At 27.8% G+C, this 62,345-nt stretch overlaps 1 protein-coding gene across 1 annotated transcript; it reads right to left on the reverse strand.

The window, feature by feature from the left end:
• Positions 1-3,651: 3,651 nt before the first annotated feature.
• On the reverse strand, positions 3,652-44,183 carry LOC119680457. The gene is made up of 8 exons (XM_038093275.1): positions 43,977-44,183; positions 41,419-41,648; positions 41,065-41,210; positions 40,672-40,865; positions 7,200-7,371; positions 6,842-7,059; positions 6,407-6,757; positions 3,652-6,004 (listed from the first exon to the last, which is right to left on the reverse strand). The coding sequence occupies exons 1-8, from the start codon at positions 44,014-44,016 to the stop codon at positions 3,684-3,686; spliced, it is 3,672 nt and encodes a 1,223-aa protein (XP_037949203.1). The 5' UTR covers positions 44,017-44,183; the 3' UTR covers positions 3,652-3,683.
• Positions 44,184-62,345: the final 18,162 nt, after the last annotated feature.

A 62,345-nucleotide genomic window follows, 5' to 3' on the forward strand; every position in this document is an offset into this window, starting at 1 on the left:
ATATTTATCGGCGCTTATACATGCGAGAAATGTCTATGTGGGTTATATTTGCTTCTGATTTTCTTTTTCAACTTTCATTTATTGTGTGCGATATTTAAATACATAAAGGAAATTCTTTAAAGACAAATACAAGTAATAAAACGCAAGGAATGCAAATGTGTACATATTTAAAACAAATGAAAATATTTTGCAAATGATAGCAAATAATAGAAGTTTTTGTTGTTGTGATTTTAAGCTGTTACTGGTATATTACTTTTAAAATTTATTTCACTTTATTAATAATTAAAGTTATTTAATCTGTTATAATACCCAGTTAGTAATAGTAACATGTATAAAATATTTATATATAATACATATAATACACATGTATATAAAATTTTATATATTTTATAATTAAGTTCTACTTATTTTTTTTTTTGTCGTACAAACTTTATATTTAATTTAAGTATTTTAAATTTTATAATTTAATACATTGAATATTATCTTTGTTATTTATTTATCATTATATTTTACTATTTAATTTTACTATCTAAATAGTGTAGGTTAGTTATGTTTATTTGTACTACTAATAAGAAAGTGGAAAACGAAGTCAGTGGAAGGAAACATATGCGCAACTAATTTATATAGTACCTTTATTATCAATTATCTCAATAAATTTAATCTATTTAACAATGTTTACCAAATCCTATACAATATTTAGTTTATATATCGATTCTGTCTTTATATCTACTTCACTTTACGCAAATTAATGTTCATTAGCTGCCTAACCTTCTAAAGTTGTAACTGTTGTATATGTGTTTGTTGTGTTGGCTGTGTAGGGTCTACCAACACAAAACGATTTGACTTTAATTCTTAATAGACTATTCTATATATATTTTATAAATAATACAATAATAAGTTGCAGTTGACCTTATAAAATGTATTTTTAATACAATTAACAATTTCCACAATGAGGAATTTATTACTTATTGATTGATATTCAGATGTCTGAGTTGGTGAATCAGCACCTTTACTCTATTTTATCTGTGGACAGTTTTAAGTCACACTAAATACGGGGCTTTACGGGGCTTTATAATATGATGGATCTGATGTCTTTGTATCTGCCTGTGTTTATCAAATTTCGCTGTAATTTTAGGATACTGAGAGTTGGATTATTGTGACTGGCAATTGTATTGAACAGTTTCAGAGCACGATCTTTAATGTATTTTTCAACTGAATCCACTCTCAGATCTCTGTGGATTGATCTAAAATTTATATAAATTCAGAAAATCAGGTTCAATTGATCAATTCGAAAAACTGAATCGATAAAGTCAGGTTTGATTGTATATTAATAAATTGATATATATAAATGTAGCTGTTATATAAACACATTGTTATTTACATGCTTATATAAAATTAGATTCGTTTGTTGATATTTAAGTATACTTTTCACATAATTATATTAAGCTAATATATTAATTTTTTTGCGGTCCCACAATATACGTTCCAACATCAAGGTAAATATTTTTTAAGCATGCGTCAAATCGGTATGCCTATATGGGTCGGAAACCTGGCTGGCTAACTCCGAAATTGAAAGAAGATTACAATCATTTATCAATCGATACCTGCGCAACATACTAGGCATATGGTGGCCTAGAACGATTTCGAATGAAGACAGCGACAGCGAGAAAATAAGAAAGAAGTATGGTTGGATTGAACACACACTGCGTAAGCCCTATGAAGATATCGCGCATGCTGCACTTATTTAGAACCCCCCGGAAACTAGGCACAGAGGCAGACCAGCAATGGCCTGGAGAAGAACAGTTCAGCAGTAGACGGGCAAATCGTTTAAAGAGTTGAAAGTAATAGTATAAAATAAAAACCAGTGGAAAACTTTTGTAGACTCTTTAAGCTCCTAATAAAGTATGGAAATAATAATAATATATTAATTTATATTAAAAGTTTTCTAAAATATACCATAATTAATATTGTTTACATTATATTACTTTAATATCGATCAATCAAATTAAATATAGTTACCATAAAAATATATTGTTGAAAAAACAAGACTTCTTTTATAAAAATATTCTGATAAAAAATTTTTAAGGTTTGTATTTTTAACTAGAGATACCTATCTGTTAGGGGCTCCGTAAGCGCTATCAAATCAACCTTTTATATAGACGTCTACAGGACGGTGTTAGTAATATAGTTTTCTAAAAAAATGAGATACATACCAATATTATTGACCACAATATGTTTACAGTGCGTTTCATGCGGTGGTTGTTTGCAGTTCAATAAGCTATACTTGTAACTTGCCTTGAAATGGGTAATATATTAAATGGCTACATATTTATTCTATCAGATAAGTAAGCTGCTTTAGAGTTTCGGAGTTTAGTCTAATTTATATCCACTACTTTGTTTTGAGTTGTAAAGTATCTCGCTAATGATTAAGAAGACTATTAGAAAATTGCAAGACTGATGTGTTAGATGGAGAGGATGCCATAAAAATATTTTCTGAAACATCTGAGTAATCTGGACATACTTCTAGTATCATATATGAATGAACAATTGTAATCGGCGAGCACATAATAGTTAAGAAACAGATGGATGAAATCAACGATATGTAAATTATTATCATATATTATATATCATTATCAAATTCCCTTAAATTAGAAAAGGTCAGCGATTTCATATCATTTCATGGTGAGCTTTACATCCGGTTAGGAAACCACAAGGAAATTGAATATTTATGGTTTAAAGAATAGTCGGATTAATGTATCGGAGCCACTCGTCGAATTTAACTCCCAAATACCATTGGTTACAACCAAAACGGACTATAAAAGTAGATTCCAGCGAATTAAAACAGCAACAACAACAACAATTACATTCAATATTTGCTTTAATGACTCTTTAACTTATACTTAATAAAAACAATATATATGGAGTTTAATATTTTTATTAATACTATTTATTATAAACCAATATAAGTAAAATAAAACTTAAGACTCTTTATAAATATATTTTTATATATTATTATTAATTTGCATACATTATATTTTTGTTATTGTAAGTCATATAAACTTCATTGTTAAAAAATAATATTTATTAAAAAATTATTTTCGTTGGTTTGTTCGTTTCAGATTTGATATATTTAAAACAAATAATTTTAAAACATTTCAATATTATTTTAAAAAATTTTGAAAAATGAAATAAATTTTCCTTTATTAAATGCAATAACAAGTATTTTGATTTATATAAAAATTATAATATATGATATGTTTTTAATATTTTTGGTTACATGAATTACTTATTAATATTTGACTTTAGTAATTATTTATGTTCTAAACAAATTTAATATTATAAAAAGTTACAACATTAAAAACACCAATTTTTTTTTATTTTTATATATAATAAATTTACAGTCTTAAATAAACGATTAAATATAAAACTCAATAACAATTACAAAACCATTTAAAAATAAGTTTTAACTAAAATATGTAATTTATATATAAAAACTAGTTGATACTCATTACACAAAAGTATTAAAATACAAATTTACAATATTTGACACACAAATAATTATTTTCATTAGTAAATAAATTAAATACAACTGCATGCATTACATACAAGCAAATATAAAAAAATTTTTTTTTCATTAAAATTTTTAATTTTTTTAAAAATATATTATTTTTAATTAATATGGTTTAACAATTCATATAGTTGTGTTCATCGTCCTGAATTTCATTATCGTTATCTATTTCCTTCTCCGTTTTATTGTTCTGCTTAAGAGCATCAGTCTCCACATTATCTCCAACATTTTGATAAACCTCTGCCTGCACTTCCAGTTGTGCTACTTGTGGGGTTGCCTGTTGCTTGGGCTTGAAAGAGCTGCAAGTTGGTGAAGCCTTCGTTAGCTTACCATATATAATATTGGAACGTTCATTGACTTTGATGGGCTGTAAGGTCACACCATTTTGATACTGATGATCTTGTTCTCTAGCTTCCATGATTGTATTTAAGTAACTGCTACTCTGTGATGTGGAGAGATTTTGACTTGTGTATACTGGTATATTTGATGGAAAAATTTGGTAGTGTTCAGAACCAGTTGGACTAGTTGGGGTATTTAAACGTTGGCAGGATGACATTGGAGAAGGAAATACAATTTGATGTTTTTCATCTCCAGGTGTGGAGTTTGGTGTAAATACTGGTCGTGGTGGTGGTGGTATAAGATAATTATCCATAAGTGAACCAGGTGAACCAATACGACAACCAAATCGACGCAGTTCTTCATGGTCGGAATGTGTGCCGGAATCACCTAATGATGTACCACTGCAATTGCTGCCTGTACTTAATCTACCAGAAGAGGAAGATGATGAAACACTTTGTAAGCTTAGAGAGCTTATGGGACGCTGAGAAGACTTGAAACTTGAGCTAGTGGTTATGGAAGATTTGGTTTCATCCAGTACACTATCGGCACAAGAGTTTTTATCTGCTAAATGCGGCGTTGATTTATGACGTGAAAACAGTTTTTTGAGTTTCTCGAAAGGAGTTTCACGTTTCATTTGAGACTTTACTTGGTCCTGTATGCGTTCGTATTCTTTACGTAATTGTTCGATTTGTTCTTGTTTTTCACGGAAACTTTGTTGCACATCGTTACGATGTTTCCATTTTTCAACCAGTAGTTCTACATCGCGTATGGATAGAACATTATTCTTAAAATCGTGCATTATCTCAGCAAGTTCATCGTCTGCATTTGAACGAGTCGAGCTGGAGGCATCAGAGGCAGAGCGTTTTAATGTACCATAAGTTGGATTATTTGCTAAACGATGTGTTGAGCCGTTTACGCGATTAAGGCTGTTACGGGTTTGTGGCAAAAGTTCTTCCTCCACTGGACGATTCGAAGGTTGAAATAGGTAGTTACCATCATCCATTATTGCACCAGCATTCGTGGCGGTTTTGTTAATTACTGGTATATTGGAAGGTTGTAACACATAATCATTGCCATTAGCGATATTGCTACAGTTTTCTAATAATTGTGAGCACTCCTGACTGAATTTGTCAGTTTGGTAGGGTGAATCAATAACATCAATGGATTTATTTTGTTCTTTCGATTCAAAGTATGGTGGCTCATTAATACAGAGTTCATTTGTAGTTTCTTCTGGGCCTGTTACAACTTTATTGGTATCAAAGTTTTTATACACATCTGCTGAAGAACCCTGCAAATTTTCATCTTCAGTTTCGACGCTGATATAATTTAAATTTGAAATAGCCAAAGTTTCTATTTTTGGTTTCGTGTCTGGAGTATTTTCCCGTTCAGATCCACTTGACATTTCCATATACTCAGCTGTTGGGCCAGGAGCGACATCATGACCTCTTTGAGGTTTATTTGGCACTATTTTCGGAGATGAGGGTGTAGTAGATTTAACAGCCTCAATAATAACTTTATTGGCATTTGTTTTACCATTAATAGTTGGACCGCCTGGGGTATTAGTATTGCCAATGCCTTTAAAGTAATGATACATTGTCGTTAGTTCATGAAATTCAGAGAAGCTCACAATATTTTGTGCCAATTTATGATGACCTTCTTGATCGGATAGCTCAGCAGGAGTTTTGCCAGCACAGTTACGTATGCCACAGGCGGTATCACCACCAGGGCATTCCATCAATTGTATGCACAAGCGATTTAAGCCCCAACGTGCTGCAAAATGTAACAAAGTGGGATATTCTTCTGGGCTGGATTCGCGTATTGTGAGGAAATTTTGTTTTTCATATGGACCATTCAGTAAATGAAAATTGGGTGGCATATTTTTTTGAAAGCACTGCAATAAATGCAAATCTAATGCATCGCGTTCTGTTGCGCCAATTCCCAATGAATGACACATAAACTCAATGGGCGAATCTTCAGTGCGTAATAGCTGTTCTAGTTCACGTAAGCGACTTTCACATTTAATGGGACGAGCACCGAGACTCTTATCATTCTTTTCGATGCGTATCTCAACCATTGTAGAAATTTCCATGCAGCTTTCTAAAAGGAAATAAAAATTTTATAATTAAAAAATAATAATCATATCAATATTAAATATTACTTATACGCAAATTATTAAAAACTTATTGAATTAATTAAATAAAAATTAAAAACAAATATAATAAAAAAATTAAAAGTTATAATTAATAAATAGATTTCATAAAATAAAATTAATAAAAACATAAAAATTTGATAATGAATTTGATAAATTTATAAATTTATTTATTCATAAATAAATAATATAAATTTATTTATTTATAAATAAATAATAAATTTTTTTATTTAAAATAAATAAATTTAATAGAAGAATAAAAATTCGATAATAATAAAAGAAAATAATTTTATACGAACTCAATAAAATATATTATATATATTACATAAAGTATATCAAATAATGTTTACCTGGTACAGAAAATTGTATAGTGTATGGATTGCGACACTTGAAATTACGGATTTCAATTAGTTCTCCAGACTTTTCAACTACGATTTTTAGTATATCATCCTTTTCTAATGGTTCCACTAACATAGCCACTACCTTATTTTGACCAATTTTAACTTTCTTTGGCAGTATGGTGAAACCTTCTGAACAGCTGGAAAAACTACGTGAAATGCTATTGCTATTGTCATGACATGGTGGGCGTTGGCAAAGTGCACGTCCTAGTATATCTGTTGCTATACCAAGAATATTACTTATTTGTGCCTGCTCATTATCACGTAAAACACAGCGACGCCATTTATTGTAACTTGGAAGAGCTAAAAGGGTGTCCGAGAGAGGAGGAGAGGAAAGAATTCATTAGTAAAATTCAATTAGTTAATTTGAATATATAATTAACTCACCTGTCTTTTGAATTTCTCTAACTTTTTCCTCACTGACATCCAGTAGAATGCCTAAAACTTTCTCAACGCGTATAATCGCAGAGAGTTGGGTCATGAGAAAAGAGTGTGAAAGTGCCAATAGAGCGGGACACAAAATAACAATTTGTAGTGCTGTATTCTGATATTTGTTTGCGATCTCATCACTGAAAGGACCATCTTCGATTTTAATATGCAGAAAGCTATAAATAAATTTTAAAAATTTCGTTGAAAGTTATTAACTTCTATTACAATACTTTTTTATAATCTTTACTCCATTAATGTACGGAACAAATTAAGAAGTATTTATTGAAATGCAATTTTGGTGAAAGTTATTACTTACTTGAATGGTTTTCGTCCACGTTGTTTGGTAATTTTGTCGAAATGATTTTTTAGAAAATTTGCACGTACAATTGCACGTTCACTGTGCTTGGCCGTCACAATCAGAATATCGTCCATGTTATATGGCGAACCGAAATTGGCAGCAGGTGAGTTGCTCACAGTACCGCAGTTATCTGCAAAATAAAATAAAAATTAAAAGTCAAATTGTCTGTAGGAAAAATTGAAATTGGAAAGGTAATTTTGGCTTATATGTAAATAAATTTGTATTTGTTATGGATTTTTTTCTTTTGAATTTCGAATATGCAACTGATAAGCTACACGACTGACAAAAACAAAAAGTGATAATTTATTAGTTTACTTAGGACTTGACTTCAGCGATTTATGTTACTAATTTATAAATTTTGTTTATTTTCTTGTTTGATTATGTCGAACGGTGACAGCAAATATTCCAATGGTATTTTTTGTTGGTGGCCGACCGATGTCGATATTTAAGAGTTTATGCAATTCCAACAGAATTAATAATATCTGTTCTCTTCTGCATATTTTTTTAAGCGATAAGTTCTTTTGGGTCACGAAATATGCCAGAAATTCGTGATAATTTTTATATGCAAAGATATTTAAAAAAACAATATATGAATTTATAAAAATTTTTTCATTTGTTGCATTTTGTATATTTTATTTTTTGCAGAATAATATAGAAAAATACATCATTTTTAAGTAACCAGAATGCTTTTATACGATATACGAGTAACAAACTTCTACTTACAGAAGTTTATAAACATCAGTTTCTATTGCTGTACGTTTGGTTTCTATATAATAGATTTTCTATATAAATAGTTTATCTACAGCAATTACTAACTAAATTTAGAGAACGTATGAGAGTAATCGCGTTATAGTCATACAGAGATATACATTAAGATATGCGTACATATACCATATATGTTATTCTCAGAGCTATTCACATTAAAAATCTGTAAAAATGTTCTACTCAAGACTATATTTGATGAAAAGGCGATAAATATTGTGCTAATAAAATTATAGTGCATATTAAAGAAATAAACAAGAAGACATACACACATGTCTTCCTTAGAGCTGACCACATAATATAAATTATTAGAAGTGTTCTCTTCAGGACTACATTCGGTAAAAGTGCATACCATCGCGCTTATAAAATAAAAATAGTCTATGGTATGGAACTTAACGTTTCAGTTAAATCATAAAGCTGGGGAGTAGTGTTTCTGTACTACACCGTATTTATGTGCATTATAATACCACATAAAATACAGTAATATAATTAAGTAAGAAAGAATGTCATTTGTCGTTGGTAGATAACATACAAAATTTTCATTTATTAATGATTTGTGGCTTCAATTTTCCATAAAATTAAATTAAATTAAATTAAATAGTAATAAATTTGTAGTAGATTGTTAAAAAATAAATAGCTTCAGTAGTAATTCGCGTGAAAAGCAAAATTGTTTCTGATAATTGTTTCTCTTGTGCATATAAAAAAAAATATAAAAAAGAATATAAAATTAATACATTATTTAAAGTGCTTTTTAATAACATAGGATTGTACCTTAATAGCATTGGTCATAGAATATAATTACTATTTACTATATTATAAACACTTATGGTCAAAGAGATGTGCGAATTATAGTATTTTTATATAGAGTATACTCATAAAGTAATATGTTTTGTATCAACGCTTAGTATAATTAATATTATTTTTATGAATGTCTAATATACCAATTAAGTAATTTTATGATTGACTGTTCTATATTATGAATATAAGTAAAACCATTTGTTAGGTAATACGAAAGTAATCTAATATTTAATCTGATTTATATCGTTTGTGCAAGTGTGTTATTTATACGGGTATGTTATGTTTATAGACGAGTGATATATATTTATATACAAATATATTTACATTTAGTTATATACCATAATAGAAGCAATAATAATTTAGTTCACTAAACACAGTCTAAATCTTCTTATGCAAGGACATATTAAGAAGAATTTCACAACTGTGCTTTTAATTAATATTTTGTGCATTTCAGTTAAAAAAAATATAAGAACACTCAAGTGATTACAAAGTTAACATAAATAAATCCTTTGAAAGTCTTTACTTAATAGTACATAAAAAAAATTTTATATCGCTCTAAAACAGACAGTAGATTCAGAAAAAAATCATCAAAGCGCTGGCGCTGCAACATATTCTCATTTTACAGAGATGGGCGCCAATTTAGGAAGTAGCTCAGCATCCGCATAACATTTGTGAAGACATGTCAACCGAATGTGGTGTCACATAAGGGAATATCCCTTATGACATATACAGTTTGAAATGCGGGATAATTATATATATTTTAAATATTCTTTTTTTACATTTTCCCTGTTACTTGAGTTGTTTTTATATTTATTTATTTTACAATTTTTATTTTAAAAACTGTTTTTGCTTCGTTTTAAACTAAACTTAATATGGTATTATGATTTTTGCATAAGATTAAAGAATAAGCACTCAATCTTTTTTAATAGGGAACTAAGCACGTGAAGGGACTGGGGTTACGTGAGGTAAGTGAGGACCTTAAGTTCTTGGTTTCTTAAATTCTTGATAATATTTTTGCAAAATATTCTAGTAAGTCAAGTTGATATTATAAAAATGTATTAACAAGAATTATCTGTGTTGGTTTGCGGCCCTATACCCCACTAGGGCAAATGGACACTAAGAAGAAGTTAGTAAGCGACGATTTAATATATTTGCTGACTGTAGCATATCAAATGTAATATACATATCATTGTTATGCAGTACATTGTCTAGTTTATTTTTTTTATTTGCAATTGTATATTATTTTATTTTTTCAACTTAAGACTTTGTTTTTAAAATATTGTAATCATTAAGAGGATAAACAATCAAATTTATTAAATTGTATAAAACCTTACATTTTTTAATGAAAAATTTTTTTATTCATTGAAAGGAATTGACAAAAAATATATAAAGCTATAAGAGTGAGAAAAATTAATATTGATTAACAACGTAATGAACATTCAGTAATTGAGAGAATTTAGAATTCGGTTTATATAGACAAGTTAGACTACTTTAAAAAAAATATTTATTTATATTAGGATTTTTATAAAAAAAAGTTAGGAATTTTTCAAATAGATTATACATATTTCCGATATGCAAATAATGAGTAGTGTCAACTTAGTTTAGTGTTTTTACTGTTCAAAGGACTTTTTGTTGTATTATAAATATAACAGTTTCTAATGTTTGTATAAAATATATTACCGATCCATGGGTCAGTTTTTGTGAAAATTAAAATAAACGTTTGTTTAATATTTTTTAATATCTCCTTGAGAGTCATCATCAAGATCAGGATCTAACATAAACTAATATTAATAAAATGTATATCTAAACATCATGCTCTTGATTACGTTGTCTATTCTGCAAAAACCCAGATCTAGAAATAAATTCAAAATTTAATATAATACAGGTTCTTCTTTTTGTTTGTAGTGTTTGGATTGGTATACAGTGCTATACTTCAAAGTGTTAAGTAATCGGTGCACTTAAACAAAAATACTTCTGAATATGAATTATTACCTTTGACGACACACAGTATATAAAGTAAAACTTTTAAAATTTTTGTAATTTCGTTCGTTATTTATATAAAGCCGGTATATATTATATATATATAATATATCATATTATATATAATATATTTTTTCATTGTATGTTTAAAACTATTTTTTTATACTCGCCTTCCTTTAAGAGCATACTTCCATCGTCTACTTTTAAATAAATTTTATACAATAATCATCTCTTCTGCATAATATTTTATAGTAATTTAAATACTATATTATCAACATAAGTTATTTAATTTTATTTTTGTTTTAAATAAATGACAACGTATAAATAAAACTTTACTTAAAATGTTTATAAAAAAACTACACATAAATTTAGTCACGTTTTGGGCATTTAAATAAATCTCAATAAACATTAACAAAGCACAAATGATGTAGACAATTCAGAACTTATGTTTATTTTGATGTTGCCGTTGACAAACAACAATCTTAACAACAATTTGAAACAAAATCACAACAATTTATATGACGATTTTACCAAAAAAATATATATCTATATATATTTATAATTTTTTAAAGCATTTCGACTAAAGTTCTGACAAAAATGTTGGCGCGAAAATGCAATTTGAAAACGAAGAAAACCGTTTGAATCGTGATTTGTGAAGCGGAGGAAGTTAATGCTGATGTTATCTCTTGGCCAAACACAAAATTACTGCTGCATTTGCCTACTGTTGCTGAACTTTTTGACACCCACAAAAGCGGTGGCACCAACAACAACAACAACAATATCACTACAAAGTATCTTCTCATATATATAAAATATCAGGGGAAACGGCGAAATATCGAAGCAGCAAAAATGAAACGTCTTCCTTCCATATGAACTACTACAGTGCATATAAATTTGTTATTCCATAGTGCATATTCATACATTCATATAGCTCATTATAAAAACACAAATATATATTTTTTCTGCATTAAAAAAGATTTTTAAAAAATTTTCATATACATATACATATATATATAGTATATTTCGCTGTCGTAGTATATAAAGATGCAAAAATAGCGACAAATTCCCTTTTCTGTAGCCTTTATGTTTTGTTTTGTTTGATTTGTTATGTTTGTTTTCTTCGGGAATTACTGCTTGACATGTCTGCCAAGTCGATGGCAGTTGCATCTTTTATTTTGTCTTATTTTTATAATTTTTAATACAATACTTCATTATTTTTGTACTATAAAAGTTTTGGGTTCCACCAACTTCATTAAGTAAAGCTGTTTTAATCTTTTGCATTTTTATTTTACTTTCGATTATTAATAAAAATTCCAAATTAAAAACCAAAACACAGTTGACAACATAATTAACTGGAAATACTTAACAAAAATGCTTTGAATTTTTGACTAATGCGGTTTTAGTTAGAAAATCAAGACCCTTTTTATATATGTCAACCATGAGAAGATACATAAATTTATGACAATATAGTCATATATAATATAATATGTACTACTACATAACAACAAATTTTTACTTGAGATACAATTCAAATAAAAAATTATATATGGACATGTGAAAAAATGTTAGAATAATGTAGATATTAAAATTATTGTAACAATAATTATATATATAATATAGTTATTATTCTTTTAAGTTTGCTTTGTATCATCTTCAAACTAAAAAAAAATATAATATCATTCGAAGTATATAGGATAATATATAGGGTTATCCACTGCTTGGTTGTGTTTTGACAGTACTGTATCAGTGACATTTGTCAAATAGAATTGCTATCTAAAGTTCCATAAGTTAATCTTCAAAAGGAGTCAAAATTATTAAAACTTACTACCAATGGTGACGATTTTTCACCTCGCATCTTTTTCAGTAATGAAGCTCATATTTCGCTTAGTGAAGATTTCTACAAACAAAATTGTCGGGTAGTCATTGTATGAGGTGGTTTTGGATCTGGAAATGTAATAAGCATTTACATTTTTGTTATGAAGAAGGTGGCACTATTAATTCTGATCGCTACAGCTATATAAATACCATTTTTTTAGTGTGCTATTGAAGATGGGGTTGTGAAAGATGTGTGACTTCAACAGAACTGTGTCCCTGTTTTGTCAGTGTTGTGCAAGAAAAGAAGAAGGAAGTGTGGCTTTACTTCTTGAATTGAGCACCAAAATCATACGATTTGCCATTATTCGACATGTTCGACATTACGTTAAAAGAATTTAACACTATAAGATGACCTGCGAAGGACATTTGAATGATGTTGTGTATCACGTCTCATTCGAATAGTGGGTAGTACATGGTTGTTGAAATTGATTGTTCTATTGGGATATCTTTAAAAAGTTTTCTATCCTTTTGTAAAATGTTGAAAATTGATTATAATCCTTGAGTAAAACTTAACAATTTGTTTAGAAGAAGCACATTTAGTTTCCTGAAATTAGAAAAGAGATAAGCGTGCGCTGGGCTACGATGGAGAATATGTGACGTATTGTCTTCTGCATTCAGATTGTAAAACTCAAATCCAAATAATTTTACGAAAGTTTTGTGTTTGATTAAAGCAGAGGTTCTATGAACCACTTTTTTTGTTTTTCTTCCCCAGTTGTGGATGTTGCATCATATTATACAGAAAAGCGAAATTTAAAAATGCCAATAATTAAAAATTCTATAGGCACTATGTATTATTTTTGTAATTACATTTTTTTTTGTATTGGATGAAGTGCACGATATTATAATCGTTAGATTATTGTACATTGAAATTGTTGAATCTTATTTGGATTCAAATAAAATTTCACACTAATTCTTCGTTTTTAGCACTGGATAGTATGAGAATCAAAGCTTCCAGTGGTTCAGAGCACTTAAATCTTAACGAAGGTTACAAATAAAAATAAAAAATATTCACTTTAATGTACATAACTTGAATTTACAGTTTTTAAAAATAATTTTTAAATTATAAAAAAATATATAAAGACTGGGAAACCAAAAATCAATCGATTCGTTTGAATGAATTGTCATAATTTGCGATGCAAAATCCATCTTCATCAATGACATTGAGACAGTCCGCAAAATACAGTAGCGTAACGACTTTTACGATGAAAAATTAAAATAACAATAAAAAAATGCATTTTTGAAACATTGAAGTCTGACAGAAATAAGAGTTTCGTGCAGAATATAAAAACCCTAAAGTAGAAACATCTGTTAAGTGTTATGTGGCGCAGACTTTGAGTTGCAAGAAAAATGCACTCCTTTGTTTTTATATTTATAAAATAATTGTTGACTTTTTGTTTATAAATAACAGCATCGATATTTCAATTTTTTGCAATTTTAATTTTTGATTTTTTTTTCTTGAAAGATACAATTGCAGATTCAAAGCAGATGTGAAGTATTTAAAGTAAAGAAATTTTGAGATATTTGTTGGGTGTTTAATACTGATGTAGTTAATGGAAGTTTCATATTAATATAAATATCGAACACATTAGCATATATAATTAATACTTTTTTTTTAGTTTTTATTTATATACATCTCTTATTATTATTCATATTGCATTCTTATCTCCGTAAAATTCATTATAATCAATAATCGGCACTACAGCTCACATAAGTTTTGATCTGCACTCATTTTTAGCTGTGCAAAGTTAAATTTTTTAAATTTTTAAAATTTTACTTTAAACTATAGTTAATTCTGCATGATATTGATAAATTGTTGTATGACACGAAAACAAATTAAATAATTTTTAAAAAGAAATTCAGTCGAGTAAAATTGCTTCTTACTCACTTTTTGCTTGATACATATCGATGTATTCATAATCATTAATAACATTATTTCGTTTGAAGAAATCACAACTTATAAAAAAATTACAACTTTTACAAGGTTTTCTATTGGATTCCGTCATTTTTTTAATCAACTTCAAAATATTAATCCGCCAACACTTAAATTGAAACTAAAATGCTAATTTGTCAACAACAGCCCTCATGGCAAGTGTTTAATTTATGCTTGATTTAACTAAACTAAACTCTAACTGGCATAAAATCTTTGAAATGTCTTAATTAATGTAACGAGAAATATTTTCCTTATATTTTTTAATTAATTAATTAATTGAGTAGAGTAAACAGGCACGCGTTAGTTATTTGTGGTTGTGATTGAAAAATAAAAAAAAAATTTAAAAAAAAATGTGCATTTAAGAATAATTATTATTATGTTCTTTTATTAAATATTAAATATACTTTTGAAATAGAAATTACGGCAATTTAAACATGAAACATATTAAAGATCTATTGTGCGCATCACATAACTTAATCCTATTTTAAACAACAAAATATTTGATATCTAATGTATTTGCCGCCATGAAATATAGTCAGTCGACTACGGTTATGTCTGGAAATGGCTAGAAATACAAAGTACATTTCAAAGTATGGAAGATGATAAACACAACAAGACGAAAATGGAATTTGTACACAAACTTTTCATCTTCAACCTCTCTTCAAAAACTAATGGTCAAACCATAAATGAAGAGTTCATATATAATTTATTATAGTTATGAGATCATCATTGCAGTATGATTTTGTTACAGTAATACAGCTTAATCCACGCTTAAAAAATGCTTCAAAAACGTTTCAAAATCTTCAAAAATTTGAAACATCACCCTTAAGAAAAGATTCAAAATATCCTAGTATATTATAAAATAGAATGTGCATTTATAACAAGTCATTAGGTCATCTTAGCAGTATGACTGTGACACCTTCAGTAAAGCAACTTAATGCACGCATCAGAAACTTCAAAAATACCAAAACATTTCAAAACATCTTTATTAACAAATTTAAAATTCCTTGATATATTAGAAACTCTGATATACATAAAGATTTTTCTATTGAAACCATCATTACGAGTATGTCTACGTTAAAGTATCTTTGTAGATGGTAGTAGAAAAAGTAGAAAGTAGTAGAAAATTAGATGGTAGAATGAAGAAGTCAGCTAATTACTTTCACAGGTGAGATAAATTCTACATCTAAAAATCGCTAGATTATTTTGTAGAGTTGATCAACAACAAAGGGTCTTAGCGACCTATATTACATTAACTTTTAGTAATAGAAAATAATTTAAAGGGTTGAGCTAAAATTAAAATATTTTATATCAAATATATTTGTTTAATTCCTAACTATATTCCATGCATCAAAATATATATAAGTGTATATAAGTGTTTAATACTATAAAAACTAATCATTTAAAATTTATTTTTGTGAAACTTCTTTTACAAAATTATTGCCATTATGATAACAAGTATCAAATTAAATTCAACTTTGTCTTAATTTTGTACACTTACGAGTAAATCACTGTAATCATCTCTGAGATACATTCGTTTAAATAAAGGAATCAAAGCGTTTCACTCTCATGTGTGTGCCCTATTTAAGTGAAGTAATGTAACTTAAAAGGAGATAAAGTCAAGCTTGGGTCAATTTGAATTAATGCCATTGTTTGTGACAGTTTGTGCTATAAATCACAAACATTAAATATTGTAAAAAAATGGGAAAAAAGGAAAAAGAAGTTGAGTTAATGCGGGATTAAGCATCTTTTATTTTCATTAAAAAATAACAGCAAACAGACTAAGATTCCCAAAGAAATTAGAGCAAATTAACCCTAATGGTGTGTATGAATATGTGTGTACGTAAGTAAATGAACCGATGTTAATCAAAATTATATTGTTAAATATTTTGTCAACTTGTGCAACTTAATTAAATTATACAACGAAAGGGTAAAGTATTTAAAGCCGAATTAAATTTGATATATGTTTTTAAAGGGTTTTATTTTAATTGGCTTATTTTTTTTAATTTTCTGTTTAAATTTCTGAAAGTTTTTTTTTTGACATTTTTTAATATTATTAATTTAAATTATGTAGTAAAAATCGTTAATGATTTAGTTGTGTCTTTATTCATTTTTTAATTAAATATACTTAGTTAAACCTAATCTGCTTTAGAGTAGGTCTCTAAGCCCTGTTGCGTCAATAAAAAGTAGTATAGAATCTACTTTACAGAGTTTTATTGCCGCTTCCGTAAGAATATACATTCCCAGGTGTCTATTCCATATGTGCATTAGCGCAGGGCATTCTAATAGCACATGTGTGGCCGACTCCTCATTCTCTTCACAGAATCTACAGTTTGCATCTGTAAGTATACCCAATCTTGAAAGGTGGTATATTAGTTTAGAGTGCCCTGTTAGGATTCCTGTGATGATTCTGTTTTTCTTTTGATAGGTTCATACAATCCTGGATTGTGTTAATCTTGGTATATTTTCTCAGTTACCCTTTTTATTCTTGTTCTCCCTTATTTTTATGAAAGAAAGAAGTGTATTATGGTTCCGGCCCCATTATCGGTACCTGGCTAGTTTATCAGCGTATTCGTTTTCGCATACGCCAGTATGTCCCGGTACCAAAAGATTGTTTTAAAATGTTTTGAAATATGGTGAAAGTTTAAGTTATTGTTTTGTTGTTGGCATATTGCAATAATATATTAAATTGTTTATTATATTTAACAATAACTAAAAAAACTTTTTAATTTCATTTCGATTTATTTTGAACGAAACTTCTAATTTATTTAAATAATTATTGAAATAAATTATTGTTACTATTTATCCTGTGCTCAACAAATGCTCTTAAGAGATAAGTGATAAAGCTAAGCATACTTACTTCACCATTAACTTTAATTGCTCTGTTTTGTTCTATTTAAATCGTTTTATTTATTACAATATATGAGTATATTTATGCATTTTTCCCAACACATTTGTAAAAATTTTTTGACCTAAAAAAATATCTAAGCGCGCTGTAAGCTAAAAAATTGTTATTTAACACAGATTTATGTGCTTTCAGTTAGAAATGCATCTTCACAGAACGTGTTGAATGCACCGCAGTGTGTTGAATGCAATGTGGAACAGTTGAACAATATATTTACGAGTGCATGAAAAGATACATGCAATATTTATAGATATGCAGAAAACTACGTATGAAGTCGAAAAGTGTTTGAAAAATTTTCATAAGCATAAATCATAAATGATTTACTCTTAAATTGTTTTAAAACTGGCATTGCATATAGCAACGAATCTGGCAGGGGGATTTTCATGGACTACCCTAAATCAAAAAACAAAAAAAAAAATTTCAACCGAAATTGCTATATGCGTCGGATTATAAGAGGAACGCGTTTCCGCCCACTATTTGAACTATTATGACTTTAATGACAGTTAAATGGTCATTTTACACTTTCTGGTATTGAAACTAAGAGCTATGACAATTTTTGATTACTGCGCTGTCAATGAGCATAAATGTAGCACTTAGCGTGCACATCCATTTCATGGGACATGTTAATAAAAATTGATGATTCTTGATGTTGTTAAATCAACCAGCAGAAATTTAACATAAAACATAAGTGTTAGTTAATAATGTAGTAAAATAGGATAAATAAAGTGTCATATCATTCATTTTACATATTAAGAGTATTTGGTATTTTTTTTTAGTTTATATTACTCGTAGTATTTCTAATATCAGCAGTACTACAAAATTAAGTGAATGAAATAATAAAAAAAATTATATAAATGAAATTATATAAAGAATTTTATTTAAAAATTATTTATAACAAATCTTTAGTTTTGTCGGCTATTATCTTCCTAATATCTTCCTATAGCATGATGAGTAGTGAGTCGACGGAAGTTGTTCACACTCACACTCAGATTATATTTTATGCGATCAATCCACTGATTCGGTGGTTTAATTAAAATTGTGCACACCCCCAATAAATAATGGTATCTGCTTGCTTGGAAAAATGCACATAAGACCTACTCCCTGAGTTTACAAAGTTAAGAATATTTTAACAGTAAAAGAGATAAGATAAAAGGTCCATAGTATACCAGATATGATGATAAACACAAAGTTTTAAATGTCAAGATTGTGTGAAAGTATATCAAATATAGAGCGCTAAAATTGTTTGATTTTGTGGATGCTAATACTAATTTAGAATTGTCTTTTCACTATATATGCCGTCAGAAATATATGTTAGGCTTCAAATCATATTTTTGTAAATTTACATAAATAACTTATTATCATAATTCAAAGCAACACTTATTATAGTAGATCACCCTAGCTGTCATAGACACTATGGAGTAAAACTGCCTTAGGCACTAACTCGCATTTCATCAAGAAGAAGAATATTAACGAATACCTCTCCTTTGGTGAATACGACCGCTATTACTATTAACAGATATACAATATTTGCAGTATAATATAAGAATAAAATTAACAAAAACTTAACAACGTTGATTTTAAATTTACACAAAAATTGACTGAAAGTACTCCAATTACCCGCCCGCATTAACAGTACACCATATAATATAATAAATATTATTTATAATATGTATAGTATATAATATATAATATATATAATATAATATATTATAATATTATTTTCATTAATCTATTTAAAAATAAATGTAAAAGCTTTTTCTTATTGATCTTAACTGTAACGTAAATCAAGAAGTCCCCAATAAAATAAATTATCTGGTTATTTACTCTCCGGTTATGGACTTTAGTTTCGAGACTAACTATCTGTCTCTAACTTTATTTTTTCTACGTTTCATATAACATGTTTATTCAATCATGAACATGAATTATTACATTATGGTCCCCGGCAGAATGTTCAATCATGTTCTATTTTTTCTTAAATAAATATAAAAACGTTTATTTAACTAATATATTGGCCAGATTTTGCTTTATATCTATATAATTCACTGATCCAATTTAAAAAAAAAATTATTAGAATTTTTCGCAGATAATATATATTGTTCTTAAAACAAATGTTTTGAAACAATTCCTTCTGGAATCCAAAGTTTCTTTAGTATTATTTTTCAAAAAATTTTATGAAAAATACTATTATTATTTACATAAAATATACGATGCCTATAGTGCGTATGCCTATAATTCATAACAAAAATTTCAACAAGTGTTTTGTAGGGGATTTAGTAGTGCGAATAGTGTAGCATCTTAATGGAAAAAATATAAATTTTCTACAAGATTGGCGCAAACTAAGAAGGCACATCTGTGCCTACAAAATTCTTTTGAAAAATCTAAAAAAGAAAAAATAATTGAAATACTTTTTGTTTTAAGAGCTTGTCTGCTTGCTAGTCTACCATTGCTTTTAATATACTTCATACTATGCAGATATAGTACGTATATATATTATGTTAGCAGTTGAATGTATATATAGTCATGAGCAGTGAATGTACAAGGAGTTAATAAACAAAAGTCTTATAAAACTTCATCACCGCTCGTACAACTGTTGAAGGAGTATATTAAATCGTTCATCATCATGAAGTTTTTAAACTATCAAATTAATTATGTTTGCTATACAACAAATTTATGATGATTATGTTGTTTGGTTGTTGCAGATTATTTTAATAGTGTGCATAAACGTAAACAAGCTATTTCCTGTTGAAATATGGATTCTGTTTTTTTTGTGTTATTTTATGCTTTGATCAAAGAATTTTTAAATAAAATTTTTCTTTTAATAAAAATAATCATAATGAAAGCAAAATTTAAACGTGTACACATATTTGATATTGGATGGTTTAAGTAGTACTACTATTTTATGTTTAAATAGAGCTCAGAATAGTTTAATAAATTTAAACGAATGTTTGTATGTATATAAATACAGTTCCCACACCTGTATCTGCTATTTGTTGAAGATTGTTGAAGTAGAATATGATGATTAAGATCAATGTTTCCCAACATAAAACGTATATATAGACTGGAGAAATAATCGTTGTATTTTATGAGGCCTGGTATTAATATTTTTCCAGAAACTTACATCAAAATAGTAGATAAAATAATATTTGATGATATCTATCTACAATTAAATATCATAATATCTCCGCAGACTGAAGATATAGAAACCATGATCTAAAGCAGGGCTATGTAGACCAGATAGACCAGGCACATATATTTAGTTAAAGAATAACTAAATAAAATACACTAATCACTACATGGCTTCAGCCGTCTGTCAGTTATAGTTACATTCGTTAAAAGTTGTTGTTATTGTGTGATTGATTTATCGAGCAGGACTTATTAGCCACGTTTTATAGTGAAGTTTCCTGCATATCACTGTGCACACTTTATAATTTATGTTCTTGTTTCTATTATAAGGGTTCTAATATTTCGATATCTTTTTTTTCGGATTAGATTTGATTCTGCTTTAAGTCAATTTAGTGTAGTGTTTTAATACTATGTTTTTAACTATTATGTCTACGTATATAATATATATTATAATATATTTTATAATACGTATACTTAATGCTCTTTTTATAAATATATATTTATATGGTAAGAACTCTGATTTTAGGAAAAGGTAAAATATCAAAATATGTCGAAAAAGTTTAGAAGAAATAAAAATAACGCATAGATGGAAGTGTACATATGCAAGCTATTACAGTTATAAACTAGAAACATTTTGAATCTTAATTTCTTTTTTGTCAAAAGTGACGCGTCTTATGACGAAAAGAAATATTTAAAAGTTAGACGGGTTCGAATAGAAATGAAAAGACAACAACAAAAATTTTAGCTAAGTTATTCAAGTTTGGCTGATCAATTTGTTTTTGAAATGACTAATAATTTTAGGCTATTTTAGATTATAATACTAAAGATATTTATTTATGATAACCAATGGTATACTATAAATATGAAATATATGGAACATATAGTTAGTTTTTGTTTTATTAAGTGAAATAAAAATGGGCTTTTATGAGGCAATTTACAAAGAACTAAACTACAATAGTAAAGATATTTAAATATATTATAATAATCAATATATTAACGACTAGATTTTAGAGATATTTCTGTTTAAAACTAATTTTAAGAAACGACTGCATGTATGTAATGTATGTAATAAAATAATAAATAACAAAGTTTAAGAAAATTAAGTTTTTTGGATAATTTGTAGATTTTAATACGGATTATTTCTATTATATTTTTAATAATTTTTTCATTCAATAAGATTCAATAAGTAGATACGAAAACTATATACGGGGTTAAGCCATACTATAGGAAATAGGAAAAATCTATTAAGCGCGCAAATCACTGAAACTATAACTTGAAAACAATTTATGTTTAATAGACTTTATTAAATGTGATTAGTGAAGTAGAAACACAAGAAGAATGTGGGTTCTTTATATATGTTTTGTTTTTGTATTTATTGTAAAACCTTTGCTACTAAGAATCAGCCGAATTAAAAGTACATAAATATATTATAAAATTACTAATACACATCAAACATTCCGTCAAAATTTTCCTTACTATTTCTACACCGATTTTATGCTTAGAAATATTGTCTTCTGCTAGTGAAACCAAATTGCAGAGACCAAATTGCCTTCATATTCCAAATGTGAAGCACAAGAAAAACCAAGAAACATCTCAGAAAATTTCATATAAAATTAAAATAAAAACATCTTAAATTTCCCCTTTCAATGGATATGTAAAGAATTTTATGTAAGGTAGGGAGGTCTATTATTTATACAGAAAGGCTTTAATACAGTTGTTGCTTTTGACGTTTTTGACATATGTAAATGCTTGCTACTCTGTAGTCATTGTTTTCACATTGGAGCTGTTGATATATTGTTACAAGCAGTGGAGGAACAAGGTGTATTAGAGTTTAACATGTTGTTTTTGTCCTTAAATAAAGAAAATAATGTTGTTTTTAGAATGTTTTGTTTGTTTGGTTTTCATGTTGTTTGTTTTTATTATTGTTGAAATTGTTGTTAAATTAATTGCTGCTGCAGTTGGTGTGTAGGTGGTTTTGTAAAAAATAATTTGAGTGGTGCAGTTTATGTCTGAGTAATAAATGAAAACTGAATACTGAGAACTAAAAAATTAGACAGCAGGTGCTAAATATCTTAAAATATTTGTTTAAATGTATTAAATATTACTAAGCAAAGTATTAATTAAATACGTATTTTATTAGTTTCTTATGTTATTAGTCTATTTAAATAATTTTATACTTTGAAAATATTTTGTATATATGTTAAGTCTGTTTATTTAGCATTATTAATGACTTTTAAATTGAATATATTATTAATATATTTATAAAATAGTTGTATTAATTTAAAATCGTAAAATCTAAGTTCAGGAAATTATAGGGAATAGGGAGTTCAAGAAAAACCGAGATACAGGATATCAAAGAAAATTTAATCCAAAAAAACTTTAGCTCAAAACTTATAAACAGCGCTCTTAAATACTGAATAAATATAAATGGAACCAAAATATATTCTAACAAAATGACGTGCATGTAGGAGATCTCTACATTTAGGAAATCATATGGAATAGGGAGTTCAACAAAAACCAAGATACAGGATATCAACTAAAATTTAATCCTAAAAAACTTTGGCTTAAAACTAATAAGCAGCGCTCTTAAGTACTGATTAAATATGCCCTAAATTTGTTGATAAATATTTTATATATATATACATATTAGTAACATAATCGTATGGCTCCGTCCCTGTATATGCATAACATATGCAAGAATTGTAAACTGCTTCCATAAGTTTGGAGAAACGGTTAAATGGTATAATCAACTTATCGCCCTTTAAGTTGTTTTAACTTCATTATTCTAAATTTATAGAAAACAGTAAAGTGGCGTGATTTTTCGTGATTCTCGTTTCAACAATCGAATTGACTGATTTTATAAACAACATTACTTATATATATACATATTCCATTTTATACTGTGATATAATAAAAAAGTTGAAATAATAATGTCAGGGCTTTGTGTGTTTTTATTGAGCTATCCTAGGTGTAACATGTTTGTATAATATACAATTTATATATAGAATTATATGTTACTATATGTTTATTTAAATTTATTAAGTATATATAAAATTATTTCTATATAGTTATAAATAAATTATTTCATATAAAAAGTTATTTACAAGTATTCGTCATTGTATATTGGTTTTTATTTAATTATAAATAACATATATTGTATAATGAAATTATTATCTGCTTAACTAAAAGTTAGTTCACTGTCGTATTAAATTTATTTCAAGTGGCTTTTGTTTGTATAATATACAATTTATATATAGAATTATATGTTACTATATGTTTATTTAAATTTATTAAGTATATATAAAATTATTTCTATATAGTTATAAATAAATTATTTCATATAAAAAGTTATTTACAAGTATTCGTCATTGTATATTGGTTTTTATTTAATTATAAATAACATATATTGTATAATGAAATTATTATCTGCTTAGCTACAAGTTAGTTTACTTTCGTATTAAATTTATTTCAAGTGGCTTTTTATTTATTTGTAAGACTGTATAATATTATGTAGTGTTTTTATATGATGCCGACATAAGACTCTTAATTTGAACTTGAGCAATAATTGAGAACAGTCAGCTCAATTTTGTTCAATGAAACCCTCATTTCTATAGTTATTGTTTCTAATTGTTAATTCACTGTTATAATTATATTTTTAGATTGTATATCAAATACAGTTTCATTTTTTGTACTGTGGTAAACTAAATAATGTCTAAACAAACATATTAAGAGACTATCAATTAGGATAAATATTGAAAATATTTATCCAGTGTTATTTATTTATAACATCACGTTGTTTTTGTTAAATGATTTTTATAGTTTTATAAATACATGGTTTTATAAAAACAAATATTTTTGTTAGGAGATTTTTAAAACCCATATTTTAATTTGAATGACAAATAAGTATTGTGGTTTTTGACGATGAAGCTAGCTTCTTCGTTTGCATGTATCAGCTGCTTAGAACGAGTTTTCACTTGTCCTTTACTCTCCTAAGTAATTGTTGTAATGTTAAGGTCTCGGTGAATATTTATATCAAGCACGTAGCATGAGGCCTTAACACTATTTCGTAGAATTTTATTTTGGTCCTTTAAAAACTTATTTTGTTCTTATTTATATATTTAATCAAAATATTGATAAAAACACAGGTTGTGTCATTTAAAACGTATTTGTTTTAGAAAAGTTTTAGAAGGGATATATGTTAAAGAATTGTACTCTATTAGTATGATCCCTAATCAAAACAAGAGTTATAAGAATGTGTTTTTTGATATTTTAAGTGGGTTTGTGTACGTAAATCGATCAAGAAGAATTTCATCGATCAAGGATTCATAAAATGGAGAATCTTTGAAATTAGTATATGAAAGTTAAATAAGTTTTTGATGAAGAAAGATACTATTTTCGAGAATAAAAGTTCATTTTAATGTATTTTTTTTTGTGAAGTAAATGAGTATTAAGCTATTTTTAATTAATCTTTGTTAAATCTATATATATTATCTATATGTATATATATATATATAAATGTGCGAACATAAAAGTTAAGTAGGGCTTTGGGTCAGTTGGTTACGATGCGCTGACTCTGAGCTTTAAATTTGGCAGTACACGAGTTCAATTCCTGGTATTTACAGTCTCAAAAAAAATTATTTATGAATAATTAAATTATTTTCAAGACCACCGATGATGGGTATTTCGCTATACTCGAAACAGCTGTATGGTCAGAAAAAATTCAATTAATTAAAATAATATAAAAATGAATTTTTGTTAATGTAGTTCTCTATTGTTCGAAAAATCTCCATATGTATATTACATTTTTATCCATACAGAAACCTAATACCTATAAAATATTAAGAAAATAATAACTATTTCAATAGTATTGTTTATAATGGTAAAATTTATTAAATATGTTCTTAAAGAAGATGCTTATTGGTACTAATTATACTTTAAAAGTCATAGTTCAGACAGGAATCGCAATTTTCAAAGTTTTTCGTTTTTATTTAAAAAATAATTGACATTTGTAAACAAAATGCAGAATTTCCGTTTGTTGCACACGAAGCCAAACTCGAATAAAACATTTTCAACAAAAGTAAAAGCAACTTCCGCACTTTTGTTGCATTTTTCCGTATTTATACAAATTTTTATAAATTTTTCATTGCCAACAGAGTGCAACCAAAACATCAACACTTTTATGTGTTTTTTTTTGTTTATGATAATTTTTTTTTTTTTTGATATAAAATTTAAAATTATTTATATAAACCACTGAAAAATTTATAGTTAAAAATATGAGCAGAAAGATTTTTTATTTACTGAAAATGCATATAAGTTGATGCAACTAAGACAAAAGCGTCTGCATGAAGATTGTACTATGTTGTTGCCAATGTGGAAGAAATTTATGAGGACATTTATTAGTAGCCTTAAGCATCATTCATCAACGCGGAGAGCGCGTGTTGTGATTCGAAGCGAAGTGGAAAAGTGTAACAAATTTGAACACATTTTCCCAAAATGTTGTTAGTTGCTTTTAGCATTTTTTCCTCTATGTTTTTTTTTATCAATAAACTATATACTATATATAATCCTCATGGTACATTTGCGGCAACGTGGTAATCAAATGTCACAGGAAAATTTATATTTATCGAGAATCATATAAAAATTTATGTATGAGAAAATAAAAACAAATATTTTTGATGAAGTGTTTGACACAGTTGTTTTGTTTCAAATAAACAAAAAAAAAAAACAAAAAATGAAGAGATTAATAAATAGAAGAGTCAAAATAAAAATAATTTAATAAAAATGAATATATACGGCCTTAGAGTCCGCTATATACTCACATCAATCACAGCCGCAGATACGAGTATCATCTATCAAATAGAATTCACTCACTCTAAATACGATTTATGTTTTTGTTTGAAAGGAAGTTTGACTAAAATTTTGATAGCATCAAAATTTAATTTATTTATTAAGGTTTTTTATTTGATTTTTGTTATTTTGTGTGTTCAAGAGAAAATTATTTTTATGGACTGCTTTTCCAACACGGACAGGCGTTGATGCGTATATGAGTAATTGTCATTTCCTGTTAAAATTGTGGCAAAATTTTTGGTTAATTTTTGGGGTTCGTTTGAAAATATTTTGTGTTAGTTTTTAAAGTTTATTAGCTTCAAAATTATGGGATTTATGTGTGTTTCTTATATGTTTTATGTGTTATTTAATGTGTTGTTTAATGGTAAGTTTTTATTTCCTTTTAGAGTATCATAATTTCAAAAGTTTACAATATTTTTCCGGTTAAGTTTATATTCCGTTTCCTTTCTCACATAAAGTATATAAAACCACTATATATGATAAGTAAATGCATTCACATATTATTGTTTTTACATTATTTTGTAAAATAGTGTTGTTATTTATAAAAATATCTTTTATACAATAACGATTATGTGTGGTTAATAAACTGAAAAGTATTATAAACACTCTTAATGTGTACAGGAAAAGCAAAAGCAAAGCTTATTTACATTATTGTGAATTATTATTTTAAATATAAATTTATTCACAATTATAAATTATTTACTAATGCAAGAATGTGCTATCAACGCACCTAATCGTGAGTAGGGTTAGTATTTTGCAATATGAAGTTGCAGTGGTATACATACTTAGTTAAGTCAGGTTATACCGGCGATCTTGAAGATTCACTTAGGACTTAGCTTATTGTGCTGCTTTAAAAAAAAAATTAGCGGTGTTAAAACTGCCTTAGACCTTTTTTTTTCTTTATTTCTTGTTTTTTTGGACCCTTCTTAACATAAAAAATTTACAATAAATTTTCAAATCATAAACTAAATATAAAAATTTAAAGCCTTAGCTTGTGGGCGGAAGTTGCTTTTACTTTCGCAAAACTTAAAATACTTTTTATTAGAAGATCTTGGAGTTGACAAAGATCCTCGAAAAAGGGAGCTCCTAATTTGTACTATAAATATATAGCACTAATATAGAAACAAAGCAAATGTGATGTACTTTCTTCGTCCTCTCCACAATTGCGATAGAAATGATTAACAAAAAGGGTTTAATTTTTTAGCATGTACTTTGATCTGCTATGGCCCATGAGCAAACTTACCACTTAATGAGGGTACTGGATTTATTATCAACAAAACGTGAAGAATTTGCATATAGACGCCCTCAAATGTTTGCATAATATTAACGATATGCTTAAATTTTTCAAGTGTTCCTGGCTAGTGCTTACTTGCATCACTCTGTCTTTAGATGGTATCTTCCAAGATGGAAACACATGGCTGTGTACATGAGTACATACTTACAAATATTATTATCGCGACCCTACTTTGAAGCATTCACGATAAAGTTTTAGGGAAGAAACGGTCTAGCGTTTAAGTTGTGTTATATTTAGTTCGTGTAAGTCCGGTATACCACTATTGTGACGACATATTGACGATGCGTTAGACACTTTTTTAACATCATCATCTCCGCACTATATAATTAGTTAGTAATACGAATTTTATTTTTCTTGGTTGTCTTCAAAAAATATCTTTTAGCTGTTATGTATTGTGCTCGGTATAGATTGTGATTATGAATCTCTAGTTGTGTTTAGGTAATGAACTCAAGAATAGCTTAGCACTCGTTTTTTTATGGTTTAACGAAAGAAAGCTATAAATATATATTATTTTAAATAACAGAATTCTTATTAAAGAGTTTTGAATTATTTTTTCTTCTCTTAAACATTTTTTCCTAGTCGTAAGTATAAAAAGTAACTGCCATATTGACATTTCGAAAATAAAATGGAAGCAAATATTTGCTTCAGTTTCCTGTGTAAAAGCAGAAAATAACACTAACACCAATGTTAGGTGCCTTTAAAGCATAAGCGCGTTCATGCAACACAACATTGTTGCCATCGTCACAAAAAGTACGTATATGAGCAGTTTCCGGTGCGTAGCATTGTTGTTTTTCCTTCTAATATAAATAAATATTTTATTTTTGTAACTATTATTTTATGATTTACATACAATTGAATGCTGTTCATTATTTATGCAGCAAACTAGCAAAGCCGTAATAACAACATTTTCACTTGTACTTCGCTGGTTTCTGATGGTTCCGCACATGCACCAAAAGTGCAATTTCTGACAAGTACAGGCAGAAGTGCAGCCAATGGTGCAGTGCTAGCATAATTGCTTACCACTTCAGAATTTATTGTAATTTTTCGCATTTTTTCATATACTATAGTATGGGGTCTATGGAGCGGTAACAAACAGTAGCTTGCAGTGCGTAAACTGCATAAACTGCAATTGCATAAACAAAACTGTCGATATTTCTGAATTAATGCTTAATTATATATATGTATTTTTTTTTTGTATTCAAAGTAAGCTAAATTTAGTTTCAATTAACGTTTTTCGTGCCTGTATTTTAATTAACTTTTTTTTAAAGTATGCAGTTTTATGGGTTTTCATAGAAGCGTGCGTAGAAATGCACTTACGTTTGTTTCAGAGCGACTTCATTTTCCTTTTAATGAATTGTGAGTAGTTTTTTAAATGCACATCTGTAGAATATTTGTTTGTTTTTATTACAGTACTAGGTATATAAAAAAATTGTGGGGGAGTTTAACTGCTCCCCTTTGTTATTAACGCAGCATTTAAAGGATGCATTTGCTACATATCTGGTATAGTTTGGTATATATTGCTAGAAAGGGGCTCGTGTCTAGACTTTAAAATTAATCGGTTTCACTGAAAATCTAATCTTTCAGCTACGGTAGTGCAGAGTAATAATCATAAAAGCAGAAATTAAAATTATGTGTGGTATATGTTTATTTATATTTTTATAATCTTTTTTAGGGTTGAACTATTTATTTATAGCATAAAACATGCACTGTAACACGTGCTTTATTTAAATATTTTTTTGAACTGAGTTGAAACTATAATTGATTTTGAAGCCAATGATAATATTAAGAAGAAAAAAAAGAAATAATTATTTATAAAAAAAGTTTTCATATACTTATGTAAAATCATTGTGTTTCTTATATGATTTTTTAAATAAAGTTTGAGGGTTTATTAATTAATACATTGTTATAGAGTCGTTATAGGACGAAATGCAATATTTTTGCTTTTATGAAAGCAAAAATAAAATATATATATAAAGTGTTATCTTAAGCCTTGGTATATTACTGTATTAATTTTACACGTAAATAGACAAATAAAAAGATAAATGAACAGCACTAAATAAGATTGGAAGACTGTGATCAATTTTTTATATTTAATACTTCTTGATGTAATTTTATATTGAACAAAAACTTCAAATTAAAAATGAATTAACTCGATATTAATAAAGTATAAAATATACGTTAGATATGTTAAAGTTTTTGTATATATTCAATGTATATATTTATATCTTAAATTAAGTTATAAGCAAGAATTTAGTTTAGTTTCTATTTAATTCAAATTCAGATAAATACACACCATACGTAATAATTTTCTATTTTATTGTTCGAATTACAATAATAATTATTTAATTTTTATTGACCAGAACGGTAGTAAATTTATTGCATTATTTAATTTAATTTTTGCTAATTTTTTCTGTTTCACTACATTAAGAATTAAGAATTAATAATATTTTACGTGCTAATCGGATTTATCGTTATGTATGATTTCATAAGAAATTTTTATTAAACAACTGAATCACACATGATTAATAAAATAATTTTTTTTTTTTAATTTTAAATGAAATATTTATTCTTGAATTATATATTATTTAGAGCATATTTTTCTCTATCCACAGCTCTCTTGTAACTAATGGTACATTTATTCGCCTAATGTTAATTATATTTTCCAATTAAACTGCATAAAACACTTATTTCAGCTAAATTGAACAGCACAAATTCAATACTTTATTTAAAAAACAAAACAGTAAATGTGCAATAACAACAATGTTGTTTTCTGTTTAAAGAAATTTATACGTACAAAACAAAATAATTTTTTGTGTGAATGGTGTGGTAAGTTCATATACTAATGGGAACACTGCGAGTGTCTGAGTCTGAATATATATAATTATTTTTATAAATAATGTTTACTTTATCTTAATTTGTTCATTTGTCTTTTTTAATTTTTTTATTTTTCAATATCACAAAAATTATTTTTCATTGTTTAATAATTATTTTCATTATTTTCATTATATTTTTAACTCGTATATTTAACTTTAACTTTTTAAGTATTATATGCATATTAATAATTTTTTTTTAATATTAATTTTTTACCGTTCTTTTTTATTCTATTTGATTTTATTTAAATCTATTTATAAGAAATTATTAACAATTTTATTTTGTTTTTCTTTTGTTTTGAATAAAATTGTTCTAGTCTTTTTTTATTATTTAATATATTTTATTTTTTTATACAAGCGAATTTTTTTACATAAGATTATAGATTAGATAGATTTTTTAATTATTGTAGTAGACTTTAATTTTTTTATATTACATTTCTTCGTATTTTTCCTTTATGTTACAAATGTTTTATATTACTTAATATATATTTTTTCATTTTATTATGTATTTTAACTATGATTATCAGTTTACATTTGTTTTTTTTATTAACTGAATTTTTATATTGTAGATTATGCAATTTCGTCATATTTAAGTGTTACATATTATTTTTATTTCACATTTTTTCTCTAAATATTAGTGTGTATTATAATATTACACATAATTAAAGATTTCCTAAATAATACAATATAATAAAATTACAATATATTTTATTATTCATTTATTATGTCCTATTTTTTACTATTATTACTAGTATATATTTCTGAAAATATAAAACAGTTTAATTAATAAATTATTAAACTATTATTTTTATTGGGCAAATAAACTATTTCAACAAAATTATTGTAGAGTCTTATGGAAATTGGTACAAACAGGCACTACAATAAAAATTAATAATAATAAAAAAAAATATAATATAAATAAAAAAAAAAATAATAGCGCAAAATAATACAGAAGTCCCCCATAAAACAATGCTGTCCACTTATAAATTAATAAAAATCATTGACATACATATGTATATACACTCTTTATATATATATGTACTTTCATAGTATATCATCTCTCGCAGAGTTTCAAGTATACAAATTTGACGCTGGCTGCATCATTTCATTTAGTTGATATGATTTTTTTAAAAGTTAGTGTCAGATTGGAATGTTAACCACTTTAAAAATAATCAAAATTATTCAAATTAAAACGTTTTCATTTGAATACAAACATGTGACCTATTAAGACTTAACGAGTTCACTACTTGATGCACAAATCTCAGGCGTGTGAGGCATTATAAGTGCCATAGATACATTATTGTATAATTTTCTTCTTTGAGATTGCATTGCATTGGTTACTTGTTCGAACAATGTTTATTGTAAATGATGGTATTCTACAAAGAAAAAAAATGTATATAAAAAAAATAAAATTGTATCTTTAATTGTATCTGTAACTGTATCTGTAACACTATCAGTGAACTAAAGGTAATTGTACGTTAACAAAAACGCACTTGAATGCAATTCAAAGCAATTCAATTTCTATTCAAAACTCAATTTTACTTACACTTTAGAAATAAAATGTTTTTTAATGATTCTAAAACGTGTTCTTTGTATCTCTTTTGTATATAATAAATGTATCTAAACGTGAGTTGTACTTTAAAATACTTTTAGTTTGACATAAGTATCATTTAACATTGAAACCATAGAGAGCGGTAGTTTTTAGGCTTACAAAGATCAAAGGATTTATTTTTGTGTTAAATAATTAAAAGGGTTCATCACGTTTTTAATGTACTTAGTAACTATTTTTTCTTATATCTTTTCAATATGATCATACACACACACACATACATTGCTTTTTTGTTAAATTGATTTTTAATCAATTAATCCTTTTTTGAGAAACTTAGGGTCTATATTTTTTTTAATTAAATATTAGAAGTAAATTATAGTAATATTTACAAAACTCCAGAAAAATGTGCGAACATAAAAGTCAAGTACAGCTTTGGGTCAGTTGGTTAAGGTGCCCTGACTCTGAGCTTCAAATTTGGCAGGGTACGAGTTCGATTTCTGGTACTTGCAGTTTCAAAAAAATTATTTACGAATGATTAAATACAACAATTATTTCTAATACCACTGATGATTCGAAATAGCTGTATGATCAGCCAAAAATTTAATTAATTAAATTAATATAAAATGAATTTTTGTTGCTGTAGTTCACTACGGTTCAAAAAACATCTTTATTTATAATTTATATAATTGTATATAATTTTAAGCTAATAATTCCAAGCTGACTCTAAGTTAATTTAATTATGCATATTTAAAACAGAATAGTTACATTAGGAGTAGTTATGGGTTAACTTTTTTATATGTAAATTTTTAAAATAAAATGGTATTTTTTATTTTAAATATTTACATAAAATAATTATAATTATTAATTTAATTCGTATCACTTTAATCCAATTTTTAAAAACTTACCACAACAAAAGGTTTCTAGTTCTATATTCTCCATTTTGTTTTATTGACAAAACAATTAGAAAACGGATACTTTTAAAAGTTTACTAATACAATTAACTTAGGGATTAAATTTTTCTATAAGTAAATCACAATTATTTGACAAAAACTTCTTCAATTTCAACTAAAGTTTCACATTTTCGCAATATATTTTTAGAGTATAATTGAGTTTAATGAAAATTTGATCGTTAAAGGTTGAATATTTTGTTCGCGATCGTTCACACTAACAACACTCATCCGGTGCGAATAAAAGACAGCAGCGTTCAGTCCTTACGATCAACACTGAAAGAGTGTTGAAAACCCAGCTTGAGACACGAGCCGTACTCACGGTTATCAACAGCAAATGAATTCATCGAAAAAAGCGTTAATGGAGAAAAAACAAAAGAAATAAACGGAATTGCAAACAAATTTCTATGAAGTATCAATTGAAAGAGAGAAAATAAAATAAATTTATAAAAATGTTAAAAAATTACAACAAAATGAATGGAAACAAATGAAAATAAAAATAATAAACGACAGCGGTAAGCATAATTTTGTGGTACGTGCCCGCGACATCATTAAGCTTTCCATACGCAACTTCAATCACTCATAGACATGTTCTCACTATTGAAATCAGCTAAATTTCTCATTTGAGTTGTTGCTAAAACCGATTTTAGTGCAGAATATTTATACGAGTATTACGAGTATCCAATAAAACTAAAGAAATATCATAGTGTTTCAAATGCGTGTGCAATAAAACTATTCAAATCATTCTTCGAATAAAAATATTAACAACACTTATGGCTTATGTTTAAGGTAAAACTACAGTTGCTTACTTATATGCCCGCAATATAAGGAAATGTTGCTAATTATTATACTCGCATTAGCTGAAAATGGCGTAGAGCCGCCCGTAAGCTCACAAAGAGACGGAATAAGTATCTGGCCCTGACCAAAGTCTTGTACGCATAAATTTTATCATTTGATGCGCCTGTCATAATATGCAAAAATAAAAGAAAACTACTTGACTTGGCTTACTATAAATAAATCCAATATTTTTATTAAAAATATTATGTGCTTTCATACCAAGTTTGTGTTGATTTAAATGACAACAAACTATAGGCAAGGGCAAGAAGACATTTATTGTTTATGTCCCGCGTCAAGTCGCCAGTCGTAGTTAAATGCTGCTCTCAAGCTCTCAAGCGCTCAAGTAACAATATATATTAAGAACTCAATAAAATGTATATAAAAATTAAAAAATTTAAAAAAGGAAACAACAATTTAACGTTGCACAGAAACGTGATCAAAATACATACATCGATCGCGTATCTTCTATAATACACATTATGTGTATAGGAAAATATTAATTTTTGGTGTCCATACAGGGTTTTTTGAGCATTTCGTCTATGCATTTGTGCTGTGTTAAAATTTTCGACAGACCTTTTTTGGGGTTGCAATCTTTCGGATACGTTTTCAAAATTATGTTAATTTTATTTTCTGAATTTTTAATAATGTAAAGCCTTGCATTTTGAATTAATATTACGAAAATGTTTTCCGATTTTTATTTTTTATTTTTTTTGTTTTAATTTTTTATTGTTGTTTTATATTTAATACAATAAAACTTTTATTTGCATTGCAACAGGTACTCAAGACAAACAATGTTTGGCTGAGTTTAGTACGTGATTGACGTGATGGAAAATTTATTTTAAGGACTTTTGTACTTTTCTGTCGGGAAAAAATGACTTTTTTAACATGTGTGGAAATATCTCGAAGACTTTAAGTTAGTCGTTGCCTTCTCCATTAATTCTCATTGTTTATTTATGTCACGATTAAGTGATTTAAGGATTTATTATGAATGACATATTTTAGTGCAAACAACTTTTAGTTACTATCATACAATTCTTTATATACTAATAATAATAATAGAAAATAAAAAAAAATAAAACAAAAATTAAAAAAAAAATATTTCATTTTAGTTAGTAATTAAGTAAATGATTCAAATTTTTCGGGCATATTCTTAATACTTTTTTACAATTCTCAATGTTTTAATATAGCTGGAACTAAATCAAACAATTCATCGAAAATGTGCTAAGGGAAAAGAAGAAAGATCTGGACGCAAACTAATCTAAAATGAAGACCAATCGTTGATGACTTTCCAATTTGGATCAGGAGTGGGAGCCTAGATGCAGGCTTTACCAGAAGCATATATGAAGTAATGCGAAAACGGTGCCGGAAGGAAAAATCCCGCGGTAGAATAGGAGGTGCTTTAGTTCTTATACTACAAAGTAGGAGTCGAACATATTTTTCTGGCGACGGCTGCTTTGACGGTGCATAAAGCATTGCATCTCTTTACCATAGAAAAAAAAATATTGCTCAGTTTTTGAGATATCGGGACTTAAAGTTAAAAGTGTTAACATGGAAACTACAAACAGTAAGTAGATGCGCAATATAGCGTCGAAGTAAGCCATATCGGCGTACAGTTTAGTAAAAAAAAAATAGTTTAAAATATATGTCTTTCAAAATGCGTTGTCAAATCGGTGCGCCCGGCTAATTGGAAACCCGCCCAATTTGGTTTAAATATTATTATTTAAAAAAATTTTTTTTTTTTAATAATGTATAGTTGTTATTTTAAACTAAAGTGTAATAAAATATATACAATTAAAATAACAAATAAATTAACAAGGGAATTATTTCCAAACATTTACTTGAGTTTTTAAATACATTTTATATATTATTTTTATTTCATTTATTGTTTTCTTTTTAAATATCTTATATTTCATATCAAGATATTAGTGCAACCTATTCATACATACTATAGTAATGAAAGATATAATGCCAAGGTCTTTCATTATTTTGACTGCATTTTATATGCGAGATTTGTTATATAGGGTAAACACTTTTGGTATGATTCCACTTTTAATAAGTACCGTTCGTTACTTAGAGGTTTCTTTGGATCAATTATTTGATAAACTAAGAGTTTACTGTATATCATATGTATTTATAAAAACTATATTAAGATTATTTTCTTCAAAAAAAAAAACTTTTTCTTTAAGTATACAAATCGGTAGTCTTTTCAATGTAAAATTTTCCACAGAACAGATGTTCTAAGAAACTCACTTCATTATATTCAGTGTATAAGCAATAAACAGCATATTTAAAATGAAACTACACAACAAAGATCTATAAAGAAAATAAAACAAAGAGAAAGAAGTCAAAATTGAAATAAATAAAGTAAAATTTCAAAAATATATTTGCTTTCAACTGTTGCGCTGTAATTGCATAGAATCTGACGTCTCTGACCCAAAATCACCTGCAATCATTCAAAAATATTGCATACCGTAAACTGAATGAAATTGCTTTTAAACGATCGCAAACGTAGCTTGTGCACATCCAAGCGACTATAGTTGGCCACCAAAGTGGAGACGCATTCTTTTACTCCAAAAAGGCAGGCACTATCGTAATGAAATATAGACATGTGTTTCACATACACGATTTTTGATAGGGCGCAGTGCGTACGTGCAGTGGGAAAACAAGTGTAAATTTGTGCTATTTTCGATTTTCAAAACAAAACAAATATGAAACGTTATAAAGACTTTTAAATATTTGAATCATTTTTCGGTTTTAGTTCAGTTGTAAAACATATCCAACGTTTTCCAAGATAAACAAACACAAAAAATTGTGACGGTTCAACGCTTCGTTGATGCGTTTCTAAAGGGGTAGGAATCGCTCACCGAGTTTGAAGTTTGATGCATATTGACATGCAAAACTTAAGCAAAGTAAAAATATTATTTCTATTTCGACGTGAACGTTAAATGCATATTATGCAGATACGCTTTCTATTTGTTTTAGATCTGGAAGACATTTCATCAAAGATTTCAGTAATCATATGCAAAGCATTATGCCAGTAAAATAATAGCAAAAATCAAACTGGACATATATGGCAACACCAATAAACATTGTGTGGTTCTGTACGTTCAGTCAGTTCACTTACATTTAAATTGGCACGCGCCTTGGGCAATTCTTCATGTGTCGTTGGTAGCCATTTAAATTCAATCATTTGTTGAGGCTTCCGTGCTATTAACACGTTTCAAATTATTAACAAAAATTATCTACAGTAAAAATAATGCAAATTCAAAAAGAAAAAACTAAACAATAAGAAGAGTAAGTTTTTGTTATGCTTGTCGTTCTTCTATTGGGACATTTGAATATGCTTTGTGTCAATATGGCGTTTGGTGGCAGCCATATTCAACAAAGATGGCCACACAAAACTGTTATTTGAAGCGGAAGTATACATAATGTGTGGAAAAATATATAATATGCATTATTACAGCTGGGTTTTCCGTACACAAACTAATTGTCAATAATTGATGTCGCATTAAAGTTTCTAACAGGAAAACAAATATAAATGATAGCAGGTCGTCAAAGTATGGAAAATGTGGCAAGCGTCTTTTTAGAGTACAAATAAGAAAGTACTGCAACGGTATGGTTAGGAAGTAGATTTGTAATGGAAATGTAATAAAATAATAATTCATTTTCATCTATGACAAATGTACATAAAAATGAAAAAAAAATAATAATAATTTGGACTCAGTAGTTGAATATTACATACTCTTCGCACAGACTTATTGGGCAATCACTAATAAAGGATTTCGATAAAATCTACATATTTATAACATAGCTTTAATAACATGTATTTATAAGTAAACAGCTATTATTAAAAACAGCTATTATCTTGGGGTTTTGAAACCTTTGCTCAATACCGCTTCTCCAATATATACTTAAAGTTTGTATCCAAAAGTCTTCATACTAAAAGTGTATAATAGAGATACGAATTTGAAACAAACGTCAAGATAAATAGATAGGTGGATATAGCTTAGCGGCTATATATAGATTTAATTAAAGAGGGAGATAGGGTTTGTTTAAAATTAAAGACAGTATTAATGAACTACGATAATTTTTTCATAGTGATAAATTATTTAATTATTTTATCTTTTCTACTCTGCGAAGAGTATGAGAAGTCCAAATATGTTAATTATAATTATATGCCAAAAAATTTTTTTTGGAAATTTAAAGATAAGAGTATGGTTTAGACTTAAATTACTGAAAGTTAGATAATCAACAAAATAGGTTAAAAAATTTTCACCTATTAAGAAAAAAATATATGAATTAAAAAATTATTATAGTTAAATTTAACAATATTTACAATAATTCTTATGTAGTTAGGGACAAACGAAAAGAAAAACTATTTATAACAAAGCTGTTAAGGCGATAGTTTAGCCTTTTACTATATACTATAATGATATAATGAGCACTGAAATGAGTGAAGAAAATGACAGTCTGAGATTTTCTAGTGATGCCGAAAAAGAGAATAATATAATAATGAGTTTTTTTGACCAGTACGTTGTGTTTTTTTAAATTATAGCCATAAGACCAGACTAACCTTACCAAAAAAGATGATATATATATATATACATCTTTTACATAGATGTGATCAGAAATTTGATCTTTTATCTAATAAAGATGACATTCTCGTATATCAAACAGATGAACTGCATGAGAGAGTAGCATTAAACTATTTTATCGAACAAACATATACATATATAAATACTGTAAAAAATCGTGTCAGACTGAAAAAGTAATTTATACATAATAAACTGATTGGTGAAGTCATAGTAAGGAGTATATAATTCAAAAGCGGTCAAAGATTGGATAAAGGGGCGTAAATTGAAGAAATTAAGTGATATAGTATCTATCATATTATGAGCAATCGTTTAGATATATACAAAGTTTGATAGTACTGGCATTGGAAAAATAAATATAATAACTGTATGAAGAGAAAAGTAATTTATTTTACTTGATTAAAATGAAAGAGAGAAAATATTTCAAAATATTTTTTGAACTGCCAAAAAATTCTATATAAGACATTTGAATCATTATTTTTAAATATTATAATTTCATTGTTGTAAGATAAGAAATTACATTACTAAATAAAAATATTGAACAAATTTATTAATTCGAAAAAAGCATTTGGTACCAGTATTTCTAATTGTAGGCTCATTAATGAATAAGAAATTCGGTACATCGGTATATTTTTATATACAAAACTAGGGTCAGATATATTTAAAGAAAATATCACATTAAGAGGTTTTTAGAACAGTATTTATTATTTAATTAATTAAATTTTTGGCTGATCATACAGCTGTTTCAAGTATTGTCGAAACTGCAAGTGCCAGAAATCGAATTCATGTCCTGTCAAATTTGAAGCTCAGAGTCAGCGCACCTTAACCAACTGACGCAAAGTCGTACTTGACTTGTATGTTCGGGCGAGATCAATATTTTGTGAATATAAGTTGTAATTTAATTTAGAAAATATTAGTAGTAACTTAGAATTTATTGAAAATTTGAAGACTCAGTTAGTGTCTTCAGTATAACAACTAAGTCTAGTCTTGTAAATAGGTTATAATAAATAAATTGTTTCCTTTTTTTGCTGAATTACTTAATCTTTTTTGTTAAAAATATTATATTATTGTTATATTTGTATGTTTTTTATCTTTATATTGTCTTTTGTTTATTTAATATGTAAGTTGTTAATAACAAATTTATGGCGCCAGTTTTTCAATGTTAATACTATAAAATCAATCACATAATAATAATAATCAATGATATTTAAATTGCTTTCATACTTCATAAATATTGTTATTATTATTATTACTACTGCAATTATTTTCATAACTTGAAAATTATAGTTGAATATTCGTAGAGAGAAAATAATAATATTTCAAATTGAACGACCTCAACTGCTTCCTTTATTTCAAAAAACCCCTGTGTAGACACTTTAACAGGCCAACATAAAGACTAATCAACAATTCAATGGCAACATTAAATGTCATTAATCATTTCCAATGTTGTCAATGTCAAATTAACCACAAGTGTCACTTGCGATAGTTTATATACTACACAGACTATTATGTATGAAACTTCACAGCAGCCATTAGCTGTGGGTATTGGGTCCTGCCTGGCCTATCCTCCATGTAAAATACTGCTTGCGTAGTATTGATTTTATTTATTGCAAGTATTCCGTTTAAATACTCGTAAATATCAATACATATTTAAATAAAAGTATCTGTTTTGGCGCCCGCAGTGACGCTAGACACTATTAACAGAATGCGTTCGATGCATTTCAATTGGATTTGTTGAAATTATTTACACATTATTTGAAATTCATAATAGAATGGGTGCACATTTTATCGTAAATTGCCATAAAATAATTGCATTGCTTCAGCTGTAATTTGCCAGCCAAATGGCTATCAAATTGACGGGATCGCCTGATAGAAATCGAAAGTGGAACAATAAAAACACAATTTATGTATAAATTGGAATGTGGTCTGGAATTTTTTATATAAATTTATGTATACATATATATCAATAATTATATGAATTTAATTTATTTTTATAGTTTATGTGATGTATTTTCATAATTGTATTGTATATTTGTTTACAATTTCACGTATTCTTTTTTTTATATATTTTATTTAAATATTTTTAAATCAACACAATATAAATAGTCTTTAGGAACTTACCCCTTCTCCTATGTAAGCCACGATATTTATTTGGTGATATTACTGGTGGCCTTGGAGCCATCATATTTGGCACTTCATCCGGTGTTGTAAGCGCAGCATTTTTGTGTTGCAAATGGCGTTCACTATTTTGCCGCCAATTGCCAAACGAGTGACGACGTATGCCACTGCTTGGTAATGTATGATGATGATGTTTGCTAAATAAGAAGTCAAAGAGTTACCATAAGAAAAAGAAACAAACAAATTGTACAAATACGCTTAATGACATGCTCTATTAGCAAATTAATAAAATATGTCAACAGCTGCATTCATCATAATCATATTTATCATTATCCATCGCAAGTAGCTGCAAACTGCAATAGCAGCTACTTTAAATCTATTTCTAGTAATACTCACCTTGCTGGCGATACATTAAAGATGCCATCGTTTTCCGTACATGCGGAGGATTCATTATATGAACCCAAACGTTCGCGAAATGATTCTGAATGTGAGTTCGATGAACGTTGACGTGGATGCACCAATGGTTGCAATTCAAATGTTTGCTTTAGAGTTTTAAGAAAAATAAAAAATATAAGATAAAAATTGCAACGAATATCAAAGAGTTAAGTATTCATAGTAAAGTAGAGAAAAAAGCGAAAAAAGTTATAAAAATATACGAAAGGAAGTTGTTGATTTTAAGATTAATCGGAATTTTATAATTTTGAAATGCTGATGTTGTGATTTATTACTTCAATAACAACGGATACTTACATGACTGAAAGCGCTTAATGAACCAAAACTACCGCGCGGGCTACCTAATGCAATTGTTGCAGCAGAATCAAGATTAGCTGATGTTATTAGACGCAATTGCTCTGGCAGCACAACTCTTGGACTGTTTCCCTTTGAATTACGTCTTTTAAATATGGAAAATCCTTTACTAGAGCTCTGTGAGTCTGGAGTACGCGGCGATTTGTTGTCATTGTAAAAATAATATGGATTATCTGTAAAGAAGAATGAAATAGATTTAGTAAAAACAATACAGTGATAATTAAAAAAACATATGACTTCATGTTTAAAGTAAATAATTGATAAGTAATTTTTATCAAACATAAGAAAGTAATAGAGTTCAATATTTTTGCACTATGAGTATAGTACCTTCTTAATATAACAGTTGGACTTATATTTTGGTATTTATAGCTTTTATAGCACAAATAATAGTAAATAAATAAATTTAATTAAAATAATCGATATATACGTATTCACTTCATATATTATATTATATATTTATTTATATATGTAAGTTTACTATAACATCTGTACATTGCGTAGTAATTTCTGTTGCAGAAAACGTAGTTTTATATATTAAGAAACAAAAAATAATATGAACGAGATAATATCTGCAATAATCATAATTATCAAAATAATGTCAATAGATATGTAGTAGACATTAGTAATAACCCGTTTCGGCCCTTTTTTGTTCACTTAACACCAAAAAAGTAGACCCATTCTTATACTACAATTTTGAGTTAGCTGTAACAAGAAACTTTAGGTATAAATATTTTAGTTAAGAAAATAATGTATTGGTTCTATAAAAAACACAATGTCTTTAATGCCTTCACTTGTCATATTGAACAGTTGTTCTTAGTATGGCTGACTGTACTGATATGGACTCTTTAAAGGTAAATTATTAAGGTCCATCATAAAGGAAATTTAGATTTTCTTGTAGTTATATTTTAATACCAAAATTACGAAATAATGGTAATTATATAGTTTCTACTGTAAAAGCTTTTTACCCAAAATTAGAATGTTTTTTAGATTTAGCCTTTTATGATTATTTCTTGTTGCCGAACCTGAAAAATGGTTAAGTGGTAGTTCGAAATATGGATGAAGTGAAGGGTCAATGAAACACAGGTCTATTTTGAGGACGTTGACAAAAACTATTAGAGATAAAAAAATATGGGAAAACGCTGGACTTAATATGTCAAGATGTATATGATGAAAACATTTTTTGATTTACAAAAAAGATTTAATACTGTAATACATAAAAAATATTTTTAATAATTTTTAGCTTCAGTCGACTTTAACTGTTTATGAAAGTTGAAATCACGCAATATAATATTATCCGTTGCAAATTAAGTCTGAATTATGCGCTAGTCGAGTGGGTACTCTGCGCTATATATTCAATAGTAAGTAGTAAAAAGTTGGCTTGAGATCTTTACAAGAATAATTCTAACAGCGAATTGACGAAGCTAATGCTGTCGATTAGGAAGATCTTGGTCACTGTTTTATATGTCCTAATCACTAAAAATCTCTCAATTTATAGTTTTCAGAAAAGTTTTGTTTTAGATAGTGCGCTAGTTTACACTTTAACATTTGGCTTACCTAAAATTGTGTTTTGAATTCTTTTTCAGACTCTGTTTGTTTTTTAAATTATTATCCTTTTTTTTTATTAAATCTTGGATCTTTTATATTTAAATAATTAAATTAGTAAGTAATCTATTGTAAGATAAAACATTTAAAAAAAATATTTTTATATAGTAGAACTTGTAAAATATACTGAAGATTTGTACTTGGATACTGAAAATCAAACTTCAGAAACCTTTTAGATCTAGTGTTATCGGCGTATGTTAAAAGTATGCTGGTCAGAGGAAATAATATATGTAGTGTTTCTGCGAGGGCTCAGCAAAAACAGAGACCCGCTATAGACAATAAAATGTTCTAAGACAAAATATTTTAGACATACATTGAATCCATAATGTCAAGTATGAGTCGTTTAAACTAATAGTGCTACGAAATATTCAAGATTGCACCTCTGTCCGAACGACTGGACGAATAACTTGTGAAAAAGAGTAGTATCCCTATATATAGGGATACTACTATCCCTATATATTGTAAAAAAAAGTAATTATCTGTATAATTTATATTATTTTGCAAATTAATTTACATATATATGGTCGCTTATATTATATTATAATAATAGATATATAAATGAAAAAGGATATATTATTTCATTTAAATAATATATTTTTTAATGCTATGAATTAAAAAACATTTAAATTAATTTAATAAAATATATACATTCTATTCTTGCGGCCCTATTCTCCTCATAGGAGATAAAATTTATAAATTTATTAAAATTTGTAATTTATTTACTTCATTTATTATCAGTTAATTATGTTTATTGACTTTAATGAAATATATTTTGAATACAATATATGTATTAAGAATATAAATTTTCTTAATATAAATATTTAATTTTCAGTAGAAATTTTTCCTTCGATGCCTTGAGAAGCAGCAATTTGAAACTTCAAACTTTCTGTATTATTTACCTGAGAAGAAGGTGTTTGTGTTATCCACGGCAACAAACATTTTGATGTAAGGTATCCCAAGTCGTTAGAATCTGATAACTTTGTATGTTGTTCTGGCTTCGGAAAATATCGCTCCTTTATATTTTCACTCTGCACTTCAGCATTGTGGCATTGTTCCGCACTTACAATGTTTACACTAAAAAAGCTCGATGGTTTTGTTGTTTACAGAAACTTCACTGTTAAGATTTTTGTTTCAAAACAAAACTTTTTAGTTTTCTTTAGAGGCAACTTTTTCAAATCTTTTATTATAATTTTTTTTCAAATATTGTTTTGTATTTAAAACAATTATATTTTTGATATTTTAAAATGTTTTTAGTCAATATTTAAAGTTTTTTAATTGCAATAAAAATAAATTTCGCGATTGTTTTTGAATTGTTGTTTTTTTAATTGTATGCAATTATTAATATTATAACTTCATTATTTTTTTATGTGAACTATATATATTTTTCATAAACTATTTTTGTTGTTTATATGTTTTTTTAAAAAGTCATTTAAAAAAAATTTTTTTCTGTTTATATGCCGTTAAGCGTGCTTCTGCATGGACTTCCCGAAACGGAATAAATTCTTTAAACTTCAACAAGAACGCAAACAACAACACCATCAATAACACTAAAAATGCTTCAATTGTAAGTCCCCCCGCGTGCGTTTCATATTTCCTAACGATCTTTTGCAGTTGTTGTTACGCGTACGCCAGTGCATAAATATTATTTTGTTCTTAAATGTTTGTTCTTCAGTTCCTCTTCTGCATAGTAGTATCTTGCCCACAATGCACAGATATATACATTTGTATATACGCTATACGCATAGGCAGCACATATTTATGCATGTATGACAGACAGCACGATGCTTTACTTCATTCGAGTACAACATAAGCATTATGTTGCCTGGCCTGCGATCATAGTCTCGCTCACTCTGGCACAAGCCTGGCACTCTGGCTCTTTTAGTGTTTAAATATGGTAACCATATTGCACCCACTCACTATGTTTTCTACTGTATATTCTGTGGTTGTGATTTTCATAGCAAAGGGAAAATCGTATTTGGCTTTGTGGCCAAAGGAAAAATATTTGTATTTTCCTTAATTTTTAAACGATTTGCAGGTATGAAATTCTGAGATTTTGCTGCGCTACAGAATTTATTTGGTATTTTAACTACATACATATATAATATAAATGTAACAGTAAACCATTTATAAACATTTTTTCAAATCTATCGTTTGTTTTGGTTTATTCTATATAGCTTCTATATATTTATTCTATTCTATTAGTATGAAGAAAAAAAAAGAAAAAAGCCTAACAATAAGTTTTAGAGTCATAAAGACTAATAACTTTACATTACAATTATTTCATTTAAAAATACTATAATGAAATATATAACGATTTGTGAATTATTTCAAGGGATTTCTGAATAAGTAGAGTGATCTGATTAATCAGAGTGATCTTTAGGAACGCAGGATGGCGGGTCTATCATTCCGTTTCAATCTAGAAGAATTTGTCATATTCACATGGTTTTCTAGATTTGAAATATGTTTCTGCCTTATTCTCTCGAACTCGAGTTTAACCATCGGAACTCTCAAATCAATATGTATATTATGAAGAATATCTTATAGAATTTGTTTGCAATGAGAAACAAGTAAATAGTTCCATGTAAACTTCCTGGATTGACAATAACTGTCCATGGATTTTAATCAATACACTGTGAGTCAACCATTGAAGTACTTTAATAATTTAGTTCGCTTAAAACTGAAAACTCTGTAATTAAAAAATCGGTTTTGCTCTTTCAGAATTTTAATTTTTATTTCGATCATAATTATATCTCATGAAAAATGCCGAAACTCTGTGAGATTCGAAATTAGTGCTTCTTGAATATTAGAAACAGCTTCTTTGTAATAAACCGGCCCGGTTCTAATAACGATAATAAAAACTGAATAAAAATTTTATGATAAACTGATATAGTGATTTCAGATGTATAACCACGTAACTGAATGATTTTATAGGCAAAAGATTTTTACAATAAAAAAAGACATTCTAGTACATACTACCAGGTTCACAGCGTATTAATTCATCAAAGCAATTGTATACGAAGTTATTTTAAACTAAACGAGTTTAAGGTACACTTGTAAATAAGATCTTAATAAAGTTTTTAATTCAATATATTGTTTAAACATTGCTACTGTGTGTAAAGTAAAATATCATTTAAATGTCTTTTACAGTAATTGGAGCTTTAGAGGTAATGTAGATGTTTGTTTGCAAAGAGTCGAGAGCTTAGGAATTGTTCGTATATGCACGATCTATTACTAAACTGCACACAAAAAGTTCACTGATAATAAATTGCATGATTTTTGTAGTCAACTTACATCACAACAATATAATAACTTGTCTACAAAATTTTTGACACTACTAAGCCAAAATAACTCGTACTGAGTACGAATATATCGCACCTCCAGACTTAATATCACTTATAGCCAGAGAGTGACTTTTGAGGATGCTTAATATTGTTTATTAAAGAGATTCGATATCATTTTGAATTAATATTTTTATGGTAACAATGTATATTTATAGTAAATCGTCATCTAAACATATAGTGCCTTACATAACAGTGAGGAAATATGACAGCGAACATTTTATGTTTTTAAAGAAGTGATATAAATTTATTTACTCCTTAATTACACACATTTTGATGTCAACTAGTTATGCCAAATTTAGCTCACAGTCAAAGTGACAGGTTATAGTTCTTCAAAAAATTTTTATTTTGCCGATTCGTTGGACTTGGCGGGTTGGTCTTATCAATGTTTTGATTATTATTTTGTTTTCGTATCAAACATTAGATATTTTCTCAAATGTTTTGATTAAAACATATTTGCATAATTTTTAGTGTACATTGCTTCGCATATTTTAATATGTAGATAATAATATTTTTGTGCAATCCTGACACGCAGGATTTAGATAGAATTTTTTTGTCAATATCTATCGATCGCTTCAGAATGTGAGAAAATTTTATTTTTACTTTTACTTTACCGGCAAACTTTGAAGTGCTGTTAAAAAGTCAACACCTGCTTTGTTTTTATAATAAATTGTGATAAAACAAGAAATAAAAAAACCGTATCGAAGCCTACAAACCACACGTGTAAATATATTCAGTATGTTTTTTGGAAATAACTATTTATCAAAATATAAATCTATTATTTATTTATTTCTATTTGAGCCAATGCACTTGAGTACTTTTATTCTTTTTCAACTCGATGTATTTTTAAAACCCCTCTTTTCGACTTGACTGGATAATTGTTTATCACTTCATCAGACTAAGCAATAACTGACCTCAGATCTGCATACCTCTCCGAGGAGCCTGTAACCATTTTAAGATTTGATAACCATAAATGAGTTAATATATGAAAATTGAACCTATGAGAGTATATCATATTACAAATTAGATTTTAAATGAATTTAATATTTTTTAAAAATATTGGATAATCGGCTTTTAAACGTTTCTTTATGGACGTAGTTCTCCAAGAGTTCAGTAATGACTAGTGTTAATCTACAGATTCCTTTTATGTTCTGCTTATGTCCATAATGTTCTGCTTATTTGTCAAGGTGTACGTTCTTTTATATAGTTGAAGTGATGTAAAAGCCAGTTCTGTAAAAGCTTCTCGCGTGGCAATTATTCTGCTTATTCGTTCATCAACTTTTTCATTTTGTTTAATATTGCGATATTCTAGAACCTAGATTTAAGAAATATTGTTCCGTTTACTTAAAGTGCTTAGGTTCTTTGTTTTTTTCTTTAGGTACTGTTTTCTTCCGCTATGTTAGAGGTTGTGATGGATGAATTCAGACCCTGACTTACAGTTTGTTACACGATAGAAGAACGATCTCATTTTTATGTGTTGCCTGAGATTATTTGTCTTCCCAATTGCGAATACTGCAGCGCAAAAAATGAGAGATGAGTTGGAAAGACATACAGACTTCTTAATTTTAGTTTCCCTAAGTTTCTGACGGCGCCGTGACTAAAGCTATAAAGACTTAAATTATGATTGGGTTATGACTTGCTTTTTCAGTTAGTTTATTCTTCAGATTTAGTCATCACTGATGAAATTGCGACCAATCCTATCTTCAAAACAGATTCCTCAATAAAACAAACTCTTATTACGGTTGTCTCACTAAATAGAGATTAAAAACACGAAATAGATTATTAATTAATATGCTCGTTTTTTTGGTGAAAAGATTGCTTCTTATTTAAGGATTAACAGACTTTTGCATAGTGACTGTATTTATTCTAAATCATAAATAAGCTGCCTAGTATTTAATGTCTAGTATGAAAGTCTTGTTTTATTATGAGTTAGACCACATACATTATAGCTGCACGACAAATTTTCTGTCTGTTTAAACTTTAGAAAATAAATTGAAGATTTTTAAGAATTAATATGACTGACCATCTGTAAACCACAAACATTTTTTATTTTTATTTATACTAATTGCCATCAAATAGAAGAAAACATAATTACAGTTAATTAAGATCTATTATACTTCTATAAGTAAAATTCCAAACATTGGTTAAAAAACATATTTCTTTCAATTAATTTCATTGTGAAGCAATTAGTTTTACTAGAAAATCAGTTTGCTGTTCGCTGAGGTTAACTACAAAATCAATGCGATTATTTACACCCTCAAACACTTCGCATGTGACTCAAAATGTAATTAGTGGATTCGTTCTAGTGTATATGGGCGATACATAAAATTGAAAAAAGGACACACTCGTACAAAAACATTTCACACAATAAATTGGCAATAATTTTTTTTAACAGAAATAGAAAATAGAAATATGGCATCGAACAAGGAGAAATGTATAATAGTTACACTGAATTTCAACAGGACTGCAATACTTTAAGAACTTAAATAGATTTTATAAATTCCATTGCAACAATTTATCGAAAATGCAAATAACATTTCGCTGAAAAGTGCGAACGAAATGTGAAAAATATTTCCACTCGATTTTCGCTTTTCTTGAGGTTGAGAGCATGCATGTGCTACATAACTGCATTGTCAAAACCAACTCATGTGGTGCTGTTGGAAATTAAAGTGGATGGGATGGCATGTAACAATGCAATGAGTCAAATGATGCATAATACAATCTATTTGGACTAATGCTTGCAGGTCAAAAAATAAAAAAAAATTATTTGATGTGACTAAAGTACTGGAAAAGTTGTAAAGTCCAAAATAAGAAACTGCAGACTGTAAATTCAACAAAAAAAAAAAAAACAGTGTAATGCAATATGCATTTTGGTTGTTGCATTTGCAGGAATTTGAAACGACGCACATACATACTATATGCATCCAAGTGCGCTAATGTGAGTACAAGTGTATATGCACTTAAATCGTTAAATTGACTAACTTACTGAATACATCTGCGTACTCCAAAATGAACTTGAAACTGTTGTGTCTGTTCTAAGATCATAAAAATGTTGATGTTAGGACTACAAGCAGAATTCAGAATTTTCAAGTATAATATTAGTACGTGTGTATATGAAACCAAGACAATAAAAATATTTTTCATTACTAGAAAAAAAAAACATTTCTGAATATATGAAAAAAGAGGAAAATCCTTAAGTGTTGTCTCAAACGAAACAGCGGGAAAGTTCATATGATTTCAAGAGTGTTATTGCGATCTTTACACTTCAATTGCTGCTCTTTTTAGACATACAAGTATTTATTGTTATATTTTCATTGGAGTTGTATTTGAGTCATAAATCTGTAAACGCTGAAAAACTTATTTCATTGCCTATATTGGGGGTACTTTAACCCTTTTTTGATTTTTAATTCACTTAAAGGGTTTATGGCTTTGTAAGTATAACACTAAATTTTTTTTATTATTACTTTACGCTGCTGACAGGTTAAGTTCTGTGGCACTTTATTTAATAACTTAGCATTTCTGGTTATGATCATCTATATCGTGATCGTGACGATTTACGATGAGTAAATTATTGGGAACAAGGATCTTAATAATTTGCGACAATGCTATCAGATGTTTTACCTGGCTTATGTAAGCTCATCTTAACCGTAGTTAAGCTTAATTTAACCAAGAAAAGATTATATGCTCAGAACACAACAAAAACAAATATCGTTAAATTTTAAGAAAAATTTAAGAAAAAATTATATAATTATTAGATTGTTGCCATAATATTTAATGTAAAGAATATCCCCACTAAGCTAACAAAAATGGTCATTCATTGAGAAAAAACACGAGAATAAGACAACATTTTAAGTAGTTCGGTACGAATTACCTCTCCATTCAGTATTTTCGCCAGATTTAGTCTTATACAACTATTTTCTATTTATGTATGTATTTATTGATAACATTGATTTATTGATAGTCCAATTATTCCATACTTGTTTTTAATTCCAATTAAAATTGTAAATAAAATTGTAAATAAACCAACCTAACTAAATGTAGATTGGTTGGTAAATTTTTATTTTTTTGTATATTTTAATTAAAATTTTGGTTTGAAACAATATTTAAATATATATTTCACTTTATTTAAATATAATATTCAAATAAAAATCAATGTGTATACGAGGGTTGGTTGATGAGTCGGTGATAAATGACTCAAATGAAATTTATTATTCGAAATAGCAGCCTTTCGACTTTATGCAATTGCTTTCAAGGTATTTTATACCATTTAAAAAAAAGTATGATTCAATGAATTGCAAATCTTCATTTGCAATAGGAATTGCAATCGAATTTGATAGAAACTTATTTCTATCAAGCCTTTCTGAAAGATATAGACTGAAAGAAGCAAGGACTAATCAACTAAAGGGTTTTGAAAGTAAAATTACAGTGACAGTTTTTAGTCCTGTAGGAAAGATAAAGTACTACAATGAACTGTATCAATTGATGCAATAAGATATCACCATTTAAATTCTAAAATGGCAAAGATTGAAATGTACTGACCATATTTTAAGGTTGCTGAAATACTGACAACAAACTGAAAGTTTTACCAATAGTTTACCAGGGAACATAATCTGGAAAAGCTTGCTTTGAAAAGCACGAGCACACCGAAAATGGATAGATGTAAAAATAATCTATAACAATGACTTACATAGACTAGGTGTTACTAACTATTAAAAATCGATAAGAATGGGAGATTATTGTTCTACAACTCTACGTTCTTTAGAGTCCCTAAATATGATATTAATGAACTTCTTTTTATATTTTTGGAAATGAATAAAAATTAAATACAACTAATCCTGCTGAATACAGTGGATTTGGTAGCTGCTTGATATATTAAATTCTACTTTTTTGTAAATGAATTCTAGTAAAATTTTGATCACTGTTTAAACTGTCTAAAAATGCCGAATAATATGAATCTGTTGGTCTTTTGCCAGTTTCTGTTAGTTAATCATATTAAATGTATTGTAATAAAGCAGAGACTATAACAGTTCTCAATGATGTAACTGCTTTAGCATTTTTTTGAGCACATCATTAAGAAAGGCACACTACAGGCACGTCACCAAAAAGATGGTTTGAGGGGCTGATAGCTGAAAGCTTCCCAAATACACAAAAATATATCAACAAAATCATATAAAGATATTCACTTGAGATTTCACTGCATCAGTAATATTCATTCATATATTTTCCATCACATTAGGTTAGTGAGGTATCACAGTTAATCCTTTATAAATCGTTTCCAATCTAGAAAAGTCTAGATTGTAAAGTAACGTTTGTTACTTTATGTGGACGTACTCGTCACATAGCATCTTTGGTGCTAATGTGACTACGACAAATCTCAGACGTTTCACATCCTTAGGACTCATACGACTATAATAAACTCGGTAAAAAAAAATTTTTATTATATCAAATTATATCGTAGAGTCAAGCTTGGCAAGCTTGTTTTTGTTTTCAAAAATGTTTTTTTTTTCGTTTCGCAATAAGTTGCGCCTTATGAGGACCTGAAACTCTTCTTTCTTCATTTTTGCGTGTTAAACATCTTAGAAAATAATAGAAAAGTTCCCATTTTAGAGAAATTTTCTAGACTTTTAACTTTAAATATTGACAAATTATAAGAACCATATGACACAAATCTTTTGAGACTAATTTAGTACAACATCAATGACTAATCAAGTTGTTCTCGTATATTTTATATCACAATAATATCACGTAAATAAATATCACAATATATATTTAGTTAAATAAAAATTGAAAATTTATTATATGCCACCCAGGTATATTTTTGCTGAGCAATTAAAAAAATCTAAAAATTAAATGAACGCAGTTATGAAAACGTATAACAAATATTGGGAATAATAAAAAATTATTGAAATATTGCGTATAAAATTTTTAAAATATGAACAATAAAACAGAACTTGTTTGAATTTAAATGATTTGAAATATTTAATAAATCATATGAAATCACCTGGGAAGTAAATAATGTATCTAAACATAAAAGCAGCAACAAAAAAGGGAAACATTTGCGTTTTCACATAATGTTGCCACATTTCCGGGAGGATGCACCACGTGCTGAACATTGTGCGCTGATGTTTGTGAGGAAAATGATGAGGAATAAGAGGGGAAGACTTAATTAAAATAAACAAAACTATTTGTAGTATTAATTTCTTGAAAATTATTACGATATAAAATCTAAAATTAAAAAATAAAAAAAATAAGAGGAATTTTAGCAAATAATTTCAAATTATTAAATGTTAAATAAATGAAGTAAATAAATGTGTGCAATTTCAAATATGAATTGCACATAATGGGGGAGCAAAGGATCATTGAGTATGAAAATAACAGCATTGAACCTGCAACTGAAGTGCTTTAACATTTAATTATTGTTATTAGTATTGGTTGCATGCAACAAATGTAGCAAGTCGCCTCGAAAGCAAATATTATAATTGTGTTTATAAATGCATTGCAACAGACCGTACGCAGGCGAGTGCAGTAGCGTATCGATTGTGCATTTGATACTCCAATCAATGTTTTTATGATATTTTTATTTAGTTTTCTTTTTTTTGCTGTTTTCGAAATCATAACCACAATCACATATTCATAACGTCCTCTTCCTGTTTGTTACTGCAGTTCACACAATAATAGATATTTTTTTCTTAATCAACTAAAATTGTTGTTTTCCTTCGGCAGCACGTGAGTTGGGTCTTTTGTTTATATCAACATATAAGTTCAGGCAAATCGTATTATGTATGCCATGAATGAAAACGAAGACGAAGAAACAAGATACAAGATACAAGTGAAGCGTGAGGGTAGATTGTAACGAACGTCTCTTCTTGAAAATTTAATTACAATTCTCTTTATTGCATTTCTTTTTAAGCCCTCTGTGCTCTACGGTGTTAGTCTGCAAGGTTTACAATGCTATGAATAAAGGAAAATTGAAATTGAAGTGTTATTTGAAGGATTGACAGATCTTATAGATATTAAACAAGAAAAAATAACAAAATCCTCAAAATAATTTTATTCATAAACAAATTTGAAAACATAAATTGAATAAAAAGAGACTTTTTATTCACAGAATATTGTTAGAGGTAGTAAACTACAACAACAAACATTTTTCTTATATTATTTTAATGAATTAATATTATAGAATTTAAGTAAACATAATAGATGAATATACTTTAAAGAAAAAATTCACTAAACACACTATGCACTAAGGTGTCTATACTTTCTGAATAGAAAGTACATACTATCCGTATAACTGCATAAATGGAAAAAGTCAATGGAAAAAAGTGCTCCGGCTAGATTGATGCTTGATTCGATACCCGCAGGCAATAAATGCGGCAGAAACCGTGCGCATCTTCGGTGGAAGGATCAGGTGACCAATGACTAAGTAGCGCTCGGTACTATCAACTAGCAACAGCAAGCCACTGATTTGGGCTGGCTGGCGGAGGCTACTCGATGCGGCCAAGGAAGACTCACTTCTGTAACGGCCAACTAAGTATGAAAGTGAGTATCTATATATAACTTAATATAGTATGTAAAATATGTAATATGTAAAAAGTTTCGCAAAATTATGATTTTAAAAAAGCGCAAAAAGATGTCACCGTAATTGTTGTTCACTATAGCACTGTTCTATATGACCAAGCAAGATTTAGGAAGATGTATAGTTCTGGTCCCTAAAAAGGTTCACCTCTTAACAACCTTTAAGCGTTTATGGCAATGAGGTCATTTATTAAAAATCTAACATTAGTTCTTAGTTGAATCAAATTTCTTGGTATCGCTGCCTTAATGTAGATCTAATCTAACAGTTTAAACACTTATAGTTTGAAAAGTGTAAGCCACCTGTTCAACAAAGGTAAGAATAAATAATTTTTTCCAGATATTAAATAAAAAATATGAACTGTTTTAACCATCTTAGACTATGGGGAGCAGTACAATAACATAGTGGACAAAAAAAAAATCCAGTGATAATTACTACCTTGAAGACAAGAAAATAGATTTTATATAAATAGATTTTAATTTTAATGAATGAACTTCTACAGAATATAATAATGATTAATATTATTAGTCTATATTTTTATTACATGACCTAGTGGTGCACTGTGTTCTAATGTGCAACGTATCTAACTTCAATTATGAGTTGGCATTAATAAAACTAATATAATAATTTGTTGTAATAAAAATTTCAAAAATTCTTTAATGCAAGCTAAATAAATATTTTGTAGTGCTCTTTAAAAAGTTTCCAACTATTATCATTCTTTTGGTAAAACTTTTGGAAGATAGTTGCCAACTAGAATATTTTCTATTCTGTAGTCAGGTTATAAGCGGACATAAATTCGATATAAATTGATACTTATCAGTCCTTTAGTTATTTTCTTAAATAACTCTTTGGATTGTTTTCGAATGCAAGCTATAAGCCCATGACTTATTATACATATATTTATAATTTATACTTGTATAACTTATATATTATGTGTCAAGACTTGTTGCAGTCTGATAAGTAGAAATCTTTCTCTAGAGATTTGCCCTTTTGAAAGGTTTTTCAGTATTTGGAGTTTTGGTATTGTACTTTTATTAATCAGATTGTTCATTTTTTGTGTTGTTTTAAAATATCAGGTTTAATTTTGACCAGGTCTCTTGCTTTTATGCAAGTCAAAGATAAAAAAGATAGTTTTTGTTGTTAAATTAATTTAAACTTTATTGTCTTTGGCATCATGCTAGTTGCAAGGTGTTTCCAAAGGCAACAAATTCCACCCAATTATAGGAAGGATTAAAAGAACTTATATAACTGCAACATTTTATGGCTCACAACTGTTGTTTTTGGATATTTTTGTATTTTTTCTTATTTGATTACAATAAATGGAGTCAATCTTAGCTGAGGGAAAAACTATAGAGTCAAGCAAAATTACTTTTTTAAGTCGAGTAACAAATGCCAACAGCACCTCTCCACACATCTGTTGAACAGATTTTATAAAAGTACAATCGTTGAAATAACAACAACTACAACAACAAAAACAGGAACAAATGTTAATTATTTTCAATAATAATAAAACGTTCAATGTACCGCACGACAAAAATCTTCCGTGATGTCTGCTGAAGACACCGTAAAAAATACAAAACAACAAATGCTGCAGAGCTCAAAGACTCGAATGTTTTCATCGAAATTAAAGTAAGGCGAAGGAAATTGTGGCATGTACCACATCCCCTATGGAGCGTGCATGCCCAAATATGTAGAGGTTGTGTTAAAAATTATAATTTAAATATTTGTGGAGCAACTGTTTGATGCATTAAAAAAAAAAATTAATGTTTTTTAAAAAAGGAATGAAGTAAATATACAATATCACGAGTTTAAAGAAAATTTTTCGTGAAGAAAATCTGTTAAAAATCGTGCTCGGACGAACATTTTATGTGACATAAGAAACGAAAACCACAGGTTGATGTTAAATGTCAATTGGTGTACCCCAAAGAGGATCAATACATAATTAAAATATCTTAAGTGTTATATAGATTTCAGTGAATTTATTTAAAATAGATTATGTTACAATTCGAAGAAATTGTATATTACTCTGATTGATTTATATACAGTTGTCAAGACAAGTTCTATATAAATAATATATATCAATTGGAATGAGTACACTTACGACAACCTATGTTGTTTAATTATTGCAATAGACATGGTGATTATCATGCATTTAAGTATTAAAAAGCATATTATATATGTCATTCAATAATTTAATTTATATATATTATCGTTTTTGCTATAAACCACAATCATATATATATTCCAATATATATGTTGTTTTACACAGAAATGTGGTTATATTGCTGTGGTTATGTTTCTTTACCTGTGATTAGATTGCCTTATAGTTTACCATTCATTATAACACATCCAGGCACAAATTTACCAATAAATTCTCGGATAGTTTTTATTTGTTTTGTAAATTTACTACTGCGGCTCTTACCTTAAAACAATAAAACTGTTTATTTGATTTTTGATGGCATTTTTGACACCTCGAATAGGTTTGTAAAATGTGTTTTTATGCACGCAACTGTAAATATTCCGAACCGATGCTAAAATATATTTCCATTTCCTATTGAAGATTTCCCTTTTAATGGCAGCGATTTTCCTCAGTGCTCCTGCACGTATGTTCAGCATATTAAATACTTCAAATTTTATTTTGGCATTTCCGTATTTTTAGATATTTTATTGAATGTGCGTCTAGCATTTTTATGACAAAAGTGTTGTTGATATCTTGAGTGTTCATTATTTTGATCAGACAACTTTATGTGCATTAATTTAAGTGTAAAGATTTATTCAAGAGCGGAAATATCCTTCAAATTCGGAAGTGAGTGCTTTAGTTAGCAAAGAAAAAGGATTAATGAAATGAAATGTAAAAGAAAAAAATATCAATTTACATCCTAAACTATCTATTAAAAAAAAGTAGATGTAAAAAATGTTGAATGTGTTATTCTTTTATTAATTCTTTCCTTTTGTTTTTTTTTATTCCCTCAAGCACGCTTTTGAGATTATTATTTTTTTTCAATTTATGCATCTTTTTAACAAATCACTTCACACGCCTACAAATTTGACTATTATTTTCAAGTGTCTACAAATACTTATTGAAAATGGAAATATAATAATACTTATTGTTTTAGTTAACTATTATTTTTGAAGTGCATCATCTTAAACAGTAGTATCTAGTTTCGAATTTTATAGATTCCAGTTTATTGAAGTAAGTTTATTTTACCATTTGAAACGAATTTTTTTTCTTTTATGTAGAGTTAACACTAGTTAACAATCTTCAACACAATATTCAGATACAGAACTTATACTCTAAAATTTTATTTTATTCTTTTATTTTTTCCGAATATTAGTCGTAACACTGAAAAGTATTGTCATCCTCTTAGACAGTCAAGCAGTTTTGAAATCACTAATGGTATTCTCATTCCAATCGAAGTTGATTTGGCTTTGTTTCAATCTTCTTAACATCTTAGCAACAAGGGATTCTGTGACTCTGCTGTGGATACCGGGTAATGAGGGACATGAAGGCAAGGAAAGGGCGGATATTCTGACCAAAAAGGTAGCAAAAACACTTTGCGTAGATCCGGAACCCTTCTGGGGTGTTAATAACAGCTTAAAAACCAGCCTAGTAAGTTGGTTAGGAAAAACAAAACCTGACTGACTTCTGGACAGCTCAAAAAGGCATGCGACAGTCAAAACGGATTATTATCCATGAAGATATAAAGGCTGAACCCCTGTTCTGAAAGTAAGTAAAACAGATATCAAACTCTACATGGAACTGCTAATAGGCCATTATAGACTGCGATACCATCTGAAAAATATTGGTTTATCAGAAAACGATTCCTGCCGACTTTATCAAGTGCAACAGGAAATAGTAGAACACGTTCTATGCGTTTGAGCAGTCGTTGCAAAACGCAGACTTAACTATCTAGGCAGTGGAGTTTTAAGCCTTGAACACCTAAAATACTGTCCACAATTGTGACAAAATTTTTCAAACGTTTGGAATTGGACTAGTTGGGTGAAAGGCTGCACAAAATATCTTTGGGTTCAAAATATTAAAGTCTTAAGCTATCGTTCTCGCTAGTTATTTTCTACAAACCGTTTATTCTCTCTAGTCAGTGCTGTTGGTTCATTTAATATCACTTTCTCAAAGGCTACTAGTTATTACTTATAATAAAGTTTATTCTAACAAGTCAATGTTGTTGGTTATGCGGGCAATTCATTTCATTTCACTTTCTCGAGATTCTCAAAGATTTTGAGATTTTAAACTTATAAAAGATTTTAAAGTTTCTAAGACTTGAACTGTCGTTTCTACTAGTTGTTATTTTAAATAGTTTTATTCAGTAGTTAGTGCTATTGTTTATGGTGACAATCTTTCTTATATCATTTCTTCAAAGGTTATGTGAAGATGCTAAACTTTTAAATTGTCGTTTTGTTTAGTTACATTAAGGTATAACATATTGATCTATTAATCAATCTACAAAAAAATTTCATTCTAGTAATTGTTTATACTGGACATTTTTGTTAGTTTTTTTTTCTAACAGATAATTTGCACATGTTAAACTCTGGAACTGCTATCCTTCAAAGTTTTGGCTATAGGTTATAATATTATTACTTATTTTTTATTTGCTGACCATATAAAGGCGGGGAACATAACCTATATTATTTTTATTTAGGGACAATGATTAGGGTTTTCATTATATCAATAAAAGCGTAAAATCGATTTTTTTAGGGTTAGTACATCCTGATATATGGTTAAATTTTGTAATACTAGTTGGAAACAAAGTTGATATAGTTGTCTATCATGTATTGAAGTTCTTTAATTGTCAATTGAGTTTTACAGTTCTTTTATCTCAACACTTTGTGATATCATCCTGGTTATTTTTCTTAGTGTGAGAGAATATTCGACGACTTTGGGGATTTAAAAACTGTAACGTTCTCCGGTTTAAGTACTTCCTATAGGTGTTAACATTGAATCACACCAAAGCGTTTCATCCTTGCTCTTCATAGCACTGAGAATGTACATAACTCATGTTTCACAGTTTTATTTTTTTTAGATATATTGTATTTTTTGCTATCTTGTGAGTGTGTACACTTAACCGACCGTGTCCTGTAAGAACTCTAATTATTACTTTGAAGTTCCTTCCAGAAAATGCGAGTATCAAATTAGTGATTTTTTCGTAGTAAGGATTGCAAATAGATTTGGTAATCCTTTTCTTCTCGTTAATCGTTTCACATCTCGGCGTTCCGTTCTTGGTGTATTTTGTGAAGAAATGCTATTTCGTTTTCTTGCACATCTTTCGATCTATTTTATTTATATAGTATTTCCCATTAAAATGGTCTTTATTTTTAATTTAAAGATAAACAAAAAAAGTATAAGATAAGGCAATAAAAATTATTAACTGTATCAATTATTTTGTTTCATTGCCGAAAACAAACAAAATAGATATATATACACTAAAACATGAAATTAGCAATAAAATTATATTTTAGTTAGTTTTTAAAACAATAAAGACTTTATTCCAAATACCAAAAATAATATTTATTTAACAATTAAATTTTTACATACAAATTCCGCCGTTTCTGTACGATCTGCCTATGTAAACAATTAAACGCTTCTTTGTAGCAATAAATTCCCAGCGTATAATAAGAACTATAAATGAACTTCATAGAATTTATTTTCATTGCTGGACCATTGAGCGTGGGATACGGAGCACAAGCATGAAATATGGAGTTGGAATATGGAGTGCAGAGCATAAAGCTTTCAAATATTTTAAAATATATGGTTAAATGAAACATTTCCTTATAGCTACATAAACAAATTGAAGGAAATTGTTGAAGTACACATCTTGTATTGGCAGCAGTTCGTACAGTTGGTACTTTCCAACCGCAAATAGCAAATGCCTCAGGCCCAGTCGAGAGCTAGACACAAAAGTATCTCCATGGCACGCGTCGTTAAATTTCATTTACGTAATTTGATCAATTTTATAATTTTTTTCGTTTTCAACTTAAATTTGCTTTTCATTTGTCTTAAGAGGAACTAGTCCAAAATATAGCATTTCACATAAAAAATATCTGAACATTTACTTTGTGGCAGAGTGCGGAGCAGTCTCTATCCAAACAAATGAATATGAGGTGTGTAATTAAAATTTTTACGCTCTTGTTTTGTATGTAATTTAATTATGAAGAATCATTTGTTTTGGATGAAGACGTTGTGAAGTGGAAAATATATTTTTAGTAGGTTCGGATTTTGAGGGGGAGATTTTTAGACCTTATGCTAATCTATCTAACATTTTTTGTGAAGACATTTAATTAGATCTAAAGGGAAAAAAATGTATTTGCTTGTAATAATTGTGGAGAGTAAAAAAAACTGTGTTTTAAAAAATGTTTTAATAATTTAGTAACTTTATAACATTTAGTTTTATATTATTTAATTTGAAATTTAAAAATAAACGATTACACTTTTATCGATATATTAACAAAATGATGTTTAAATTTTAATTTTTTCTTACCGAAAGAAACTATTTAAAAGTTAAAAGGGTTCGAATAGAATTGAAAACACAACAACAAAAAATTTAGTTAATTTATTGACATTTTACTGACCATACAACGTTGTTTCCAAGTATTGGCAAGTACTTATCATCAGTAGTCTTAGGAAGTATTTGAATTTTTTAATCAGTTTATAGTGCGTACATAATTTGTTTAAACCCAAGTGCCATGCTTAGAACTCGGTGTTGTCAAATTAATAGTGATGACTAATAAAAATTTTGTTTTATCGCATATATATTGATATTAAATATTTATCTTTAAATGGATGGGTGAAAACTATATAATACAAACAAACAAACACAGAAACGATAAAAATTAGAAGTTATATATATTTAAATCTTTTATACTACACTCTAGATGATGTAGAAAAAATGTCTTTACAAATTGAGAGCCTTATTAGATTATCTACAAATATTATAGACTAACTGTATTGAAGGACGGAAACGGGAAAATTTTTTTAGGTGAAGTAAAATGTAATATCAAAAGTCAAAACCTGTCTTTTCAAGTCAATATTATTATATATCTGTTGAGTGAAATCAATAATGATTTGAAGCTGCTCCTATTAGAAAGTTTTTCTCATAAGTAATAGCCGAACTATAAGCATGTATATAATTTATACTATCGATTTTGCGATAATAAGGTAGCATACTATACACTTCTTGAAAAATTAAACCACTTGAAGTAAAAAAAGTTAACATGACGCAGCACTTGTATAAACAATCATTCATAAGAGAACAGACGCAATAGTAAGTATTGTCCAAGATATCTAGATAACGTTATCTCTCATATATATACGTTAACTTGTTTAGGAGCTTACATAATATATTTAATAATATATTCCGCAGAATGGATTTTCACTACCTCATATATTCTATACATATATAGACAGAAAAAGATTTCTACGAAGTAGTGATAGTAGTTAGACATCTTCAGTTTTTCTTAACACATAAAAATACAGCAAAGAATTTATTTTTATACCTAAAATAAAATTTACGATATATAAACGTCATCAGATCTGACATCCTACCAGTGTTCACGAGTATGTCTGCCGCATTGTCGTCACTGTAGAACGATTCATATACAGAAAAGTGGAATACACGTACATTCAAAAAGTAGGATACGCGTATATTCGGTATCTGAGATATATTAAAAACCATTTTGCTTAGCATGCAGCTGTGCCATTTTAGGTATATAAAGCGAGCTAAATGGATGGGGAGCGAATAAATAAAGTACCACTTTTTTATTCAGTTGTATGCCGACTGCATCCAAATGTATGTTGACAATTTGCGAATTTTATATGTCAGTCTGTCTGTATATCTGTCTATGCTATGTCTATCTGACAATTAAAATGTCTATTTTGAATACATTATACTCAAGTCAAAAATATTAGTAAACAAAAGCAAATTACCAGCTTTTTAACTGGTACGATAACAATCGCAAGCAAAAGTCTAATTAAAATATATTTTTGATATTTTATTAAAGATGGATATAAATATATTTAATTGAATTATTTTCTGTATAATATGTACGTTTTCAATATTTTTGAAAGTGAATACTAATATTTTGGCAAGTGTTGCGATTTAATTTTTGAATGGGATTTTAGTGGTAATTAATTATAGAACAATTATTTCATTTCGTACTGAGTGTAAGACCTATTTTTCGGTAGTTCTATTTCCATTCGATGGATTTTGTGATTTTCATTATGTTTTATGTATGGAGGGAGACAAAAAAATGAAAACAAGATTTGTTTGACTATCAAATTTCTTCTTTATTTTTTTTTAAACACTTTTCGCTCTAATAAATTTACAAGAATTTGCACGTTTTTT

Source organism: Teleopsis dalmanni, chromosome 2 (genome assembly GCF_002237135.1).
Source record: "Teleopsis dalmanni isolate 2A chromosome 2, ASM223713v2, whole genome shotgun sequence".
Lineage (NCBI taxonomy): Eukaryota > Metazoa > Arthropoda > Insecta > Diptera > Diopsidae > Teleopsis > Teleopsis dalmanni.

Bases quoted from the DNA above. Each gene is read 5' to 3' on its own strand.
- LOC119680457 (XM_038093275.1), bottom strand. From the start codon at position 44,016: ATGTTTGTTGCCGTGGATAACACAAACACCTTCTTCTCAG. The intron at 41,649-43,976 runs GTAAATAATACA...TCTTCTTTACAG, and splicing joins CACAAACACCTTCTTCTCAG to ATAATCCATATTATTTTTAC. The intron at 7,060-7,199 runs GTAAGTAATAAC...ATTTATTTATAG, and splicing joins CGTGGACGAAAACCATTCAA to CTTTCTGCATATTAAAATCG.